We start from the raw sequence: 64452 nt of genomic DNA, 5'->3' as shown, positions 1-64452 counted from the left end.
GTTTGGCTCGGGGGTGGTAAGGCAGCCTCTGAGGAGGCTCAGTGATGTCTTTCACCCCAGGGTCATCTTTGTATCCTGCATTAGATTTGCCTTGAAATTTTTTTTTTTTTTTTTACTTGAAACAAAGAAACACTGTAGTTACAAATACTTCTCTCCTCAATCCAGGCACTTTCATCCCCAAACGCTTCGGCAACCAGTGGCCGGATTTCGATCCCGCGAACAGAGGCGGCGGTGGACCCGAGTCCACCCGTGTGGGGCCCAGCACGATGCCCTGGCTGCTCCCGGGAGGGCTGGATGGAAGGCAGGCGATCCCCGCACACCAAGGCGTGTGGCGGGGTGCCCCATGCCGGCAGGGATGGCACTGGCACCTCTTGCCCTGCCTGGGGCTCCTCTCACCCCCAGCCACCCCACGCAGATGCCAGCTCCACACCCCTACCTTTTTCCCTTCATTCTCTCATTAAGCAGGAGGGGGCTTGTTAAGGCTCCGTTGCATGTGCTGCTGCAGTCCCAAGGGATGTACGTTTCTGAGGCAGTGAGACCTTTATCAGGCTCTAAGCTGCAGAGATAAGGTTTGCTGAATATATGTTGCCTGACTGACACAGATGTATAGCTTAAATAACATAAGGGAAATTAAGTCCTTTTTTTCTTCTTTCAGGGCTGTTTTTTTGTTTGTTTGTTCGGTTGAAGTCCTTGCCCAGCTCATTGGTGAAACTGTACGAAGTGAATATATTTAGGACTGTGTGGGGTACCACTAGCCATGGTGTCCAAGCCTGGCAAGCTGCTCTCTCTCCAGGTGCGATGGACTTGGTGACCACGTCTCTCTTGTGACTGTCTCGGGAGCGCAACCTGGCAGGACCGGGGAGCCCACCAGATTGCTCACTGCTTTCTCGCACTGAACCACCCCCAGACTCACGGTGCTGAGCCAGGGGACATGGTCCTGGCTCTGACACTGGGGGCAGCTGCCCACACCAGGACAGCTCTAATCCTACTCATCTATAACCTGAGAGTATATGGAAAATAATGTACCACCAAGGTAGTTTTGCATTTCAGTGCTGCGCTGCTTGTCTTAGAAGCCAAATAAATAATTAAGTTTGGCCAGGTTCTGCATAGGTTGAAACCTGACTTTTGGCTAAGTTTCTGTCTGACAAACAGTGAGATTTTGGCGTCCTTGTCAGCAGCTTTGCTTCTGGGGCTGTTGCTCCCCTTCCAGCAAACAAGCAAGCCATGGGTGACTTGCCTCCAGACCGAGGATACCTGAGGGTCTTGTGAGTTATGGCAGGAGGGTTACTTGGGGTTGGGTTTAAATAAATGAAAAGTCTGAATCTGTGAGATTTTTGCAGCCTATGCAATTAATTTGGAATGACAGAGTGAGCGTGAATTCCACCACTACAGGACACGGCTGTGCCTGGGGACATGCAGAAGCTCAAGCTAATGTGCAGCTCTGCCTGTTGCATGGTGACTGATGGATCACACTGAATCATACCAAGAGTCATGCTGGATTATGCTTGGAGCTTCTCATTTCAATAATCTACCTCACTGAAATCAACAGGATGCTGAAAGTGATGTTTTTAATGTGAGTTGGGCTGGCTGTTGAAACCCAACATTATTTGAGATCATCTCTCTTATATTCTTCCTCCAAGACCCAAGAAATTTACTATGGACAAGTGCTATCATACATAGATATGATTAATATATGATATGATGAATACTTCACAGTTCAAATCAGAGTTCAGATCTCTCTTAAGCAAAAGATCTTTTTCTAGCCAATATCCAGAAGTGTTAGAAGACAATTTCCTAAGAGGAGTCCTTGATTCTTAAAATCACTTTCCTCTTGGCTCACCTTTCCTTAAAGGCATTTGAGAAAGTGATGAGTCCTTCATGGACTGGAAATTGCAGAATATTTTCTGAAAGGCAACAGAAATGCACGGAGAGACAGTAAAACCGAGCTGGCCCAGCAAGTAGGGACTTGGACTCAGGACACCAGAGTGTAATTCCCTTTAATGCCACTGGCTTCCTGTGGCACTTTAGGTGAGTCACCAAGGGCCAAATACTTCAAAATATGAGACTTAGTCCCATTGTACCCCAGACTCCCCTTTGTAACTACGAACACCATTTTCTTTATCACAGTGGTGTGGCAAAGCAGAGATCCTAGAGGATCACGATACTACAGTAATGGGGACTACATGAATAAAGCTCATGTTGTAGGAAAGACTACTAATGAAGAATTTATAACTAGCAAATCGAGGAAAAGAAATACAGCAGTGAAATGTTCAGAATCGCTAACTGTGTGTTTAAAGGTTTGGGAAAATGCCTAGAGCTGCAAGTAGGTGCCAGAGAAATTAATTATGATAATAAAACTTCTGGGAAGAGGTGGAAATGCTGGAATGATCAAATCATGTGTAATTATGAGGAGCATTTTCTGTCTTCTTGGTAACACAGAGCTGTAAGGAATGTGTGTGTTGCCTCCAGAAATGTTAGGGGCCGGGATGTCATTCTTGCAGAAATAAAACAGACAAGAACTGAAAGGGAAAAAAAAAAAAAGAAAAAAAGAAAAAAAAAAAGGAAGAAAAAGAAAATAAAAGCCAAACCAAACAAATGCCTCACAGGTCACGATGCAGAAGCCAGAGCTTTGAAAGGCAGCCAGGGGAAATTCCCTGAGAAGCTTCCCTTTCCTCAGGTAAGAACTCCTCACTCTTATTCTTTGTTTGGGATCAGCTGATTCATGTTATATGGTCTTATTTTTCACTCCAGCCATACACCTCCTTTCTTCCGACCCTCATGTTCACAGTTGGAGCGCCTTTTCCAACATAGTGGCCTCTGCCAGAGCCACATTGGTCTCAAAGGGCGGTGGGCAGAGACCACGAGACCAGAAGTGCTTGCTGCAGTGGAAAGCCATGTGATTGCTCCTTCACTGACAGGTTTAAAGGCAACATTTGATAAAATGCTGCTCATTGCAAAAAAAAAAAAAAAAAAACCAACCAAAAAACCAATTCATAAAACCTCAGCCCTGCAGCAAATTGGAAGCACAATTACCTAAACTCTCTGTATCGAAACTCCAGGTCACTGTTGATGGTTTAAGGCAGTGCTATTTTCAGGATGAATTAATTGCCTCTTGGGTTTCCCCTGGCTCTGCAGGGCTTTTCCTGGATTCACACATACTGCCAGCTGCTGCACAGAAAACCAGTGGGGAAAGATAGGGCTGGGAGAGGAGGTACAGATGGGCCTTACCTAGCAAGGTTTTGGGTTCGTTGGCTTCTGAATATCATGATCTCCTTGTGCTGCAGCTCTTATGCTGCAGGCCATTGAGAAGAAATAATACAAAAGCACATTGCAAGCCACGAAAATGAAAGGCTTTGATCTCACCCTGCTGTTTGGGAGAAAGGCTGCAAACTCTGTCTACACTGCTGAAATGCAGCATTAGCCAAGCTTCTCAGAAATTCACAGGCTTCACCCAAACTACAAGCTGGGTCCACAACTGCAGCTTGTGTTGTCCCTTTAAAGGAAGCTTTGATACACAGTACTGGGATTCTCACACACACCAGTACAGAAGGTTTTCTTGATTCTTATCCCTTATAGAAATGGCATGTAATTCTGCATGGAATAATTTCTTTAGTGCATCACATGGCTTGTCCTCAACATGGCACTTGAAAGCCCTGACGCAGTGAGTGTTCAGTATCACCCCAGAGGACTGTCCTGGTGGACGCTCCCATTCCTTGGCAATATTTAAACACCTTTAAACCAGGCTGTCTGCCTCCTTACACTACTTAGGATTCAGAGCACTTTCCCTGGGCACTCTGCAGAAGAACCTCTGGAGATCCCATGAAAGGAAATCTTTACATTGTATTTTGTGTCTGTTGGTTCTGCAGTGATGCTATCCTGTAACTCCTGGATTGCTGACACGTTGGCATTAATCTTCATTGGATTTCTTTGCTGGCTATATCCTGATGTCTCAGATATGGTTTATGCCTTTACTGACAAGTCCATCAATAGACAGTCTACCCCATTAAAACAAGACTACTACTCAGAGAACCCCCCTGGTTCTCAATATCTATAAGCAGGTTTGAGCTGGAGATTCCTAAATCCAGTACTTTCAAAGAACACACCATGTGGGCAACTTCCACCTGTAAACTCCAAAAGCCACTGGGGTGGTACGACAGTCTGTGTCATCCTACCGCACCCCTTCCCAACGGTTTACTGGGATTAAGAGACCCTGTCCCTTAACCACTGCGTAATTTCACCAGTGGTGTTAGAAGTTTATTCCAGTCTTTTCCAGAGGTAACAGCATTTCAGTGAGGGGATGCTGTGGAGCATCATATTCTAGTGGGGTTCTCACCCTGCATTGCGAGAGTATCCAAGTGCCCTTGAGAAACACTTCCAACAGTGTGTTTATTGCCGCCTTCTTTTTTTTTTTTATTTTTTCACTCCCCAAGTTAAAAGCTATTGTTTGTCAGGCTCTTTTCTTCTTCATGTACTTTATATGATCAGCTCTCAATAAATGCATCATTTAAGCTTTAGGATGAAACCTGGAAATAGCACTCAGACCCCTGGAGAGTTCATTCCTACAAACTAAAAATGCTTTCAAACCTTTCTGCCTGATTGCATCCCAATACTAAAAGATTCAAAAGAGCAGTCCTTATTCAACTTCTGCCACTCTTTCGGTGACAGACATGACAGTACAGCACATGGGGGGAACAAGCTGTCTGGCTTTTTTTTTGTTCTGTTTTGTTTTGGTGGTTTTATCCCATTTTCCACCTCAGTCTGCACCTAATTCTCACATATGTTAACTCATGCTAGGAAGTAACTGCTCTGATTTCAAGTGAGATGGGGTTTACTCAGCTGGCTGCCTGCTTCACTCAATTATTAATGTTGGAGTACTATTGATTTTGCCTCCCTGAGCTCAGTGGTGAACAAGTGCTGAAAAATGGAAGTGGCAAGCAAGGGAACAAGGAGAAAACAACATCTACTTCCAACACAGTTCAGTCATCTGAAATCCAGGTGGCCCACGAATTACGTTAACTTGTGAAAAGTCATTCCTACACAAGTTTTTTTTTCCCCCTCTCAAATTCCTCTACTTAGTTTCACTCAACATATTCTTCATTTTCCAGGTTCAAGGATGAGGTGTTCTGGGGTAATGGCTTTGGGCAAATGATACCTTTAGAAGAGCTGGCTGTAATCGAGGAAGCTCTTTGAGATTCAGTAGGTAGATATCACACTGAAGCGCCTATAGGCAAACAAGTTAAGAAACCAAAGTAATATATTGGCCCAGCTCTCACTCCCAAACACAATCTTCCCCCCTCAATCCCAAAATGTACTTCACTGGCTACAGTCTCAGGCAGTTTGAAATCTTAGATGACACCTTGCTTTCAAAGAACAAAGCAGAGAAAATGCCTCTTCAGAAGTTTACCTTCATGAGCTCTGCCCCCACCAGCCCCAAGCTACCTCCTAGCTTACACATCCTACACAAAAATCCTCCAGGGCCCCAAAGCACTCTCCAACATGGTCTCTCCACTCTGGGACACACTACTTCTGCTAAAAGCCACCGTGTCCAGCTGGGACTCCAGCAGCGGCTATGTGAGAACCGAGCTTTGGCCTCGAGGAGGAACTACTGGAGCTTTTAAGGAGATTTGTACTAAATCCCCATGCAGAGCACAGCCTATGAACAGAGGGGGTGGTTTCAGAAAGTTATCAAGTCAAGGAAAAATCTTTGCAAAAGTCAGAACTGGTTGTATATAGATCAATAGGGTTTTACCATGACATCAGGGGGAGCCCAGATCCTATAGTGATGCACTACAGAGAAAACTGCAAGTAGAAGCAGTCCTTTAAATGAAAACCCTACTGGGAATGGTGCCAGGTCTTAGTTATATTTGACCCTGGGCTCGATTCAGATTTTGTCACAGGTCCCTTTCCTGGGGAAGAACAGGCTAAACCAAAGCAATGAGGCCTGGATAGGAACTGTCATTTAAGCTCTACTCTGACATTGCAATGCTAATAAATGCATAAAGTAAGAATGATGTATCAAACTAGTAGTAGCTTAAATGAGTATCCAAACTCTTCAGCAAGAGCAGGTAGGTCCCAAAAAAACATTAAATTTCCTTCCCTTTTCAGTGTCTTTTGCATAAATAGCCCCTTTTAATAGACAGAAGGTATGATGTAATGCAACCAAACATAAGCCTGACTCTTCTTTCTCTGCAGCACAGGTTGTTGAGGCCAGGTACCCCTTCTCCTTTGTACCCTGCAATCCAACGGCCAGCCAGAAGAATCAGACAGCCAGGGAGAAAGGAAAGAGATTGAAAGAGATGGCTGCAAGTAAAAAGTGAGCAGCATAGGAATGACTGCAAAGAAGCTTCCTGGGGTCCTGTTTGGGTCTGCATCATGCCCTGTGCAACTCTGTTCACTCTGGGGGCACTTAGCAAACCAAAGTAACCACCCGTGTTTACCTCCTATTCTCCAATAATCTACCCAAAGAAAACAGTATTTCTTTAGACAAGAAAGGAAGGGAACAAGTAAGTGAAGAAGGGAGAAAAAATAACATGTGTAAAGCAAGCATTAGCTTTGACGCCACAACCTATGGGTTAACAAGATCTTTTAATAGGTTGTTTCTCTGTCCTCACAGAACTCAGCAGGTCTAGAAACACATTCTTTATAGCTGCCTTTCTACAACAGCAGCTTGTTCTCCTCTCTGTAACTAGCTTACTGCAGCTATGATAATAATTGATCAACTTGTAAATCTGATTATAAAGCCTGCTCCCTCATCTGCTTTGTTCCTTGGCTGGCTCTCACATTTGAAAATCGCAAGGATTTAGAGTGGTGGCTGTCTGCGGCACCCACCCCCTCCCTGGCTTGCCATTAACACTGCCTGGTTCAGGAAGCAAAGTCTGGCTCTGATGGAGCATCTGAGGATGTCTGGTTACAGAGCCTCCAACCATTAACCCCCACCTGGATCTGGTTCTAGCTGGAAAGTGAGGACCAAAGTTGCAGAGGAAGACAGGAAGGCTGGCAGAAGGGACAAAATGCCTCTGTCTTGTATTCTAGCATCCCGTGGTCCTCATGGGTCACACTTGTGAGATACTCGAAGTGGATGCCCTTCAAACAGCCCTCTGGATTTGATAGTTATGATGCTGCCTAGGGCACCTGAAGGCCAAAGATAGACAATATATTGAGATTTCTGAGAGGGATCTCTTGCTACTGGGGACATCCACAGGCTATACCTTGAGAAATCCAGCCTGAATCACCCCCAGCAGACCTGACAGGCAGAAACGGGATTCAATAAAGTGTATGACATCTGGTTGTCAGTCTGCATCTCATCAGGAAGCTGGACCTGATTTCTGCATGCACCAGTGTCTCTCCCTTTAATACACAGGTACATCCTTCTGTGGAGAAAACAGATGATTACTGTGCTACCTGGCTATGCTGTGAGGAACTTACGTGTTGCCAAAGCCATTTTTTATCTCTCTGGAAATGCTCAAATGGATTGGGAATTCCGGGTTTTAAGTACTGAGAAGCAGTGTTTTCCCAGTGAAGAGAGCACCAGGACAAGAAAGAAATGCTTTGCCATTTTTCTGCAGCACTGTGCTTCAGCCCTCAGTGGGGAAATCCTGGAGTCTAGCAGCTCAGGAGCAAAGCCCTGTGCTGGGGGTGAAAGGGAAATCCCACCTGAAGGCCCCATGCCAGCTGCAGCCTGGCTGTGTGCTTGGACCCGTCACACAAGACAGAGGGAGGGAGATGTTTGTTCCATGACTCTATGTAGAGTCTTAGGTGCCAAGGCAACTAAACAAAGCAAATAAACTAGTCTATGCCATGCCATGGGGCTCTGCACAGCTTGAGTTAGGAAGCACTGTTACAGTCACATTGTTATACACAAACTCTAAATTAAGACAATTTATTTCCACATGGGGGGAATTTACCATGAACATGTGTACCTAAGAAAGATGAGCTAGATGCCCAATCTCAAATGGCCTTGCAAGTAACAGGTACTTTAATTTAATTACCAGTGCTTTAAAACCCAAATCACAGCCTCTGCAGATGAAAAACATGGCAATTGACTGACATAAAAATCCTTAACTTTCTAAGCCAAGATATCCCTTTAGAGCTGAAACAAGTATAGAAATCACTGCCATGATAACTAGATTAATCTTTCTTCTCAAGAACATGAGGTATCCAACTAAGTGAGACTTTAGTAGCAGTAATTATTTGGCTTAAATAAAATAAGTGTGTGTATTTCAGCAAAATATGTGAATTTTTATTCATACCACATATGCAACAGTTAACAAATCAGAAGCATTGTTTCATGTCCTAAGGAGTTTTAGAAGCATGAGGGAATTAAGGATTTGCTAATAGAGAGTGGTGAATAAACAAAAATAACATAAGGATTTTAAGAAGTTTGAATAATCTACAGAAATCACTGGAAGATAAATGAAAACCGAAAGAAATCTGGTCTATATTAAAAATCCCTAAAAACAATAAAGAATATGGTCTGGGTGAAATGAGGTCAGTGTGTCTCTTTCCAGAACAGAACAGACTTGCCCACAATGCAGAACCCACCACAGCAGAGGTCCTTTTCTAGGAAAATCAGGGCAGATATAGAGGGAGATTCCGGCAAAGGTGTGTCATGCCAAGAAGCAGATCCCAAAGACAAGAATAAAACCAGGAAGAGAGAAAACTGCAAGAAGATGGTCATAGCGTAAGTATCCAGGTATATTAGCCTAACATCTTTCTCCAGATCAGTTCTACTTTAATGGAGATAGCTGAGATCATAAAAAATAAAGAAAACCCTTCTGCTTTCAGAAGGGGAAATCTGTGATCAGAGTTCTTTCAAGGTGCTATTAAAATATAGGCATTAAATTTATGCTTGTAATGAAGCACATCAGCAGCTATTTAACCAGCTCTGGGCCTTTTCTTTTTCAGCTGTTGGCAGTGTGAGTGTCTAAGCCCCTGCCCAGGCTTTGCTCACTAGCAGCACTATCTCTGATTAATCTCTGATCATCAGTGCACTTCAGTGTTGTATCTTAAGGCTCAAATCCGCAGAACACGAACTTCACAGAAGTGATCAGCGCCCTCAGCTGTCTGACAAGCAGTTTGTTTGCTGCCTTGAAGAGCCTTGCAAAAATTCTCGTTTTCTTTTTCTTGCAAACCAAGTTCTTCCCAGTATTCACCACTGCCCCAGAGACAGTGCAATGCCAGGCTCTAGATTTCTGGCCTGTTTTGCAGAGGACAAGGGCTGTGTGTTTGCCACAAGCAGGGCAGGTTACCCCTGTTGTGCCCAGGAGGCAGAGAAGCGCTGAGCGGCCAGGGCTGGCATCCCTCAGGGATCTAGGCATCACTGAAAACTGAGATAATCCTCCGGTCTGCAGGACAGATGTCCATTGAAGGCCTCTCCCTCTAGGTCCCCATGATGATGACGTCCTTACTTGATGATGTTCTCTCTGCCTTGGGATTCAAGGTTCTCAAACACACTGTAGTTTCATGCAGAGCTTATGCCAGCGTAAACCAGCACAGCTGCTGAAAGAATCAGCCCTTCTTGCCCTCTATCATAGAATCACAGAATGGTTTGGGTTGGAAGGGACCTTAAAAACTATCTACTTCCAACCCCCCTGCCAGGGGCAGGGACACCTCCCACCAGCCCAGGTTGCTCCCAGCCCCGTCCAGCCTGGCCTTGAGCACCCCCAGGGATGGGGCACCCACAGCTGCTCTGGGCAGTCTCTGCCAGTGCCTTGCCACCCTCATCGTAAATGATTTCTTCCCTATGTCCAACCTAAACCTACCCTCTTTCAGCTTAAAACTGTTGCCCCTTGTCCTGTCACTACAGGCCCTGGTAAAAAGTCTCTCTCCACCTTTCTCTCCTAAGTCCCCTTTAAGTATTGAATGGCCTCAGGTGTCCCCGGAGCCGGCTCTTCTCCAGGCTGAGTAATGCCAACTCTCCCAGCCCGTCCTCACAGGAGAAGCATTCCAGCCCTCTGAGAATTGTCATGGCCCTCCTCTGGGCTCTCTCCAGCAGGTCCAAAAGCCAGTTCCTCACAGTCTTCCACCAAAGCTGTGTGAGCACGTGTTGAGCCAGCATGAGTGAAACCGATTCAGGCAAACACTGATCCACGTTCAAAGCTCTGCTTTGGTTCCCTCTGCTCTGGCTGCCTGTACGTCCCCACCTGCTCTTCTTTCAGTGGCCCTGCTGTCTTATACAGGCTTCAACCCTGTGTAAACTGCACTCCAAGGCTCCTCGCAGGAGGTGCGTTCCCGTGGATGCGGAGTATTCCTACAGCCCTGGCAGAGATAAGGCAAGGCTGCAACATCAGAAGGTCCCCCAAGCGATCAGAGGAATACTGCGATTTGTGAGATGTGCTTGCAGCTTCGTTTCCACTCAGCAGCAGCCACAACATCTCAGGAGCCAGATGACGATATGGCCCCATGCCTCTGGAGTACTGCTGAGGGTTCACGGCTTCTAGAACCAGAAGGTGCCCTAGAAAAAACCCAGCCGGCCTCTACCATGGGTGTGATCTGGGGCCTCTCACTAGGGAACTGCACTGGCACAACCTCCGTAATGCTGCTAGAATTGTCCTCTTAGTGGTTTGTAACGCCTGACATGGTCTTTGCTGCATCCTATCAAAAATGCCAGTGCAGATCCTATGACAGCAGTATTTCCCTCCTCCGGATTGTGCAAAAAGGGAAATAGGCGATAAGTGCATTTACACAACCCACCAGAAGTGACATTTCCCACACTTAGTAGGAAACCAGCTTGTGGAGTCAAAGAGCCCTTCAACCAAATATCATTTGAGTTAAAAACAAAGTAAGGGGCATGTATGACTAAAAATATTAGAAGGGGATTTTCAGAAGGATTTAAGTGGTGAAATTCACGAAAAATCCATTTGCCTCCAAGGCTTTAGTTGAGAGTTATGCCTTTTAAAATAATGCTATGCTTCCACCCAATTATTTTTGGTCTGACCATCAATTTGTAGCCAGGAAGCAATGTTTCCTTTATGTTATAATGCATGATGGGGCCTGGCTCATCTCTCCCCATGGCCCATATGGTGGTATGGAGCTGCAGACACTGTTCTCTTTTAACGATGAAAACTGGTGCATTTCAGGATAAAGAAAACAGTATTATCCGTGAGGGATTTTTGCCACAGTACTTTCAGAACAGAGGCTTCCTCAGACCTGTTCTGGCTTCATTTCTTCTTGCGTCTTTATAGAAGTAATGCAGATCCCCCCTACATGGAAACACTGAGGAGTCACTTCTTCCAAGAGGAGCATGCTGTGCTGGACAGACCACTGCTCTCCCTCAACAACAGGCACTGTCATTGCTCCTTGGCTAACCAAGACTTCTCCATCTGACCTGGAATCCTCATGTTTCATTTTCTTCTCTCCATGGTTCTCCAATTCCTTCTCAATAATATCCTAAAATAGTCTCACTTTTATTTTTTACCATCCTTAGGAAAAGTAAACCTCCCTCCCCCATCTCCTAGCCGTGGGTCACGTTTGCTCGTTGATCTGCCTGTGTTTTCCTGGCATGGCTGTGCTTGGCAGCAGTGCCACATTCCAAGAGCTTCAGACATTTTCTCAGTCTGCTGCCTTCTAGGTCCGAATTTCACACTCAGAAGAGAAAAAGAAAAGGGCAAAGATGCCTGTCTTTTTAAACAGTTGTGGTATTTCAGAGCTCCTGACCTGTTCAACCAACATTGATCTGGAAAGAGAACTGATGCCATCTATCGGAAAGAGAAAACAAGAACAGTCATCGGTTCGGCTTTTAGCTTTTGGGCACATTTATCCATTTTATTTTTTCCTTCCCTTTTATCATCAAGGGTGTAAGGACATAAAGAGCAGCACCTGCCGGCATGGAAGCTGTTGAGAGAAATGTACTGCTTCCTGAGTGGACACCAGTATCTGTTGAGTGGTCAAGAAAGGAGAAGACAGCCTGGGCATGGATCCTATTGTACTGTCAACGGCAGTTATTCCTCAGTCACAAGTCAGTTCACCTCTTCTGAACTGCCAGAGACAGAATCACAAAACCACCAGACTTGTGGTTAACATTTTGCTCTTCTTCTCAGCGAAAAGGCTAAAGCATCTTACTGACAGGCAGAAAATTACTTTGTCATCAGGGCTACCAACACAGTGGAAATAGCGTGGAATACTTCTCATGGCTGATGCCCTTTCCAGACTGAGAATAAGTGAGGACGTTTTTGCCAGTTTGACTCCAATCGCTAAATTTATTAGAAAAGAACACTTCAGATAATATTTTTGACTGGTGATGAAATGAGTTAGTTTCAAGAAAGAAATCAGAGCTGCTTGGTGAGGAATTCCAGCATCTCAGCACAGACTGCAACTTATTTGAGGAAGAAAAAATCTGAAAAGGAAAACTGTTACATTACCATTTCTCTACATACCAGCAAGCTCCAAATCAGACCATCTAAAAGCTGTGCTAGAGATTTGCTCTTCAATGTCATTGCACAGGGATGTTATATAATCGCAGCTGTAAAAGAAGTTATCCATTCGGCTGTATGTGGGCGGGAAAGTGGCACATGACACATTGTATTAAACTGCACAGAATGGGCCAAAAGCAGTTAGCTAGATACATCCTTTGGCACTACCTTTGCTTCACGTATCCTGCCCACAACAGGGTTATCAGACTGAAAACATGATCTTGGGTCACTTTTTTTCTACTATTTTATTTCTGTCATTGCTTGGCTTCCTGGACTTCATATCAGATGATTCTTCCTTTGAAGGTAATAACAGTAACAATAGCAACAGGTTCAATACTGGACTGATAATGAAAACTTATGATCCCAAATTTAACATACCATCTGGTAATGGCAGATAAACATTCAGATCATACATCTGGCTTACATGCTCTTTGTAGTTGTTTTACTGTAGATGATAATCTAAGGTCTGACACTGTTTAACATAAATTTTACCAGCTGACTCTGAGCCCATGGTAGCATTTAGTTGTTGGGGAAAATGAATGCATTTCATTATCTTACTTCTCTCTAGGTTATGGTGACATTCATCATACAGTACTGCTGACTACAGAAGTTGGATGTACTTCATAGCATCCCTTCTCCCCCACTTAATCTGCTCTAAGCCTGCAAAGAACATATCTTTATGGTGTTTTCAAATTACCTGTCAATTGGAAATTAAGTTTAATCAGCAAATCTGAAGTCACAGCAAACACTCCAGCATTTTCTTTGGCAAGAAGCCGAAGTATTAACAAAGGGTAGTAGTCCTTCCATGGACCTGTAGATAGATACCTTGGTGGACAGAATAAAGCAAAGTCTCTTTAGGAACCTGAGCTGCTCAGAGGAAGCAATCCAGACTAGTGTAGCATACATTCATAGCGTCCTGAGAGAGAAGTCAGTCTTCAGGCTATATCTGTACAGTATCTATAGGATCCTGGTCAAAATCAGGAGTTTCCAGCAGCTACCACAGCAACAGTCAGAAGCAAGAAGGCAATGCTGAGACTAGAAAAACAGGAAGAGCAGAGCCAACATAAGAGAGTCAAAGGCAGCATGAGTTCCACATAAGGCAGACAGATAGATGGATAAAACGTAAGCTTTATGTGTATATACGTGGAGATATATATAAAGAGATGTTCTTTGCATCAGAGCTTTCTGAAGTTCAAGCCTTCGTCCAGCTTTGTTTGATTCTCAGGGTTCAGCTCCTGGACAACTGCAGTTAACAGTATCCAAGCTGTTAGCTCAGGGCGATGTGAAGATAACTCAGCGCAACCTCCATCATTCCGGACTAAGCTGCATTATCTCACATTTGCTAGGGAGTAAGGGTGTGCACAAAGGCTCTTTCTACAGCTCAGCTGCCACAAGGAAATTTCCTAAGCAACTTGACTGAATCTGAGGCCTCAGACCCAAAGCTGACAGATGTCTGTTTTCACAAACGAATGTTATAGAGTGGTTTGGGGAAAGCTAGACAATTTTATACCTCTTGCCTCCAAATATTTACCATCTGTGCAGTACAGCATAAATAGATGAGCTACTTATAACTGAGCCCAGCAGCTCAGACTGCTCATCAGGAGAATTAGGACAAGTAAGTCTCCTTCTTTCACAGAGCCAACAAACACTCCACTCCTGTGTGTTACCCATAACCTGCAGAATGGACAGAACAAATTCGTCATGAGACACTGGTGAAAAAAGGATCTGAATAAAATAGGTGGGCCCAATTGTTTTCTCTGTTGTATTCCCACAAAGCTGATGTGTAACAAGAGCTTTGTGCAAACACTTTGATGCTCCTTAGGTAGAAGTAATTTTTCCTTTTATGTAAAAAACTTGAATTGCCTTTTTTAAAATTATTTTTCACAAGGCCTCTTTGGTTATTTCTCCCCCTTCCCTGTCCACAAGGACTTTAACGTTTCTTTGGCTTTTAAAAAAGCAAAATGTTTCATTGCAATTAGAATCAGACATACCACTTCTGATTCTAAGTAACCCCCTCCATTTTACAACTGCAAGCAAGGACTGTTCATGCATTTGGATCTCTTCAAACAACTGCAAGATACATAGATCTTACTGGCATCGAAGCACGCATCAAAACGCTAAACTGCTCACCCAAAACTTGGTATTTGCTGTGTAAATAAGATCTGTTCCCAAAAATTAATTCCGCGTACTAAAACCAGACCTGCGATTACTGGGGGGGGGGAACAGCTATCTAAAGTGTGATAAAATAACAAATGCTTCATTAAATTCCTCTGACAAGTAAAACCCAGTTGGTCTTTGCTGCTCTTCTTGACCTGCAGTAAGGTCTTGCAGTTTGAAAGAACTTAGCTCAGAGCTCAAATTAAAAGCCACAATGAGCTGCTCATATTTCTGTTCCTCATTCTCACAGAAGCTACCTTTATTGCCCTCTAAGTTCTATATGCTCCTGTCTAACGTACCAGCCATGGATGCAATGATGGGAGACAACAGTAGTTCAGAGATCACACTCCCTCAAGCTGAGAAGATCTCGGTGTACCTACGAAGAGTTGGGTTCCGCCTGCTAGCAGTCTAAGCAGAAAGCACATGGATTATGGGCTCAGTATACATAAATCTGCTACCGGACCTGTTCACCACACACAGGGGGTCCCATATATTTGCTGGTTTTATTTCTAGGGAGATTTGCAACCTGCACCCTCAGTTTGAATGCTGAAGTTCCTCAGCTGTAAAAGGATTGCCCCCTGGCAGTGTCCGCCACCCACCGCGGTGCCATGCACCTCTCTCGCTTGTGCTGGGCAGTCCCTGGCTGTGGCACCTGGAGGGCAGCTGGGGAGACCAGTCTGCAGAAAGGCACGGTGTCACTGAACGGCAGGCAGCTCGCAACTAGGAGATAGGAAAGCAGCCGTTTCCAGATCAAAAAGAGTTTATTGCCAAGCCATGTGGTTATTTAATGAAAGATTGGTAACATCCATGTGGAAAGTTGACATTTTCGCTACAACGGTGCTTTCCTCATGTAAAACAAAGGGACCAAAATGGCATCGTCAGCCCTGTTACCTGGGAACAGGCGCTGCGGGGTACTGTCAGCCCCGCACGCTGCTGAGGACAGCCGCCAAGCGCCGGGACTGCGCGGGATGCGCGGGGCACCGTGCCACATCCAGCCCTGTGGCCGGGCAGCCACTCGGGGGCTGCGGCCCCACAGCGCGGCGAACCCCGTCCCGACGGATGCGATCCCGTGGCGATAACCAGGCAAGCGCCACGAGCCCTTGTCCCTCGCCTCGCACCTGCCACCCCGGCCCCCCGACAGGCCTGGCGCAGCCCCGCTCGGCCCCGCCGCATCATCTGCGCTGCCCTCGCTGCCTTCTCCCGCGGGGACCCACGGTTTCACCCCCGAGGGGCAGCATGCTCCCCGCGGGGCTGGCGGCCCTGCTTCTCCTGGGGGGCTGCTGCGGCTCCCGCGAGGCTGGCAGGCCCGGGCCCCCGGCGGGCACCGGCGGGTGTGTGAGGGGAGGGAGGCGCCGTGTGCGCGGGAGGGCGCTGGGACCCGAGGCCCGGCTCGGCACCGGCGAGAGCCCCGCCGCCTGCCCCGGCGGCGCGGAGCTGGGAATTCCCCGCGGCGGGGGAGGAGGCGGAGGCGGGGACGGCGGGGGGGGCAGTCAGCTGAGCCGGGCCGCCGCCGCCATGGGCGCGCCGTGACGGGGTGAGCGGGAGCGGCGGGGCTGCCCCTGCGGAGGGCCCGGCCCGGCCCGGCCCGGCCCGGCGCGGGGGGACGGCGGCCCTTTCCCTCGCCGTGGGCGGGCTCGCCCGGTGACTCGGCGGATCCCGGGATGGGCCTGCGGGGAGGGCGGGCCGCGCCGGGGAAGGACAAGCGGGGGAAGCTCCGGTTGGCGGCTCACGGAGGCAGCCCCCGGGCCCGGGAAGGCGGGGGGCGCGGGTGTGCGTGCTGCGGCGGCTCGGAGCGGCCGTGTCCGGGCAAAGGCGGGTGCCGGCGCCTCGGCCTGCCCCGGTGGCGCGGCGGGGTGCCGCTGTGCGGGAGGGGGGGTAAAGGGGGACAAGAAAGTGAAAATGAAAGTTAAAAATCTGCGGGAACGGCACCTTGGCCTGCCGGGCGGCTCCCGGGCCTGTCAGGGCCGCCGGGCGGGCCGCGCTCCTCGGGGCAGGCCGGGGCTGCTGCGGGAGGGGGCGGCCGGTGGGAGCTGGGCCCGTCTTGGCCCCTTCCCGGGGGAAGTGGCTCGGGGGCGGGTGGGCCAGCCCGAGAGGCGGCTCGGGGCTCAGCTGCTTTAGCCCCGCAGGCCTGGGAGGGGTCGGTGGGACGTGGAGGTGCACGGACGCTCTGGTGTAGCGGGGTGGGAGAGACTGGAAGGTGCCTCTGTGTCATGGCTAAGATGCGTGGCTCGCTTGTCTCAATCAAATGAAGGTATAGTTATGTTTTCTTTATAAGCATTCATTGGGCAAGAAATCAACAGTTTTCTCTTTGCAAACCTTGTAGCAGAGGCTTCAGAGATGTCCAGCAAGTTGAAGAGCCATCCTGCTGAAAATGGAGGGCATCCCAAGAGTAAAATGGAAAACGGAATGGGCAGCGTGGCTGCCCCTGCCCTTAGTACCTACACGCCAGAAGAGATGGTACAACAGATGAAAGAGCTAATCACTGAGAACAACGAGCTAAAAGGTGAATGTGCACGTGGACTGGTCTTGAAATGCAAAAGCTCCAACTCTCCTGTGTGGGGTGTTTTGTCCTATGAGTACGAATTCTGTGTTCATTTGCCCTTGCTGGATAACATTTTGTGTCTGGGTAGCATTCGCTGTATAAACAACTCTGCAAGCCCAGTCAGATAGCACACATCAAATTGAACCAGTAGGGAAGATGAGAGGGAGAACAGCCCAATGGGTGGGTTTTTTTGCTTTAGAATTATACATATAAGCAGTATAGCACTGTGTATTGTAGAAGGCAAGGTGAAAAATCTCTTGCTAAGATATGCTTTTTGCTCATCCCCCTCTAAAAGCTTTTTTTGGTGTGTATTTTAGGACTCTTAGTCAGTCTGTAATGGAGCTGCCCAACATTTTGCCATAGTTGCATCAGGAGGGATGGGTACTGCACAGTGCCCAGAACAGTCTGGGTTAGGATGCTGTCTGAAAGGAGCTGCATCCTCTCAGGCAGAGAGGGGAACTGGAGCAGGCTGTCGTGCACCGTCTGTAGTACAGACTATGAACATTTAGATGTGGCAGTACCTTGTATACTTCGGAAGGAAGTGGTGGCCACAGCAAGGTCTATCTGGGAGAAACGAGGAGGTTTCCCTGAAAATGCCTAATGATTTGAATCTTTCAGGTGAGATAGATTTGTTTCTGGATCCCAGGAGTTTAGGTGTCAGATATGATTTTTTTTTTTTTTTTCAAATAGATAAAGCGAAACACAAGGGATCTGGAAAGTTTCTCTGTAAAAGACAGAGGTACCTCACTGTTTATATGTCAACAGAGCATGAAGTCACGTATCTTGTGTGCTGTGATTTTACACTGGTTTTTAAATTCTACCTGAATAATTTTTGGACCTGGTCCAAGTTCTCTGCATTGGAGTCTCATGGATATTTGGCAGGAAAGTTGTTTCTAGAAGTACCTCCAATATTTTGCTAAAAGGTCCTATATCATATAAGATAATGTTTCAGGGACCATATTTACAGCTGCTGTAACTCATACCTTGCAGAGTCATTCTCATTCTACATTTATTTATATAACCTGAAGAATTTGTGGGCAATTCATAATACCACATCCGGACATAATGGAAGTTATGGAAGATACAATGTATAAAATATTTTCAAGCAACTGGCTTTGAGTTTGTTGCTTTAAATAAAACAAGTCTGAAACGCTTAATCATTGACTCTTCCTAAAAAAATCTTGTGAGCATTTTGCAATAGTAAGACTGATGTTGTTGCATACTGACTTTGTTACATATGCATGGCTTTCTAGCCAGGGGGAACTGACTTTGACGTAACTTGTTGGTTATATTTTTTTTAATACTTTCAATCAAATCTTAACCAAATATTCAAGTAAGGCATATTTGAGACATTTGATTTGATAACGTGTGTTTCCATGCAGTAATTTGCCAGTCTAGGATGTCTGTTTTCCCTACCAAGTCTCAGTAGTTTCAGAATCTCAGTTCAGTAGTTTTGTGTGGGTTGATCATGTAAATAACACACGCAGCAAGATAACAAGTACCTCTTGAGAACAATACTTCTTGCTTGTACTTCTTGGTTTAGGAATAAGTCAAGAAGTGGGAGAGTGTGGGCATGTGATTTCAGCAGTGGATTTAATGGTATTTATTATTGTGCTAACGGACTCTAATGTGTTTAGTTTTGGTTCAGTATTTAAGGTACATGAGAAGGAGGTCCACATTTCATACCCAGTTATGGCTAATCCATTTGATATTGAAGAATGCTGAGCTCAGTGTAGTGGAAATCTGCTGTTTCATTGATGGTGTATTAATGTGAATCAATATCTTGTCTCTGGCTGTCATTTAGAAGCCATGAAGTTGCATAACCAAGTTATGAAGGACCGATATGAGGAGCTTTCCATCTGGCGAGAGAAGCAGAAAGAAGAACGAGAATTTTACGAGTTAAAGTTTAAGGAGGCTAAGCAGTGCTTGCTAGCCAAGTGCATTGAAAATGAACAACTACAGCAACAACTTCAGAGCTTAAAGGAAAGAGAAGAAGGATCTGAAATAGTAAGTAAGGAATTGCTTGGATTAACGTGCTTTTGAATCAAAAGTCTGGAGTATTCAGTCCCTTCATCATAGTGGGAGGTTTGGAGACTTGTTAACGGCTCCATTTTTACCATTATGCTCTAACAAGAGTTCTTGGCCTGACTTTTTTTATGAAGCGAGGTTTCTCAGAGTGTAGTAGCAGAAATCTCTGCCACACCTGTGGTAATTTACATTTGTAAATACTTTAATTAACAATAATAATAAACATTCTTGACATTATTTAACATCTTGACAATAATTAACATTTCTTGCTAACTTTTCTTTTCTGTTGGGTATTTCTTGACTTTGTCCCTCCATTGCTCATTAGATTATCTATGTCTCATGATTGTTTACTTTTTTAATTTGTGTTTCTGGGGAGAAGTTGACATGTAAGCAAAAACATGACCTGCCATCTATTTTTATTACTCATTCTCTCATGAAAGCTCTTTTACTGTGGTCAGATTAGATCTGTGCTTCTGCTGCCCCATTTGAGCCTGACTGAGCTTTCTCCGTCTGTCTTACCTTTGGCTCTGTAAGACATCATTTCTATTATTGCAGATGATTGCTTAGTAGCCAGGCAACATATTGCATGTAGGACCAAAGACATGTATGGACGAAGACTCTTTTAACATAAAACATGCTTTGTGTCCCATGTGGTCTTGTGAAGAGGTATTTAATGAGAAGTTTCAGGCAGAGCCAAACTGATGTATCCTGGTATCTGGTACACCCTGGACCCAGGTGGATTCTCTGTTGCCTGATGAAGGATGAGTGTATTAGCCTTTTTCTCAATGGAGACACTAGTAGACTCTCCTTTCCTCTCCTGACTGCCTATTTGATGGAACTCTGTAAGAATTTTTTTCAGCATGTAAACCAAAATTGGCTAGTGAGTTTAGAAGTTACAAGGGGGGGAAGAAAGTCGTGTATAAACAATGTGATTGTATTGCTTACACAGTCTTTACAGACTAAAAGTTGTGTTTCGGGATTGTCAAGGAAACTCAGAATTTCATAAATCTGGAATAGTATTTAAGGGGAAGTAGAGAATTTATTCTGCCTCTACCTGTTTTAGAACTTCTTGCACTTTGAATGCTTAAAGTATGTTATTGACAACCTGCTTGAGTAATCTAGCATTCAGAAAAGTAAAGATAAATCACTTTTAATTATCTCATTCCAAGAGCTTCATAGAGTAAGCCCTGGTTCTTCCCTGATTTTTGCAGTTTTATCAGTCAGTGGTAACTGTAATTTAAACAGCAGCGTTTTAATTTCTGATTATGATTTTCAGGCTGACAGTTCATTTAAGCCAAAATTGCATTCTCTCTTGAATGCCTTAGTTCTACTTTAATTCTTTTTCTTTTTTGAACTGTTTAGAAAAAGCATGAAAAAAATTCCTCTAACAAAAAGACTGATTTAAAATTAGTCAAATTTCTCTCACCACTGTGTTTTACTATTAACTGAGGTAGTCTGTAGTCCATTGCTGCCATTAAGTGACATCTCTGTTTCACTCGGAGTAAATCACAGACATATTGTGTTGCCTACCTTAGTGATGAACTAGCATTTATAGGAGGCTTTCTCTCAAAACCGTATCTCTGTTAGCACAGACTGCTGTAAAGCTCTTCTTCACTAGAGCCAACTATAATTGCATCCTCTTAACAGCATAAGCACAAAATCAGAGACAGCAGCAAGTCGGGTGGGTGGAGCGGTACTGTGGGATGAGAGACACTGTCAGCATAGCAAAAGTTTTTAGAATGCAGTTCAGACTCCAGGAATTGTCCAGAATTTACATTTATGGTATGTGGTGTAATAAAGCCATTACTAGGAGATGGAAAGCTCAGACTGGAAAATGATGAAGCAACAAACTCATAGGGAAGGTTTCATAATGGGGAGAGGCATTTAATGGAGAGAGAAAAAAATGAGGCTTCCTGGTTATGCAGAGGGTTAAGACTGACGATCCTGGGAAAGGAAAGAGGCAAAAGGTAAAGGAGACAGTCATGACTGGAAGGAGAGATTAAGTTTGTGGAGGATCTCTGAGGGACAGAGGCTTTGTGGAAGGGATATAGGACTGTGTGAAGGTCAGGGATACAGGGAGAGATACATACATGGAGATGGGGTACAGAGAAGCTACGTGGCGGGGAAAGGCTGAAAGGGGTATGTGGATAAGCTCTCTGCCCACTGGTGTTTTCTCCCTAGAATCTTGGGTAGATTTGGAGAAAGAGGAATAAGGATATGGGTGAAAAAATACAGTCGTTCTGGACAATAATTCTGTAGGCTGGCTGAGACCCTGCATGGTAGTGAGAGGCATAGATTCAGGCAAAGATTTACATCCTAATATCTGTGCAATTAGAGATCAGACCTATGTTTTCCAGAAGCATGATGCTTATTGTTTGATTAATTTGGTTTCTCAGTCTAGTAGACCAGAATGTAGTTTAGGGATCTGTACAGTGGGCTTTTCCAGGCAAACCTAAATGGAGAAGAAGGGATGTGGGACACCGTTGTTATGTTCAGGCTCTGTGGTCCTTGCCTGGTGTTTCCTTTTGGTTGGCTAATGCAGGGTTGGTTTATCCCAGAAGGGCTGCAGGACTCCCGAGAAGGAAGCAAGGCAGCTGAAATCCCAGGTGCAGCGGCTCCAGGCTGAGAAGGCAGATCTGCTAGCCATCATTTCAGAACTGCAGGTCAAGCTGAACATCTCCTCAGCAGAGGATTCCTTTGTGGAGATTGGGATGAACGTAAGTGAAGGGAATAAAAAGAACACACTGACCTGCGGCCAGAAACTTTAGTTCCACCTTGATCCTCCCTTTTTGGCAAACAGAATTTTCTTCTCTCACCAGGCTAAATGATGAGGAAGTCAGGTCTGAGTGTAATTACAGTGACAATGTTTACTTGATGACATTCTACAGTGAGGTATTTAGCACCCTGTCTTCCTGTAGTAGAAAGGGTGAATCTATACCTGCGTTAATGAAAAGTCTTTATGCCTCTTAGAGAGGGAACAGCACACTGCCAGCAACAGCAGTAACACAAGATAGAGCGACAGTGGATTTGGGAGAAGATTTGCATGGTTGGACTCTATGATCTTAAAGATCTTTTCCAAGTTAGAAGATTCTGTAGTCTCTTAGATTACCTGACATGGGTCACTTGTGTTTTACAAGATGTAGTAGTAAAGGAGTTTATTTTTGTCCTTCCACTTCCATGCTCAAAGTGAATTAATTGCATAGATAGCCTCCAACACACTAAAAATATTCTTTGGAAAAAACAATATGGTCCAGCAGGTGACTTTGGACTAATTCAAAATGTTAAGAGTCTTATCTTAGTCGGAATTCCTGGGAACCTGAGTGCTGTTTTGTTAAGGGGCAACACCTATGTACAGACAAGGGCATTTTCTTTTGAAAATGGGGCTCATTTTCTACTGACAGATACATAGAGATGCAGGCAAACCAAACTAAGTGCAAAGATTTAGAGTGTTCCCTAGAGGCACAAAAGTCTACTTTTTCTTCTGTTCCTGTATCTAAAAAACTTTCACAGGCAAAATGTGAAAATGTGTTTCTCTGCTATCTCCATAATAGCAGATCCCTCTCTGGAAAGTACAAGTGCAAAAAAAATTCAGGAGAATTTAATTAAAACTTGTTTGGAGTTGTTGAAGAAAACTTCAGACTGCAGGAAACCTTCAAGGATGCATTCTCCTTTTTTTGCTACAAATATTCTCCTTTGGGCTACAGATACCAAGGAGTGAGTTCTGTAGTGGGAAAGAAGAGTGGTTCTTTGGGGAGGCAGGAGACTTAAAGTCACCTGCAGTGATGGCTGTTGCTGTGTGGTGCCAGTTGTCTTTATAGAGGAGAGCGGCCATGGAAGTCACTGATCAAAGAAGGCCAAATCTCATTGTTCCTCTCCTCTGATCAGTCTGGAAGAGATGCAGGGAAGTATTTATGAATTTCCAAACATGAAACGGATCATTTGTAGTTTTATTTAATTTTGTTGCCATGATAGTAGTCTTCCCTGTTTTTCTTCCTTAAGTAAATAAAAATGTCCCCTGCTTAGTCCAAATACCAAGCTAATAGTGTTTTTTCTTTCCTAGGAAGGAGAAATAAATAGAACTGCAAAGGAACATCAAGGGAATAGTGGTGAAATGACCAGTAACCTTGCAATCTACATGTACGTAGGTTCTTGTGTGATTATGATTTAGACACAGACAATGTGTTTTGTTTCCAATATGAGGGAACTTTTTTCTATGAGGAATGAACTAGAAAATCCTGTTTTTCTGTGGCCTTGCATCCTTCCTACCATGTCAGAAAGACCTTCAGCTGTCTGACATTTTTGCTTCCAATCTTCACTAGTTGACAAGAGGGAATGCATGTTCTGGCCAGTTGGCCAGGCATTTATGTACATGCTGACTTGCCAACCTTTCAGGCTTCAGCCAAACAGAAAAGATAGAGGCTGCAGGGACTCCCTCCCTTCTAGTCACTGGAGATCATTTAATAGAGTATCTGTCCTCTACCCAATTAAAATGATGTTGGTAAGAATCAGAGGTCTTGTAGTTTCCACATCTGAACCTGTCTGTTCTGGTTGCGTGTGATTGGTGTAAAGCGTATCACGGTGGAGTAGACAGACACTGCAATAACATAGTTCTTATTTTTCAGGTTACTAGGCTTAAGATATCAGCATTCTGTTTAGGTTACCTCTCAAAATTTGATCTTTACATCAGCTCCAGGCCACAAGGGACTTTCTTGCCCCTAGCTGAACCTTTACTCCTTATGGACATAGACAGCTGATACTATTAAACTTTCCATTTTGGATACGGCTCAATTTAGCAGCTAGATGGTTGTGGCTGAACTCTTGTAATTACTTTGTGGCCTTTGCTTTTCGAAGGAAAGGATATAGAAAATGCTAAGGGCACAACAGCCCAGAAAGCTATGCTATATGTATAGCTTGTCACTCTGTCGCTGCAAGGGAGAGCAGCATTTTAATGTAGTGACATAGAAAAGTTGTCACTCAGTGTGCAGTTAAGAAGTGCAAGTGTTGGAGGGGGAGGAGTTACAGTCATGGATGAAACCGAGAGAGTCGCTGACTGCAGACCAGGCTGCAGGTATTAAGCTTGTCATTAGTGGTAGCTTGAGAACGCTGACTATGAGAAGACATTCTCTGTGGGGTTTGCTTCCCTTTGATGAGTATCTGGGCCATATCTTCAAGAACAGGGGCATATGTACCTCTGAAAATATTTCCTGTGTCACTACGTGTCTTTGTCCAGCATTGAAACTTTAGACAGGTGCTGTTAACAGGTTCAAAGAAATGTGATATACTCAGGACGGGTTTATTTCTGTAAGAGTAGAACTGTGCACTAAAAATCCCCTGATAAAAGTTATTTACTTAAAATATCCTGGCTGCACACTGTCTTTGGGGTATTGAATTTTGCTCACCAAAGATTTCTAGCTCTCATGAGCACATAGAAGACTGCGCTTTACTTTCTTTTCTGAACTACAAAAGCAAAGTTTTAAACACATGCTGGTTTACAGCTGAGCTTCTGAAATGTACAGTGTATATAACCTGCGTATCTTGCCGTATATGTATGGGAATTTGATTTTCTGTCTAGACAGACATACAAATGGAGGGAATGAAATACTGTATTTCATTTACCTTATTTTTCAGATAGTTTTGGTTCACTTTTACATTAGCATAATGCAATTTTGAAAAGAGCAATAGAATTATGAGGGAGGTGAAACACGAGATTTTTTCTGAAAAAAAGCATTGGTCTGATGACCATTTTTAGTGAAATGTGCCTTTTTTTCTGGAAAGCAATGTAATGGGGTAAGAAATGTTGCATGTTTCATTGGAAGAAAATGTTATTTTGGGAACAGACAGCAGCACTTTGCAGAAGGGGCTGCAAAGTAGGTCAGAATAAATGCACTGGTTTTTGTATTGTCTTCACTGCTTTTGTTTTGCTTGCTTAAGTACTAGATTCTTCCCCCAGATTGAAGGGCACTGTCTGAGCACTGCGCAAAGCAAGGACTGCATTTGCTTGCATGGGGACTGTGGTTAGCAGTGTTGGTTCTTGGGAATGAGCCCCTTGCTCACAGTGTTGGTTTTCAGCACTGTGTGAAATGGTGGCCTCTCAGACTAGATCCCAGAATTAGGGATAAGGGAGTGCTCTAGTAAAATCATAGCTTTTGTTATTTACATCTGGTTTGGTTTGAATCAGGAGCAAACCTGCAGATGAATCTAAGAATTTGGAGTCTGAGGAGCTAACTGTGAGCCAGCTGCTCTGCTGCCTTAGAAATGAAACTCAGAAGAGGGAAAAACTTGAGAAGGCTCTGCAGGATCACAAAGAGAGGTATGGAGTAGGTGCATTCTAACATTTAGAGCTGTTTTCTTTCAGGGCTGCTGCAACTACCAAGGCTGTGGCTAATCAGAGGCACACTGAAATATCAGTGTGACCTGGATGGGGAATTTCCCAAGCACTCAGTAGTAATAACTTATTTTTGTGGTAGTCATGTGGTTTATCCCTGTTAGGTTCTCTTCTGTGGCCAGAAGAGTTTCCATGTTTTATTATTATTTCCTATAGCACCACAGATCAAGACAAATTACCCACTTATCCTTGGGTCTGAACTTTCCCCAGGTTATGTCAGAACGATATAATGACTAGTTGAGCATGTTCTTTCCACTCCCTCTTCCATAGTTATTTGTTTTTGTATGAATCATCTGCATGTGAGGCCTTAAGCAAATCACTATGTATAAAACGGGGATTACAGTCTTCATGATATCGACAGGCTACATTTAGCAATGTGTGAGCTTGCAAAAGCTCCTTAGAAATGTCTAAAACAAATTTAATTCCAGACTTGCCTAAGAGAGAGTTTTTCCCAGTGAGATGTACATGAGGGTCTGTTTCAGTTCAGTTATATTGCTGTAAATTGCCATGACTGTTCAGGTGTGGAAAATTGCCTAAGCAGTAGCTGTTCCAAATCCCCACTTCGCAGAGACAGAGAAAGACTTCCTGGACATTATCTGCTATGAAAGGTTGGTGTCGTGGTAATTGCTTCTACATGGTCTTCCTAGAAAAGGTAATGGGCCATAACCAAAGGATTCTTAGAAATCTCAGCCTCTGAAAATATCAAAGGAAAATAGAGGCAGTATTAATTACTGGATTCAGTGAAGAGACTGACCCATTTCCAAAGAGTTGGAAGTTTTGGACTGTACCCAAAGATTGGTCACTGTCCTTCACCACACCTGCAGACTTATTTATCCATTTTCATTAAATATACATGCTGGGTGTCCTCTGTTCTTCAGGAACCCTGTGATTTTGCAGGCTTTCCTGCAAGTCTGTGCTTTTGTTTGTGGCTGTGATGTTAGAAAAAGGCTACACCACTTGCATGAAATCCTTGAATAGGCACAATCTCACTCCAAATATAGGCCAAATCCATCATTATTGGCTCCTTCTGTTCCAGACTCTCAAAGCTGGAGAAGGAAACCAGCAACTGCCTGGAGAGTGGGACACAAACTGCACAGGAAGAAGAGGAGAGTTCAGAGGCTGTAAGTACATGTCCTCCTGAGCTGAAATTTAACAACATACAGCTTACTAGTTGAAGCCAGCAACCTCAGGGACTACATTTCCACTTGCACTCAGGGAGCAAGGGGCAAATATCCTGCACAGGATATGGCAGTGAATTTTGAACCCTTCAGTCCATATCTCAGAGGTGGTTCCAAAGTACACCAGCCACCAAAAAGAGATGAGATTGGTGGCCAAGAATTAGGGAGGCATGGCATAACTGCAGGTATACCTCATTATCCTGGCCACACTCGCTAAACAGAGTGAGATGCAGTCATTTCTAGCTCCAGAAAGTCTTCTAGACTGAGTTAATTTCCTCACAGCTGTCTAGGTTAGCTTTTGGATCAGAATCCAGTGACGGCATACTGTCAAACAGACTTTAAATGTGGAGCTCATATGGCACCTGGTTTGGGGTTTTTTCATGGTTTTGGTGGGATGTATTACAATGGTGGTGCATAACTGTCTTGGATCAAGAGACAGTTCCAGGCAAAATCAGTCTGGATGTTTGCAATTAAGGGTGTGATCCAACAACTGGATGTTGGGGTTGGGATTCAGCTCCACATCCAGACACCTAAATTTATGTGCCTACGGCTGTAAGCCTCTCTATGTGAGTATGCATGGAAACTCCCATAGCAGAGGAGATCCCTTCAGATTCAGCGCAACTGCCTAATACAGGCAACTAGGAGTGAGTGCCTTTATATGAGGTTGAGGTAGTGTGGATTATCTGACAAGCTGCTGCATGGGGCTAGCAAATACGCTATGGGATCTGCTGGAGACCTGTGCCCTTCTGAAGGCCAGGACAAGTATTTTAGGGCAGGGCTGGCTTGGTTAAACAAGAAGACCAGTTTGCAGTCAGGCCAAGAGATGTCCTTTCTAGGGAAAGCAGATGATGTCTCAGTTAATTCTTTCCAGTATTTTTATCTCAACTTTGCCTGAGTTACAGCTTGAGCCAGATGCTCCTCATCTAAGTGCTGATACTGAGGTCAGCATAGTTACACGCTTGTGATGGCAGTTGTTCCCATTTATATGCTGGTAGGTTTCTTCAGGGGGCTCTTGTCAGCAGAGCTTAAGTTATCTGCTCCCATTGTAAAATGTAGATCTTTAATGAAACAACGTGAGGGTGCAGCATGGACCATTTTTGAGGGCTCTGCATTTGGAGACATCCTGGGAGAGAGGGAAGTTTTCCAAACCTGCTTTGGCCCTGGAGAGTGAGAAGTGGCTGGGGAAGAAGAGGCTAGAGCACATCCTCTGCCAAACAGCAGCTAGACACTAACCTCAGCCAGGTCTCCTGAGATGAATTAACTGCAGTTATTGCTCTGCCTTTCCTGGGAGGCTGCTTGAAAGCTTCCCAGAAGCAGAGATCTAGGAGGCTATGATTTAGGTGTTGCTCCTTTCCTGGGCCGGGTAAGAGATGTGTGTTGGGGAGACACAGTCTGTACTGTGGGATGGGATTTTTTTGAGTCGGGTTAGCCTTTTCTTTCAGCGAGGCTGACAGACTTGCTTTCCAGAAGCATGGATTGATTGTGTTCCAATTAAGTAAAATCTCTTGAATTACAATGGCTTTCACCAGGAACCAAGAATTCACAGCCCAGCTTCATTAGAAGTCAGACTCTTGCAAGTGATACATGGTTTCATTTGTTGACGTGTTTTCTGTTAAGGCAGTTTCTACTGATATATAATTTTCTGCAAATTGAAATGCCATCACCTTACAGAAATCAGTACTTTCGTCTGTGAGTGTGATTGGATTAGCTGGATTGCTGCTTAATTTAATGGCTTGTTTTGCAGCTATGATGGTAGATAGAGAAAGTGTAGTGCAATGTGCTTTGTGAGTATTTACACCATTATGTTCAGTCCCTTTTTCTTGGTACGACTGGTGAATGATTTTAGCTCAGGCAGCTTGTGGAGAGTGTCCTCAGCCACATCTGTGAGTAGACAATTGTGTTCTGCCTGCCTCAGTCACACTGGCTGTGCTCCACATTTCTGCTCTGAGATGAAAACTGGAAATGTTCATGTGTCATCATGGATGGACAACTTCTCTTGCTTCAGTTTCCTGGGGTAGTGATGGACTTTCACTGTCAGAAAACTGGAGCTTTTCTTCAAGGAAATAGAACAGCAGCATGCTCTTGACACACTTGGTATCTTTCTAGCCACAGCCACCCAGCTCATTCCCAAGCTGGACTGAAGACTTTCCATACCTTTAATAAGATATTATCAGTGAAAATTACAGTACTAGGGACAATTAAACTGATGCTAGCATGATGAAAAGATTCAGGTGCTTCTTTAGGAAAACTCCAGGATGTACCTCCAGAGACTACAAACCAGCAGGAATCACAGGTTTAATGCCTTCTAGAGTGGGGATATATTTTAAGAATTGAAACTCTGAGGTGTCCTGTGTGTCTTTGGTTGGAGGAGAACCCAGCTGCTGTTTCTTTCCTCCTTTTGTTTTTTGCCTACCTTTAGGATCCTTCAGTGATCTTCCTGTGGTCTGAAGGTCAAATGAAAGGGCCAGAAACTCATAAGAAAACTGATTACAGTTGCACTAGAAATAATCTTGATTTGCAAAGTTGATTTATGAATGCATGGTAACAGAGTTACCATCTGGGGTTGCACTTTCTCTTTCAAAAAGTCAAGAACTGCAGTCTTCCAGACTCATGGTTCTCATGTATGTGGCATAGGAGAGGCTGGTTGGTATATGTAGGGGGAGTGCCAGTTGGCTGGAGGGGTTTCATGTGAATTGAAATAAATTACAGTGCATAAAACCTTCCGTGTTCTTTGTTTTCTGCCCAAAACCAGAATGGAGAAAACTAGAATGGAAGGAATAATGCCAGTGCAGGATATAACTGGGAGTAGAAAGTCTTAAGGATTTCATCTGCCTCATCTACTTCCAAACTGCTGCATCTGATCTGCAACTGCTGTCATGCCTCTTTCTAAAGAGCACACTGATGCTAGCAGACTGGAAGCCTACCTAGGGATAGATGATTTGTTTATGTTTCTCTGACAGACTGTAACTGTTGCTCAGAGGAGTGGCACAAATCACCAAGTCTGTCTGCTTTTCTCATGTGTTTTAAATGGTGAACTCTTGAGAAAGAAAATGTAGATGTGTTTCCCATCTGCATGAGGTGTACTCTCGCCAGTGCTGGAAAGTCTGTAGTAGTGTTGTCTTTGAGTCACCTGGATTTTATGAAAGTGTTAAGTCAGAATGGGGTTCTGCTATATTTAGGATTAATTGGTAATTGTGAAGCCTTGGGGACAGGGCTGTTTTACTGAGTATAGACTATAACAGCACACACTGACTTGGGCTGCTTTCTCTGGAGGAGGAATGATACTTCCTTCCTCCTGCTTAGATCTCTTAGGCTACAACTTTGCTAATCTTGAATTTTCCATTTGTAATTTTCTTTTTTTTTTTTCCCCCTAAAAGGTTGGCAGTGAAGTAGAAAACCTGAATTTGCAAGTGTGTGCTCTGTTTAAAGAGCTTCAGGAAGCCCATGAGAAGTTAAAAGAAGCAGAATTGATTCAGAAGAAGCTTCAAGAAAAGTAAGGTTCAGAAGAACAAAAGCTCTGCCGTGACACACAGTATATACTTGTATGACAACTCCCACCTTGGGAAACAGCAGCTCTGCAAATGCCAACTTAAATATCTGTTTCACAGAAATGCTGTAAAAGATTCGTCCTTCTTTTTAAGTGGAGATGAAAGTACAGAAATACAGTAATTGTCAGAAAATCTGAGCTGCCAGCCTAGTTCTACAAATAGAACCCCAGTGCCTTGAATTTCGAGATTTGGATTTTAACCCTTCCTGATATAAAGGCAAATCTTTCCTGTTTTCTGCTTCACATAATCAGTCCCTGCTCTAGTCTTAGAGGAAGAAACAAAGGGACTTGGTTATGACCCCTTTCACAGGAACCGTCGGTGCTTTTGAAGACCAGTTGAGTAGGTTGCAAAAAGTGATTACAAGACCCTCAGTTTAGCTGCTTAGTTTTCTGTCAAATTCCAGTTCTTTGAGATTTGTAGTAGTAAGAAAGTAAGTGTGGGTTTCAGTATCTTTTTTTTCTCATGGTTGTGTATAGATTCATTATTGACTTTCTTTGGTCTTCATCAAAATAAACCTTTAAAGTGAACCACACAAAGATTCTTTCTGTAATATGCCTAGTGTGCCAAATCTATCAGGAAAAGGTGAACAGGAGAGATCAACCTTTTTTCCTTCTTCTTTCAGGTGCCAAGCACTGGAAAGAAAAAGCTCAGCTGCTGCATCGGAATTGGAGGAGAAGCAGCAGCTAATATACACCAACAAGAAGCTGGAACTTCAAGTGGAGAGCATGCAAGCACAGGTCAAGTTGGAACAAGCCAAGACGCATGAAGAAAAGTGAGTATGACTTGTGTTTATATTCCAGGGAGGTATTGTCGGTGAGGAAGAGTAGTCCAAGGGAACCTTGCCAAAAGGGAATCGGATTGAAAATACTAGTTTTGTATTCTTTTGAAACCATGTTATGTTTGTAGAGTCTGAACTAGAAACCTGCATTTGCCTCATAATCTACGTCACTTTGAATTTGGAGTCTCCACATTAGGCCCAAACTGTATTCTTTCTTCTACTGAACACCTCGCATAGGAAAATTTGAGCTATAAGCTCTGACTTGTATCTTCCTTTTGTCAAAAAGCCAAAGGTGGAATACACTCAGGTATAACCTACAAGCAGAGGAAGCAGAAAAGTGACAGCAGCTGTCCCACTGACTAGCAGGGGTAAATGTGTCCACATCTTGGAGGGCGGGGACAAGTCAGGTGGTGACAGTGGTGGGAAAGTGACATTAATGAAGAGGTCTGCAGTCCCTGCAGTATATTTGCAGTAAGCGTGCAGTGAAGCTGAGGTAAAGAGCCTTACTGTTTGCTCTGGCTCCCTGCTCCCTTTCATGTGCAGTCCATGTAAGGAGCATGAAAATGTCAGTCCAAGCTGAACTTCCTGAAGGACCTGTCTTCAGCTGCTGGAGAAGCTGCTCGTTATCTTTGGAGTCTGTGTCTGGTTCTTCTGATCATTTCTCCTTCTCTTGAAGTCTCTTGAGTCAAGACTTGAATGTCTTCCTAAGAGAGGTGTTACATTTTGAACAGAATTTGTGAGTTTGATATAAAAATATTGGGTGATGGATTCTTCAACATTAAACACAGATGATCAGTAAGGACATTTGTTTGGACTCAGTCCCTGGATAGAGCAGCACACAACTCATTGGAAGAGAGGTGTTGAGACATGGAGAATGATTTTTTTCTCATCAGAAATGCAGACTGATTGGCAAGGAACCGGTGGTAGCTTTTTTCTAAATTCTAACAGATATTTTGGATTTCAAGTAATTTTTAAGTGTTTCAAACTTTCACCTCTTTTCTTGTCATAAACAGGGCAAGATATAGTAGCTTGCAGGATGCATATAACAAACTCCTTTCTGAACTCACTGAGGCAATGAAAACAATCGATGAAATGAAAATCAAAGAGGTAAACTCACCAGAAGAAGAAATCATAATTAATTAGGGGGGAGCGGGAAGGGGATGGAAGACTGCATCTAGGAACAAATTTGGGCAGGAAACAAGAGTCATGCCTTCCATATAATATAGCAGGCAACATAGCAGCATTGCTCTGATAAACCTAGAACCTGTGCTGTCAGTTAAAGAAAACTTTATCCACACATCAGTACTTCCATGGTGTTTTCTAGTTAAGGTTTAACCTGAGTGCAGTGTGGAGTCCAGTCCTTGGAGATCATTGATATGCAAAGGCATACAGGTGTTCCTGCAGCATTCTTTGTAGCTGTGGGAAGGCAGACCTCTAAATATTTTTGTAAACTTAAATAGAATGGCTGTCACAGTGAGGTCTTGTTCATAACTGAGGCTCCGTGGAAGTGCCAGATTCTTCTGTATAATTTTGGAAAGTGGGAAACATCCTCTGCAGTGTCCATTAGAGAGTTCTTTTTTAACTTCATACAATGTAGTTTGAAAGCTCAGAACTATTCTTTAAAATAAAATACCAGTCACCACTGCTGTCTTCCTTTGATGACCAAATTGGAAGGTTTCCAAGGGCAGGAGGAGTAAGAAGCAAACTTTCATTTCAAGCAGGGTTGTATTCTGAGTTCATCTCATAATCATAGTTCTTCCTTGCAGCTGGACAGAGTGGATAGAGTTGTGGTGGAACAAATGAATGCAAAGGTGGAGCTGGCAGAACAAGCCCTTGCAGCAAAGCAGCTCCAGATAGATGAAATGAAGCAGATAATTACTAAGCAAGAGGAGGACCTTGAAACCATGGCAGTGCTCCGTGCTCAGGTATTGGCTCTTCTTCAGAAATTGGCTAGTTCCCCCCCACCAATATTCAGACACTGGGAGGAGGTATTTAATTGCTCACTCTGGAATACTGAATACATTTCCTCAATTCCAAAGCATAACGCCCTTACTCAGCCTGCCTTGCAGATCCCTAGAGAGCCTTTACCACCATATCTTAACATTCTGTAGGAGGAACTGCGTATGCTGGAGTCTGGCACAACAAACAAAAGTTGAGAATAGATTTGTATTTAAAACCACTGTCTTAAGAATCTCTGCATATGTTTTAGAGATGATTTTACTCAAACCAGTGTGTGTAAACAGTGATTATAAAGGGTCTGCCTCACATTAAAGGCACATAACTGGCATCTTGGCCTGGTTCCACTGTCTGTGCCACAGATTTGTCTGTGTCATCAGTCAAGTCACCCCCTCACTGCTTGTCTGTGCCTCCTTTCTGCCTCTGTAACAGCAGAGGGCAATAGCACCGGCCCAGATAAGACACCTGAAGTATTTTAAACAGAATCCAGAAACTACTAAGTCTTCTTCACCTTGTAAGTAGTACAGGTCTTCGCTTTGCAGTGTGTAGGTGCTGCAGGAGTGTTTTGAGTAGATTCAGGCTATGATACAAATCTGCCGTTTTGGCATAGGACTATGGTTCGGTCTAAGTTACAAATTCTCAGCATGATTTCATTTCTCTGCTCAGATGGAGGTTTATTGTTCTGATTTCCATGCTGAGAGGGCAGCAAGAGAAAAGATCCATGAGGAGAAGGAGCAGTTGGCTGTCCAGCTGGCATACCTGCTAAAAGAGCAGCAAAACCTTGAAGATCTTGGCCGGTGAGAACAGACTTTGGCTGAGCTGCCTTTAGACTGTCTTGTTACCCTATGTGCTGGAGTGACTAACATTGTCTTGTAGCATCTCAGTAGAAAGGCAAACAGCTTTGCAAACATTCATTTCTTGGTTAATTTGAATTTTAAAAGACAAAAAAAAAAAGAAGAATTGGCTGACTTTTAATTTTGTGATAGGATCTCTGTAAAGTGTATTAGTTCTTATTTGGGTGCCTTAGCAAGTTTTCACTTTGGATGATTCATGCTTGGTAAATTCTCCCTGCTGATTCATGTGAGTTTCTTTGGGTTCTGCCCTCAATTTTACTGGTGAACCTGCAGCTAAGCTTGCTGCATTTGTGCCCCGGATATCTGCTGCTTCTGCAGGTGGCAGTGGTGAGTACCCATAGTTTCAGGTACTGTGATCCCCTGGAATTGCACCATTTTAGCACTCTTAGCTGTAGAAGAGAAAAAAGAAATATTAACCATGTGTCCTCAACTCATGTTGTGGAAGCCATGGGTACAGGAAGAGTGCCTAGAATTTGAAGAATCGAGTTACATTTTGCATTAGCTGTACACTGAACCCCTTTTCTGATGTTACTTGCTTTTCTACTTAGTAAAATTTGCAGTTTGCCCTGAATAACTAGAGTCCTTGGAGTTTTCCAGAGGAGCACGCCCCAGATCCCTAGGTGTGTAGCTGCCCAAATCCTGCTGGTGTCAATTGTGTGACCCTGATTTCAGCAGAACCCTGGCATGATCTCACAAAGCAGCAGCGTTTCAGCGTCCTGTTTCTGAGCAGCAGTTGTGAACTGAATGCATGACCAGTTGACATGATTTACTTGCAAATCCTTTATTTTTAATCATCTTACCTTTTCTGGAGACAAAAGGAAGACACCTTTTGCTGAGTCTTTTTTCAGAGCCCTTGACTTACTTATTCTTTGCAGAAACTCTTTGGCGGAGATGCAGAATCGTCACGGAGCCAGGGCACCAGATCGGGAGCACTCACCTCGTCTTGTCCAAAGAGGTACAGTAAGCAACCCCTCCAGCTCACGGGGCCAGGGCCTGCTGTGTTCAGTTTAAAAGAGCTTTGCTTGGCTGCAGGCAGCTCCCCACCTCCCCTGTGGCTATTTTGGCAACTGGGTAGCTGCAGAGAGCGCGATTGTCTGACTGTTAGGAGCAAGCCAGTCCTCTTTCAACCACTCCACAGAAAGGGTGGAAAAATCAAGTAGTATAACAGGTAGTTATTTGTCTTCTTTGCTTGCAGGAACTGGTAGTCAAGACTGGCCAGAGCAGCGGAATATCTCAATGTATTCATGTCCCAAATGTGAAGAAATTCTACCTGATTTGGACACACTGCAGATTCACGTTATGGACTGTATTAATTGATGCCCTCCAATTCTTCATCTTCTGGAATTTCACCTGCCACTTTTTTTTTTTTTTCTTCCTGCTCAAATAACACTCAGCTGTACATCCCATGAAGGAGGTTTTCAGGGGGTTTCTCATTAATTCAATGGGAAAAAGGGTAAAATACCTACCCTGCCTTGTACTCACTCATCTCTTTTTAATCTGCTTTAGGAAAATAATTTTTATAGGTTAACAGCATGGATGGGTTAAAGAACTCCCGGTGTGTCTGCTGCTATGAAATCTTGAAGGAACATTCCCCTGATGAGCTATACTCTTACAGCTAGCCCACAGAATGGGGCTGAATCGCTGAAGTCAGAAGGGATATGGGATATATGCTGATCAAGTGAAAGTACTGTGAGCCTGTAAATACTTCTGTCTTGTATACTATATATATCAGGAAACTAATACGTTAAAAAAGCTGTTTGAGAAGCTTTCAGCAAAATGGAGTAGTGTTGTATTCATTGAGCATTTGAAATGAACCCTACTCTTTCTCCAGATGGCATTTTTATTGCTGCCCTTGTGACCATACTAATCTGATGTTAAATTTTTGATGGCTTATGTAACTTGTTGCTTTAGCCAGATGTGGGTAAGGTTTAAAACAGATCATTTAGGTCTGATACATGTAGCTGCTGGTGTGCCCAAGTCACCTGGTTTTATAGAACTGTTTATTTTCAAGGTGTTGTCTTGATTCTTCTTAATTATAATATTCATTTGAATCTGTACAGTATTGTGCTAGAAAGCGCTGAGATGGATGTAACCTAATTTAAAAAGAGGAGTATAATGGATTTTCACATGTCAAAATAAATCTGTTGCAAGTATAAAATTATCTATGCTTGTGAATACTTCGAAGGTGAAACACGATTGCAAATACCTATGGCTGATGAGCTCGCATAGAAAGAACCATAGTGTATTAGTTCTGTTCTTGCTCTCCCTGGTGTTTTTATCTCAACAAAGAAACAGTTCTGAACTTGCCATTGCATAAGGGAGGAAAATACTCAACCCTTAACAAAATATGAACTAGCATGAATGCCAGGAAACCACCCAAGCAAATTGCTGGGATCCATGCAAATGAGGAGTTTCATGTCTTTTGCAAATAGCTAACATTTGCACTGGTAGAAACTGGCAGGCAAGGGAAGGAAGAGATGCATGAAAATCTTCGGCCAAAATTGTGTCTCTCTATGGCATCGTCTTCCTGCTGAAGAAAAGAAAGCATTGATCACTTTGGCACTGCCCAGTTGGAAGGAAGCCTCCATGTGGGTTTGGACTGATCGGCCAACCTTGGTGTAGGAAAAGATCTTTATTTTTTTCCTCCCATGGGCAGCACTGAATTTCTGGAAGCAAATATGCCACCGCTCATTACAATCCAGTAGCTAAATGGTCCATGGTAGGTCTGTTAGGCTTACTGTGGAGCACCAGCAAGGTTCTTTTGTGCCCAGTCCGCTTCATTCTGATTGCCAGAATTGTGAGCTGGGTGTTCAGAAGGAGCAGGGTGGGATGATTGCATAACCTGAATATAAAAGATCAATGTTTTATTGCTAATGCCAGTCCATTACCCTTCCACTTTGAAGTTCACATTACAATAATACTGAATGTTTCCTGATTTGGCATGGTGGTGCACTGGTCTCAGAGGTGTTGGGTTGCCAGAATGGGAAGCTTGAATCCTCCTTCATATATAGGCAGTGTGATCTGTGGAAATACTTTGATCTCTCAAAAATAAAATGCAAGAGAAACTGCATTTATAACTAAAGCACCTCTACTGGAGTAGGTTTATGTAAAGGGAAAAACTATAACAAAATGCAATTGTAATTAGTGTTTACTTGTGCGGTTGTAATGGCTTTAACAAAAGATGGGGTGCTCTGATCCCAAAACCTTGCTCTAACCATTGGGTGTGCTTACCTGAGGGACTCATTAGTTAAAAAGTCGTTCAGAATAAAGGCAAGCAAGCAGGAATTTGTGTCTATGAATTTTAGGCAGTTGCATATTCCTAATGCAGAAAGAAAGAAGCAGAAGGGAAAAGGTGAGGAAAATGTCTTTTGTGGAGGCAGTCATCTAAAATCCCCCTGAAGGACTGTGTGGACCATAAGCTTCCCACAGCATTGGTGTGAGTGGAAGTGATTTGACTTCTTTCATGTGTTCAGCTTCATTAGGACAGTGCTACAGTCATTATAAACTGCTACTACTGCGCAGCTGGATCAAAATAATAGCTTTTCAGCATTAGTTTAATAAAATGGTTAAAAAGTTATTTAATAAAAATTCTCACAACATACAAAATCAGGGTAAAAGAGCATTGTAATGTTAACTATTCATCAGGTAAGCCTTAAGTAGTCCAAAGTGGGAATTTCTGAACAGAACGCTGACAGCTGACAGTATTTACTGTGGCCCATTGCAAGAGTTACAGGAAATAGCATTAGATTTAGTAAATCGGGCAAGGGATAAAGGAGGTGGGACAGAATAAGATGAGTTCAGGACTCAACAGTTCTCCATCAATGCAATCTTTTCTTCATTTGAAAAGTACAGCTAGTTCCATACCTGTTACACAGAGAATCACACAGTACAGTTCAGTTAGAAGATGTATTGAAAGGTGTTAAATAGCAGGACAAATTATGACTAAAATTAGCAATGTGTTTAGTCCTAAAATCTGGAGTTTCTCATTTTCTGTGTACACCGGAAAGGGATAGCAGTTGCCACTGCTGAGCTACAAAAAGACAGTCCCTTTCCCACAAGCACTACACCAGGGAGGTAAGTGTTCAAACACGTCCCCTCACACATCTGACATCCTCACTGGGGTGCTGCATATGTGAAAGTCACGTGTGCACCCTCCCTGACATGGCTTAAGAGCTGTGTCATCTGTCCATAAGAAATACGAGATTATGTTCTGTGACCAACAGCAACTGGTGCACGCCCTTTATTGCTGAATTCCTTCATGGAGGGCTTTCACTTCCAGAAACACTGGATTCCAGTTTTGAGAGAGATTAGCTAAAAGCAGCATCCATTTTTGTCGTTGCTTGTCCTCTCTCTGCTGTGCTCACCAGGGCCTTTTGAGTAGATCCTAGGTCAGTGCTTTGGTGAGCAGAAAGGGCATGTTCACGTGCCTGGAAGAGGGGTTCTGGTTCCAGCGTAATAGGATACATGGAAAACTCCCCTGGGCCCCCAGCTTCAGCCAAGGTCATGCAGACCATTCTCAAGGAAAAGAAGTGAATCCATGGTACAAAGTCCAAGCATTACTGCTGTCCATCAGGGATGGCAGACAGAGAACAGCACAGCTTCTTAGGTATGGGGGCAGGAATGCCTGCCTTCCAAATGAAGGCAAAGACCAGGTCCTGAGTGGCTGATCAACATGCCTTTGTACTCTGAAGTTCTGAACACAAAGAGGATGGTACAAACTGTGAGAGAGATGCCTGTGCAGTGAAATTTATATGTATAGCCTACATCGTCTTGTGATGTTGGGCTAAGGAGAATGGAACTCTGCAGAAGAAAGCCTTAGGGACGTTGGATTCCACAACTAAATGGGCAGAGTTGCAGCATATTACATTGTACTTGTACGTGACAAATTCTCCTGTCAATCTACTTCTGTAAGTAAGTGCTTCTCCAAATTGCCCTACAGATGAAGAGCCAAAGCACAGGGGAGAATATACACTGAACAGATCAATAGTAGAATCAGAAATAAAAAGTTTTGTGACTCAATATTTTACTCAGTATTTTGCTTCAAACCTGAAATAGAAACTATTCTGGAGCTGATTAATTCAAAACAAAGGCCTCAATTGTGTAAGATTTATGTTTCACTCTCAGCAGATGAATAATCGTAAAACATACACAAGAAAAATACCTGTAGATGTTTCTTGGACTGAAGAAAATATTCCTGTAGTGTATTCTTCATGTCATGCTGTCAGTGAATTCTCAGCTACAAATACCAGGAGAAACAATCCCTTCTTTGCCCTTATAATTAAAGTGAGAAGTTGCTTTTATTTTGCTGTTGTTACTGTTGTTCTAATTAATGTCTTCTAGAGTTGGGAATCTTGTTTTCTGTTAGCTATAGCTCATGTCCTCACACAGCTTTGTCCATAATTTCAGGTGGCGCAAGAGCTGACTGAAATCTGTTGGAAAACCTATTCATCAGCTTGGTTGCAACCTTCTTCATCAATTACAAGTACTCCCAGCAGACACAATCTCTTATTGGCTTTTAATTGGTTCCTTGCAACAGCAGGATTTATGGGCTTTTTCCCTGAATTCAATTTTATTATGGGAGCTTTGTGATAGTTATGGATTCCGCAATGATCAAAATCTGATGGAAACACTACTAGGCCAAAATCAAACTAACAGAATGATAATAGAGCTGATTTAATCTGAGGAGCATTAACCTTAATGAAAACACAGAAAATCAATGTGAAAGGCCAAAGGAGCAATTACTTATGCATCCGTCAAGTCAAAATTAATCATTTTAAGAGGTTTCAGGAAGAGAGAGGATCTTAGCACAGGAATACTAACAGGAAGACATGGGCATTAGCTGAAGTAGTTCTTCATAGAAAGATAGCAGGTCTAATAGTACAAATCAGGAGGGACAAGGAACTGCCAAGAATAAAACCACAATACGCTGAAACCTGTTCATGCAACAGGGAGGATTATTTTTCTGTTGTCATCATTAACTTCAGTTCAGACAGCAGATGAGCCATCACGACAGGTGACCATAGGCAGCAGATGTCCATTAGCACAGGTTTAAGAGTACATCCCCTTTGTTTTCCCTTAGATGAAAGATAAGATAAAATGTATTTGTTTTTTAAAGTGACTAAGTGCTACGTGTCCACAAAATACTACTTGTCCACTATCTCTGTTTTTACCAAAGGACTTTCTTGGTGTAGCAGCAGGTCCCACAATCAATACCCTGACTTGATGCGGAATAGGAGTCAGAAGCATTTCATTTTAGTTCAGGTGTAAAATCCAGACTGGGAAGGAACCAGAACAGTCCTGTGGGGTGAGCTTGAGATTTGTGAGGAGCAAGGTATCTCAGGATTTGCAAACCAAGTCACTGGAGCAGGCAAGCCATCATTACTCTGGTCAGATGGCGAGTAGGGAGATTTGGTGATGCTTCGTGATTAGCCTGGATAGCACATTGGCAATTAGCAGCCAGAGGGAAGAGAAATATGAAAAACACAGCGTCCTGATGCCTGCCCACAAATTCGCTTCCATGCCAGGATGGGACACAAGGTGTTTCCCTGTTTCCATTGTGGATGAGCAGCAATACAGAGGAGCCCCCTTGGGCCCTCAGTGCCCACACACTCCTTCCCAGCTCCTGTCACTATTCATTGCTCCCCCCTAACAAATTTCCATGGGTGTCATGCAGGCAGATGCATCCAGAATGAGTTAGTCCAGCATGCCTGGGTTAGGCAAGTGGTTTTTGGGAGAAAACCTGAAGAGTCGAGTCGGCTGACAACTATTCAGCAGAGCACTTCAGCTGCTCAGTGGCGCGTTCATCTCTGAGTTTTTTTCTGCTGCCTGCTAGAACTTCTCGATTCCTTCAACTACCACAGACTCTCTGTCCTTAATTCATGTTTGCTAAGCTGGTACTGGTACCACTGGAGTTTTACTACCAGAGACATCCTCTCTTCCTTTGTATACCGTCTTGCAGCATGGATGTAGTGGAAGTGCCTTGCGTTCTGAGCTCAAATCCTTCTGTTTTGGGGGCAATTTGGGGGCTCATTTCTGTGTATAATTGATGCAAGGGTAGAAGGACTAGAGCAATGACCTTGTATGTGTCCAGAAATACTATTTTTCAAAGAATCATTTGTACCAAAGAAATGCTGAACAGGACTACAAAATCCTGTCAACCACACGTGAAAATACCTGGGTGAATTTGCCCGCTTGGCACAAGCAGTGAGATTGTCTGGGTTACCCTGAGAGCTGCGGCGCCTGCCGTGGGCCCTCGCCGAGGCCACCGTGACCGGGCACGGGGGGTTCCTCAGGGCTGAGGGAAGCGGGCTGTGAAGCCAAGAGCACGGCGCTGCGCGGGCACAGGCCTCACCGCAGGGCTGCCCCGCAGGGCAGGTGGCGACTCACGCTGGGTAACAATGGCGTCACGTCACCACCCTCACATCGGTGACCGCACTCAACACACCCCCCCCACCCTTGCCCTGCCCCCTCCCTGGGCCCAAAGCCCAGCACGCACCCGCGCCCTCCCCACCCCCCCGCCCGCAGCCAACGCCGCGCGCGGGGGCGCCCCTGCTGCCAGGAGTAAAGATGGCGCGGGGCGCGCGCACCCCGGAGCGCATGCGCGGGAGGGGGCGTGGCCGGGTTGGAGTTTTGGCGGGTGTCAGTGAGCGCGCGGCTGGCGGTGAGTGAGGTCCTGTGAGGGGAGAGCCGGGCGGCTTGGGGCTGCGGGGGGACCGGGCCTCAGAAAGCCATCCTCGGCAGGGAGAGGCTGATGGGAGAGGACATCGGGGTCCGCGGGGAAGCCCTGGAGGGGGTCGAGGTTCCCCTGGGTGGGGGAGTCGGCCGAGCGGGGAGTAGAGCTGCGAGGGGAAGGAGGGTCCCCTGGAGGCGGGGCGGGGTGGGGGGCTCCCGGGCAGCGCTGTGGGAGAATCGGGGATCCCCTGAGGGCAGGCTTGGCGATCGCGCGGGTGCTGGGGTCCGTGGGAAGGGAGGAGGCGGCGAGCTGGGGCTGGCTCCCGAGGGCGGCAGGCGGGGTGACCACCCGCTCGGCAGCAGGGTGGGCCCCGGGGCCGGTGTCCCAGCGGGAGGCGGGAGCCTGGGGCACGGTGGTGGTCACTAGCCACCCCTGCTCGTGTGTGCTCCTGAGTTTTGTTTTGTTCTTTGCTGAAAATAAATATACTGCAGCAAGAGAAAAGAGCTGTATTAAAAGTGGAGTTTATGGGCGAAACGAAAAGGCTCTGCAGCAGAAAGGCCTGTAAGCACAGAGTTTGAGTTTGCGTGCAATCCATCTTCAGTGGATTTCCCTTCTCACCCAAGTCTTCCCTTGGCCTGTGCTGATTATTTTTCATGGACATGTGTCCATGAAATGGAGGAGCTGTGAGAAATGTAAAACATAACGCTTTAAGGAATAACAATATTTTAAAAATGTCAATAACTAATTAAATGCACGTTGGTTTTATGGTCCAGGACAGGTTATTACTGTGAGACCATGGTAGGTATTTCTTAAAATCTTTGTCTATTATGGGCTTTTGGTTTTTTAAAGTCATGCTTCTACACTGCAGTGAGTTCAGTATAGGGCAGACTTTAGATGTAGAAAATGTGTGAGGGTTTTAAATTCAGTGGAGTCCTCACTTGCAGCCGTAAATAAAAGCAAGCTTGTGGTTTGCAAATTATCAAATAAGGAGCCTGAACACAGTATTTTTTTGTAGATGAGCTATATCCGCTTTAACAGTATCACTGTTGTTCTCCCCATAACAGAGAATATTTCTTTTTGAGGGGCTCTTGAAGAAATCCCAGTGAAATCATGGACGGTAAGGAGGAAAGTACTCTTTTACTTTAAACAGTAAAGTGTCTTCTGATCGGTTATGTTAGTTAAGAAGTTCAAGTGTTCAGAAAACTTGGTAAGCCTTTTAGGAAAGGAAATTATATCGCACTGACTGCACTTGCAGAGGCCTTTGAGGTTGCCTCTTGCTTTCGTTCTTGTCACCTTTCTGTGAGACTGCTCTGTCCCTTCCCTGGTTTTGTTTTCTTCAGCAGCAAAGGCTAAAAAAATTTCTTGATTTGTTCTGAATGTCAGTTCTGCTCTTCTCTGTCCCGTTCCTCTCGCTGTACTTGATTTTCTTTTTTCCATATTTGTTCCTTTGTTTTTGTATTTCTTTGTTCACTATGCTCTTCCTTGAGCAAATCATACCTGAGAATACACTTTCTCGACTGCCTTGCATCTTCCTCTTCACCTTCCATTGGGAAAAGCCACGTGGGTGCCTGTAGAGCTGCCTACACCTTTACAGGTCCCCAGGCTTCACTTTGTAACAGCAGCTGTTGTACAAGCAGCTGCATAGGAGGAGGAGCAAGTGTTAAGTAGCCTGGATCACAAGCTGAAAGTGTCTGCAATGATGTTTCCGTCTGACCAGACAGCAGTAAGCTGCTCTATCTTTCTTGAGCCAAAGCTGAAGCAGTTTTTTAAAAATGCCACTTGCTGCTCCAATTTAGTTTCAGTAATTACAGCTAATTACCTTAGCTTGTAATTAGAGTATCTTAGATGTTTTATTCCTTGGCACCTTTCCTCTAACTGAACAGGAATAACGGTGAGTTTGATTTTTGCTTTAGCTGATGATGAGTTGGATCTGTTGGCCTCCCTCCTGGAAGAAAGTGAGACAAATGAGGAGGGGAATCCTCCTGAGGAGGAAGATGCTCCAGAGGGTGATGGGGGAGAACCAGATGAATACAATGAGCTCTTTGATGCAGAAGATGATGCGTCCTACACGGAGGAGGTTGATGCTGAGGATAGCATGATTGATGAGCAGAAGGAGAATCTGGCTACACTGTTTGGTGATGTAGATGACCTGCTGGAAGAGGAGGCAGCAGAGGAAACTGTCCCTACCTCAGCTCCCAGTCAGGGAAAAGAGAAAAGCAACCAAGAACTGCAAGGTTTCTGTAACAGCATCTTTTATGTGTTTTATTGTATATATCTTGTCTCTAGAGAGTTAACAGGCAGCAGGTAAGGCCTGTTGCTTCTCAGTTGAGGATGGTGCCCAGAGGGGGAATACAGAAAGTCCTTGTGAAAGTTTCCAAGTCCAGTCTTCAGTGCTCTGTAACTTGCCAAACCTATTTTCCCAAAAGGACAGAGGACTTAAGCAAATCAGGAAGACTAAACTAGCTCTGGTGACCAGGATAGGGAAGGCTGCCTATGCACCTGTGCCTTGTCTGATGAAGAGAAATGTTGCTTCATTCTTCAGGGCTGTCATCCTGGCATCTTTCACCACCACAGTAATCCCTTCCCCCTCAGGACTTCCTGGCAGGAGGTTCTGCTTTACCAGTTGGTGTGGAAGCAGAGCTGGCCACTGAGCTTTCCTGTGTCCAGGCTGCATATTTGGTTATACGGGAAGCACTTCTTTATGCTGGGCTATGCAGTCATCAGCCATTTAAATTGTCCTATGTTCAATAGGAGAGTTCTATGCAATATGGCAAGGAACGTGCTGTGATCAAGTAGAATACTTACACAAGAGAGGTCAGCTCCAGGCTGTATGGAAAAGTGTCCCTTTACTGTGAACCATGTAGAATCAAGTATATCTGTATTGTGGCTTGAGTCTTTTGTTTTCAAAGTTCCTGTGATGTAGTAAAACTGCCACGCTTCCAGGGACCTCATAAATCCCTGTTTGCAGTGGCTTCCCGCTGCCTTCATTATTATCCTTCTCCTTTCTTTCCTAGCTGAGATGAGAAAATTGCAAGAACAGATGAAGAAGTTACAGGAGCAGTTGCAGAAGACTGCTATTGAGCGGCAATCCAGTTCAGGCCATGAGAAGAAAAGCCTTGGTAATGAGACTAATTAAATGGGTTTGATTTGTTGGCCTACCAACATGCAATTTATAGGCAAGACTCCAGATAATCCTGAAGTGGGCACTGAGTAGCAAGGAGGAATTGTGATCTGGTGTATTCCCACACAGGATGTTTCCTGCAGCTACAGACTAAGTTAGTGAGCTGCAGTTTTGGTATCTGCATCATGGATTGATTCTACATGGGGCAGCTTCCATGACTGAAGTCCTCCAGGGTCTTCTGGAAGTGTCCCTTCTTACTGGCAGTGGTTGGTACACCCAGAAAATACAGCTGTTTTTTGCGGTAGCACATTGGGTGTAGCAATGAAACTACAGGTGAAAACTGAAAAGCAGGGGGATGTTCCTATTTTCCACAGCTTTGTGGTTTCAGTGACATTAGAATTTTTAGGTTGTTATGGGGTAGAGTCATTGGGGCTTTTGCAGCTGCTGCATTTCAGATGCTGGCCACTTAGCTGAAGGGTTTCCATGTGGGACCCAGACTTGGACTTGTTATTCAAAGAATTACTTAGTTCAGAGCTATTCTTAGTGTTTGAGTCCAGATCCTGAGATCTCATATTTTTTTGTTTCCTTGGCCAGGTAAATCTCTCTGTCCACCTTTAAAGGAAAGGCATGTTCAGAAGCTGCAAGAGTCACCATGTTTTTCAGCCCAGCTGGGCAGTCCTTTACCTCCAGCCAAGCGAGGAACCCAGAAATCAAAAGCATCCTCAGCAGGTACCGTTCTCAGTCTACCTTTCACTGAAACACACTGGGCTTTTGTTGAAAGCCTGTCTAGTGCACTACAGTGGTATAGACACATCCAGGATAGCTTTACACTTGTCAGCACACCGGTAGCAGCCTGGTCACAGTGGAACAGAGCTTATTACAGAGTTAATTATTGTATTCTTTGCAACGGGTACCGTGCTGTGTACTGCTATGGTTAACTTGGACACATGCAGCAGTGTAGCTTGTATCCATGTATTCCTACAGTTTAGCTTGCCTAGAAAATGAGAGCTGCTCTGAGAAGCTCCCCATGAGGTGGAACTCATTGCTAGAGCTACCTATAACTAATATGAAGCCATCAGTTCCCAGCTGACTGGGAGAGAGTTTTACATCTGTTTTTCTGTGTTTTGTTTTTTTTTTTTTAAATAGTATGTTATATTAGACTCCTGTCTCTGGTCAGGTATAAATCAGTGTCATTTTTATTAAGAAGTTTTATTTCATTATTAAGATTTTTTTTTGGGGGGGGGGGGGGGGTAGTTCCTGCTAAAGAGAACAAAACTCCTCCTCCACGGCAAGTCCTCAGTTTGGCGTTCCAGCCTCTGAAGTCTGCTGCAGGGAACACACCCAGTAAGGTGACCAGAGAGAAGACTCCTCATGTGCCTACATGCTCCAATGCAGCAGCTCAGCCAGTGTCTGTGGAAACCTTCTCGGGACTGAGATTAAGGTAAGCAGCCCAGCACTGAGCTCGGTCTGGGGACATCACCCTCTAGTAAAGGGAAAGAAAATGCAGTTGGTCCAACATCCTGTGCACCCAAGTGGTGCACAGAGGACAGGATTTCTGATTTGCTGTATATACATCCTTTAACCATGGCAAATTAGTCATTAGGGGATGTAACACAAAGCCACAGAATTGGCTGGTTCATCAGTAGATAGGTAACACTGACTTCTGGCTTAGTATCGTATTTCTTTTACTATTTTCACCTTTGCTCTTTTCTAACAAAAAAAAGCTATCATTTTATTAGCGCTGCCTTCCCTGGGATGTTCTCCATGGTGGAGGAGGGAAGCAGCAAGCATGCACAAAGCCCAGCCGTGCTCAAGTTGAGCAGATTTTGCTCCACACTGGGAAGGCTTGGGAGCCACTTGTGATCCCCATACTCGATGTGGCCACGAGAGGTCTCTGAATGCTCAGTGTCTTTCCTCACCAGAAACCATGCTGGATTTTCAAATGCAGCTCAATCAGTCCTACTCAGTCATTCCTGAAATGAGCGGAGTTTAATGCAGGCTCAGGGCTGAGTTGCAGTGCAACTATTTGGACAAAAAGCACTGTGATCAGTAGCTTTCTGATATTTGTACAGTGTCCTGAACCGAAGAGTTTTGTTTCACGTGACCTCAGGGTGAAATGAGGTACAGAGGCATTTTCAGCAAGATGTAGTCTCCCCAGGAGAACGCTGGATGGCTTTGATTGCCTTGTCCATTTATGCCAATGGATGTGTTCTTTTACGTGCTTTTGCTTGATCTAGAAATCCCCGGGTGTCTTCGGCTGAAATGGACAGGAAAATGGTTAACCGGAAGCTCATCCGTCTGTCTCAGCTGAAGAGCAAACTTGCTGCAGAAAATCTGGAGGAAATAGACTGGGTAACATTTGGAGTCATAGTGAAGAAGGTCACTCCTCAGAGTGCAAATAACGTAAGTAACTTCATTGTATCCCTTCCTCAGTTCAAGTGGTCTTCTTCCCTGAGAAACTAATGAGGTCTTCAACTTAATCGGCCAGCTCCATGTAGTTAATGAAAAGTTGCTGTATTAAAGATCTAGGCTCACCTGTTTTCATGGAGTAATGCTGCTTTTACTCCTCAGGGTAAGTCCTTAGCTTATCTGGTACAACTGTCCCAGACAGTAGCATTGGCTAATGTAACCGTTATATGTTGCTGTTGTATGCTAAATGACAGTGTGGAAAAAAAGGACTCGGGCTCTCAGTCTTTCTAGACAGCCCTCATGTTTTAAATGTGCCACACATTCTGCTGCCATAATTTCCCAAGAGGTTATTCTGTCCTAGATGCTGTACATGTTCTATAGGAAGTCATTGATGAAACAGAGATCTGGATATGCCTCGGGTTTGTTTGTTCAGTGGGGTAGAAACCTCTTCATTCAGCAAGCAAGTGTGCTGTCCAGCTTTAATATCAGGAAGATTGGTGGTAGCAGTATTATTGTGCTATTTTGGCCTTTAAGAATCCCAGAACTGGCTATGTGGTATGGCTGGAGATGCTGTAGCTAACCTGTTCTGAGGTCACAAATTGTGCTTTTCTGCGTCAGGAAGACCCAGGGCTGGGAAATCAGAATAATTCTTTAAAAGCAGCAGCAAGAGGGAATGCAATATCCCTGTACTGACAGCTGAAAGGAAAGCAAATATCTGTTCCAGGGCAGAACCTTCAGTATCTGGCATCTGAATGACCTACGGGATCTCAGTCAATGTGTCTCGCTCTTCTTGTTTGGTGACGTCCACAAAGAGCACTGGAAGACAGACAAAGGCACAGTCATCGGGCTGCTCAATGCTAATCCTATGAAACCTAAAGAAGGCTCCAGTGAGGTGAGAGGATTTTTCACTTGCCCATCAGCTGTAGATAAAAACTTGTATCTGAACTTTTTCATATCCGAGATTTAGCTTTATAGCATGTTAAGTCTGAATTTACAGCAGTGTGCCTAAACAGTTTGAATTGCATTCAGATTATTTGTGTGATGTGTATGTGCTCCTGGCCTTCTGGAAGAATGAACTTCAAGAAGTCCTGTTAAGTATCTAAACCCAGAATTTATTCAAGTGGGTTTTTTAATCTGATTTCAGTAGCAGTTGGCTCTTCCACGGATGTAGGGAATGTGTTCTCATTTCAGTTTATTCAGCTATTTGCAATGCCTATTTCACCCTAGAGGTCTCTCAAAGCTGAAGAAGGTGGGGAAGCTCATTTCTCTTTGCTAATTTAAGCATGAGATGTGATTGCAAAATGTTTTGTGGTTCCAAAATCATGACTGATAAGAAGCAATATTTGATTTGTTAAACAGATGATGTATTATGTATAGATACATAGTACTTCGCTTGTTTAATCAATTATTTATAAAATCAAAACATGATGAATTACTTCTCTGTATGCATCAAAACATTTAAGGTGTCTTCATTTTGCTAATAAATTAATTTTTTGTAATATCTTTTTAATTGCACTGGAATGGAAACTGTTTTTACTGTCTTCTGTCAAGGGGAATTTCAGTCTAGTAGCTGGTGATTTAGTGTTTTGCATTTTAAATTCTCCAAATGAAAAAATTAAGAATCTCATTAATTGTCTATTAAGGTATATAATTGCTTAAATTAACATGAATAAAGATTAGAAGGTCCTGTTGGTGAGTAGAAAGGCATACCAGATTTAATGTAAGGGCTGTATTTAACTGTTAAAAATGGCTGCTCTTAGCTGAAATGTACACATTTGGAACTACATTAAAACTGACTTGTCAAAGTGTTTCTTAGCTACAGACACAATTCCTGGTATCTCTGGATGCATGAAGTAGATGCTGTTCTTGCACAGAGCTCTCGTGCATCTCCTTCCCATTCACTCCCCAGTGTGGTTGTCATGATGGTGTCAGAGCCAAGTAGTTGTACAGGACCATCATCTACAGCACAACTAGGTCTGCTTTTGCTGGTCCTTTGTTTCCTGAGGCTCTAAGCACAGAAATCCAATGTCTTTCATCTCTTTGTGAGAAAGAAATTAACTTTTTTCTTTTTAACTGAACTTTTTCTCAATCTGAACAGGACATGTGGCTCTCTTAAACTGCATTTTAATATTGCTTTGTTAATACCAGAGGTACCAAAGTGGACCAGAGCCAAACCAGTGACATCTAGAGAGAAGCCTGTCCAGTCCACCTCAAGGCATGTTCTGATTTCTTTCTAGCTGTGTTTGTCTGTTGACCATCCCCAGAAGATCCTTCTCATGGGTGAAGCTCTGGACATGGGCACCTGCAAAGCCAGGAAGAAGAATGGTGATCCTTGTGCGCAGATTGTGAACCTGGTCTGTATCTCAGTAGTTAGGCCATCCTTAAGCTGTTGGTAAAACTCTGGTTGCTGATTTTATACTGATGCTCTGACTCTGACGTGTTTCTGGTTCTTGACTTGTAACTAAAGTGGGTGGAGACACTGAGAAATGAAACCCAGAGGAGCTGTTTCTGTGATGGCCCTGTAGGAGCAGCACAGTAGTTCCTGAAATGCTGAGTTGGTGCTGCAGTGAAATGAGGTGGCTTTGACCCATGGTTGCCACTGTCTCCACACACTTTCATTCTCCTTTGCACCAGTGCAAGCTTCTCTGCACTGCACTAGAGGTGGTTTTAACCCAATGAGTTCCCTGGTCCAGCATGCCTGTAAGCTGCCAGAATATTTATACCTGAATGTGGGGCCCTGGACATGAGAGGAAAAAGGTGTTGGGATTCTTCTTTTAGGGACCGTACTGGCTTTTACTAGTTTAAAGAACTTGTGGATTATGCCACTTCATGGCTATAGTGATGTTGTGATACCAAAAAGGAACCCTAAGTCAGAAGGGTTGTAGTTAGCAGTAGGGTAGCACTTAGAAGGAGCAGAGAAAATGAAGGAAAGAACAACTGGGGAGGAACTCAAAGTGTGTGGAGTGGGAGGATGACAAATACAGAAGGTACTTGTAGCAAAAGAAGGCTGTGATAGCAGACCCACTGCAGGAGGTGGCTGTGCACAAGATTCTCAATTTCAATGAGATGTTCCAGTGCCACCTGGAACAAACTGTAGATGGAGCTTGTCTGGCAGAAGAACCTTATGAAGGCTGTCCAATTAGTGACAAAAAATGTTTGATTGTGTGGTAATTGTAGTTATACAAATCTGGGGTAGATGAACATCAATGAGAATGGACAGGGGTTTTTTTTTAAAAGTTAAACACCCCAAGTGAGCACGTTTATGGCACTGCTGTCTCTGACTGGCAGGCTCACTATCTTCAGTTCTAAACTCCCTTGGATTGACAGTGGAAACTGATGAATGAATTAAAAAACGAGTATATGAAATATCTTGCTTTGGTGTTAGGGGTTTTTTGTGTTCATACCAGTAAGAAAATAGTGTACAGTTCAGAGTGAAGAGTAAGAATCTGGGCAAGAGGACCTGGGACATCAGTTGACTTGAGCCAAGGAACAACCTTAAAATTCGTCGATGTACAGGTTTTCCAGTGATTAGCACGGGCAATTTTACTTTTGTTTTTCATTGCTGGAGTGTGGGCAAACGCTTGCTGAGTAGGTCGAATGCTGGAGTACTACAACAGAGATGTTAATTCGGTTTAGCCATAGAAGGATGCATGTGGGTGAGAGGAATGAAGTAAATTGTAATTGCTGGTGTTCTGCAACAGACTTCTCCCATTTCTTTTTAGAATGACTGTGAATATTGTCAGTATCACATACAATCCCAGTACAAGAAACTCAGCTCGAAGCGGGCAGACCTGCAGTCCACCTTCTCTGGTGGCCGCATTCCCAAAAAAGTTGGTCGGAAAAATCCCAGTTTGAAGGAGAAGCTGTGTCAGGATGGGTTTTACTATGGAGGTGTCTCTTCAGCAGCATATGCAGCCTCAATGTAAGATAAACCACTTATTTCCATTGGTTTCAAACAGAACTTCTGATATGCCAGTAAGCCTGAAGCTATCTCTAAGGGTGTCTGTGTAGTCAGAGATCCCTTTGACTTAACTACATTAACTGAATAGGAATAAATGCCCCATGATTGGTAATCCTCCTGGTCCCATGGGGTAACAGAGCTGCTATTTGATAGGAAAATTTTAACAATCAGTGCTAAGATGTGGTAAGGGGTGTTTTTACCTCTGAATTAATACTGTGTTGTGAAGCCAGGCAGCATTGCATTTCAGTAAGTGGAATTAATCATGAGATCCCAACCATCTGGGTGTCCGAGATAAGTATTTTTCAGTGCCATTCCCTTACCATATTTTGTTATGGTTTGTTGTGTTTAATCCAAGACTCCGTGTATTCTGTATTTCCTCCTCCTCTTTCTTGACTGAAATAAAATAGTATCGCTGTGTGTTAATGAAGAGATGGTAGTAGTGCACTGTTCATTATTAAGTGACCAGGATCAGTAGATGAGTATGCATCTTATAACTAGCATGGAGGGGCCAGGTCCTCCATCCAAATTCTGAGTAACAGCTGAATCAAGCCCTTTGCTTGCACATGGCTTTCATTCCCTTACAACTGCCCTCTGATAACTGGTGTGACTCCACAGTGACAAAGCATTTCTAGCTTCTTTTTTATCCCTAGAACTAACTGAGAAAAGCTTAGCTATTACTTATGTTTAGTTTTCCATCACTGCATAGGAAATGCATGTCTCAACCTAGAGAGAAATGGGAGAACCTAAACATTGTGCTAGAATTTGGATTTAGATCCACACTGTTCCCAAAGACAGATGAGAGAGGCACCTTTTAGGGTAGCTGGAGTTTTGTTGAATCTAGCATTCTCCTGCCCTTGTTCTAAGCATGGGGAAAACTGATATTCTGGTTTTGTTTCTTCTTTCTAGTGCAGCAGCTGTGGTGCCGAAAAGGAAGATTCAAACCACTCTCGCCAACCTGGTCGTGAGAGGTGTTGATGCAATTGTCCAGGAAACCAGGCAGAAAATTGGTACCTAGTTACCCATACCTTTACCCTTCAGATATTTCCAGCTTGATGTGTAGATGTATCCCAGGACCCTGTTACTCGCTGATTGAATCTGGCAATTGGTTTGCTAAAGAGATAGCCATTTGCAGGTTGCTTTCTCAATTGATCTAAACTCCTCTTCCCTCTTGAGATCGCAGCTGCAAGGCAAATGTGACTAAGCAACTGTGTGTCTCCATGTGTCTGTTTTTTGATCAATGCTCCTGAATTAAGTCTCCTGTTCTGTCTTTGAACAGTAACAGATCTTTGCCAGATTAATGGGAACTGGAAGTTTTAAGAACTTACTTTATTTTATTGGAATGCATGACTTCTGTCAATCTTGAAAGCGTCTAATAATATTAAGTATAAATCAGTTAGGTCTGTGCTGCAGGGGACCTCCTGAGTACCCAGCTTGTTTCTAGTGCTTTTCTTTTGGGATCTTCAAAGCATGTGCCTTCCATGACTTTTGGGATGTCACCAATAGATCTTTTCTGCCTCCATTTTGTTTCTGTAATGCACTTAATATTATGCCCTCTTTATGCTCGGTGGAGAGCAGATGACAGCTTATTCAAACTATGTGCTCTAGATCTAGATGCCACTTAGATGTCTTATTCACATCCTTCAGTTCCCTCAGTTGCCTCCATTTTGGACAACATAGTGTGTGTCCTTTGTCTAGCTTTTAGCTGCTCTTAATTCTCCAGGGATAAGATTTGGTGGATTCACAGCTTTCAAGCATTCTGAAAATGGGAATGGTGGGAGTACCACAGACAACCAAGACTGATGCGGAGCTGACTGTTGAAATTGCTGAAGGGGTAGGAAAGTCATCGTGATGTGCTCTGTGAGGACAAGGCCTTGGGCACCCAAATATAATATGGAAACTGGCCTTGCTTTGGTGGGGTGCTCACCCAGATGACCTGCAGGGGTTTCTTCCAACCTAGACTACATCTCTAAAACCAGGTCTGCTTTCCTTTCTGGCTCTAAATTTGTTGTATTTCTGCCTCTTGTGCTCCAGGTGCAGCAAACAGACCCATGCAATGTTCTGAGGAGTTCAAGGAACTGCTGGCACAGCCAACTTTTGGAGCACGAAACCTCTGCAAACACTGGACCAGAGCAGGTATTGTCCTTTTGCCTGAAGGAAGACCCATTCCTGAAATCACCCAGCCTTCTTTTCAGCAAACATTAGTGGCTTTTTAATGTGGTGTGGTTTGTTTTTTCTCCTAGGTGCTGAAAAGAAGCAAGGGGCCAGTTTTCAGTCCATCTCTGCTTCAGCACTGCTCAAGCAACAGAAACAGAAATTGCTGGAGGCCAGAAAAAAACGATCTGAAGAGATTCAGAGGCGGTAATACATACATATTTTCACAGGAAGCATTCCGTTATTGTGGCCCTAAGTATAACTGTGGGAGGTGTTTTGCTGTTTTAATAAAAACTTCATTAGATTAGAAATATCCCAATATTTAGTGGAGAACCAAATGGAAATGTTCCAGCACAGTGCTTGGCAACTGGAAGGCATGATGGGAAGAGGCTGATTAGAGTAGGAAACTGGGGTCAGGAGTCCTGGTTGTGTTCATTTTGGCTTGCAGGGGTCTTCTGAACCTCAAGATTTGCACAGTGTTTTGTGCATATATTGTTAACAAGCCTAAGAAGAACCTCAGAAGAGCCACTGTGGTGAGACCAAGATCGATGTAGCCAAGTAGCCTCAAAAGGCTCAACGGGAGCCAAAACAGAACATGAAGGAGAATAAAATGACTAGGCACAATCATGACATATTTCCTCTAAATACTCTTACAGCCTCCAACAGTGTGTATTTCAGGGACTTGCCAAGCTAAAGGTGGTATCTGATAAAATTTCTCTGAAGAGACTTTCCATGCCCCCCCCCCCCCCGCCCCATTAACCTGTCCAACCTCCATTGTGACCTGTGTAAACCTAAACATTTATGTGACTATGGTGGCAAAGAGTCCCCCTGCTTAACTGCTTGTCCTGCAAAGAAGCCCATTTTTCCAAGTGCTTTCTGTTCCCACTTCCCAGCTTCATTTGACACTTCTCTTTGACATTAGTTTTCAAGGCAATTGGATGTTCACTCCTTCTGGTGACTTCTTCAAGTCACTCTTGATTTCAGCAACCCAGTGAGTTCCTTATCAGTCTTATTTTACTCTTGTGGTTCCCTATATTGCTGCATGCTTTTTTCTAGCAATAAAAGGCCAAATAAGAGTCTGCATCCCTTCCATTCCTATCGGTTTCTTAAACCTTTTTGTCTCTTTGACTTGTGTCCCTATTGCAATTCTTGTCTTACAAGGTTTCTCCAGAACACAAATAAAGCCAGCAGCCCTGCTGTCCTGTCCTCCTCTGGAGAGTCCTCACTCTGTTCCCCAATACCTGGAGCAGAGTTTCCCAAAGCTGGAAAAATGTCAACTCCTCAAAGGCCCAGGCTAGGCACAGGATTCTCAGAAGGAGAAGATATCCTCTTCTTTGACAGGTCTCCACCTCCAACACCAAAGCTAGACAGCTTGGCAGAAGCCAAAAAGGTAACAGCTCTTTGAATCTCTTTAAATATTGGGAAGGGGAGGCTAAGGGAAGTTTGGTTTGCAGTAGTAGAGGAGTCTTTGGTCAGATACAGGCCAGCTCATCTCTGATGTTAGTGAAGTTTCTGATTTGTGGGATCAGACTGGTCTGCATTACAGTACACAAGAAACCTGTGGTTCCTGACAGCTGTTAGTACCAAGGTCTGTGCTACCATCTTACCTGTAGTCAACCTTCAGAGCAGTGGAACAGCTGCTTAAGAGGAGCCTGTGTGGGTGATATTTGGCCACCAGAGCTAGTGTCTCTCATTTGTTCAAAATCCACCTGAATTGGTCAGCAGTGAGTTGTTACAATCTGTCTCGTGTGTGATGCTCATGAACTCGCTCTTGATCCTGTCTGAAGGCAAGCATCACTGAAACCACTGACACAACTGGCAATTTCAGCAAATGCCAATTGGGCATGGACAGGGGACCGAGCATGCTCTTGGGATGGGACTTGGGAAAAGTAGATGGAGAGATAGAGCGTCTCATTTAAGTCATGAACCTAATGCTAAGCTATCTGCTGAAAAAACACTTCCTTGTGCATGTTGGCAGCTTCTCTGAGCAGAGTTGACTGTTCTTTATGACCTGACATAGTCTGTCACCCCTTGGGCAAATTACCTTTGAAGAGCAGTTTGGAGCAGCTGTGTGGCTGGTCTTGTATTCTGTTCTTCATGCAGGTGGGACAGAGCTGCTCTGTGTTTTTGCTCTTGTGTTTTGGGGGTTTGGAACCTCTTAAAGCTTGAGGCTGTGGATAGGTCCTGGACCAGGATGGGAGGTGCTGAAGTGATTTTTACAGAAGGAGGGCAAGGCCTGTTGCTATTGGTTGTTTTACAAGCATGAAAACCCTGAAGTGCTGGGAAAGGGCAGGGTTTCTGTGCTGTAAATCCCTGAAATGCTAGACTCTGCATGTTTGTTCTTTGGCATTGCTAGTGTAGTGTGGTGTGTTTTCCTTTTGCCATGTAAGGGTAAGCAACAGTGAAGTAGTTTAGCTGGGTTGTGCCATGAGTTTGGATAATTTTGATTTCTAGCCAGAACAGACTGTGTCTTTCCTTGGCACAAACCTGTTCATATGTTTGTCAAAGAAACTTCTCTTTCAGCAAGGAAGATGGTATCTTAGCGTTCTGGGAGTATGGAAAGGAATAGTTGTACACAATTTTGTTAGTTCCTAATTGTTACCAATTTATGTGGAAATAAAGTGATTTGATTCCTCTGAAAAGCTTAATGATTTGTGAAGCAGTTAAAGCACAGCTGCAGAGATATCAGGCCTGGTAACACCCCTGGAGGAGTGATTTTATGGTTTGGGAAGTCACAAGAGGTTGGGTGATGTGGTGAATTAGATGTACAGCAGAGCTGGGAATTTTGTTGGGCCCGTCTTCAGCCAGCTCTGTGCTAAAGCCAATGGATCTTGTCTGCTTCATTTGACAGACTTCCAGTGGTGCTTCTGGAAGCAGAACATGGGGGCCAGACTGGTCACCAACACATTCACTGCTTTTTCCTGTTTTCTAGCTGGCTGCGGTACAACGACTACGAGCAAAAGGCCAGATTCTTGCTAAAACTGATCCAAACAGTGTCAAGAGGAAACGAGCTGATGTTGATGATGTCCTAGAAATTGTTGAAAGAGTTGAGAAAAATGTTGCTCAGCCACAAGGTACCAAAGCAGAGAATGGTGTGTGGTGGTAGTTTCTAGAATAGAAAATGTATGCTTATGTTCTGCTGAACAGAGTGCTAGGTGCTGCGTTAAGGGCTTAATTGCTATGCCAAAGGGACGCCAAATTAGGTCTGTTTAGAACTTAGAGATTGTTGCAACAAACCCTTTAACTCTGTGGAGAGAGTGTGAGATGTTACCTTTGATAGCTCCCTGTCCTCATATTTGTTCCCTTTCTTTTGGCACTTGAGCATCTGTGATGCACAACTGACTTAATCAAGGGAAACCAAGAAATAGTCCCACCTGGGAAGGCATCTGAATTTTCTGTGGGAACTTGAGTTTGCCTGCAGGTGATTTACTGTGTGATGGTGGATGAATTGTTTAATTCCCATTAAAGCTTCTCAATAAGTCAAGGGGGCAACACTGATTGCTGCCCTGGAAGTAGCGTGCAGTCCTAGTACAGTGCTTTGAGAGAAGATGCAATGTTATTTTTAAAACGCTTTTGTTTTTCCTGAAGCCATATTTGAACTTGGCTTCATGTTCCTGAACTGTGAAAGGCTGCTATTTGACCTGAACAGCTGCCTGAGAGACCTGACACTTCCAAAATCTACTGCAGTGACCATACTTGGAGATCAAAAACCTTGTTTTGAACTTGGTCTCTGGGACTGAGCCTTTTTGTCTCCCTAGATATGGATGAACTGGAGCCTGCCCAAAAGAAACTGCGTGAGCAGCTGGCCTATCTGGAGTCAGAAGAGTTCAAAAAAATCCTGAATGCCAAGTCCAAGCACACAGATGTCCTGAAAGAGGTATGGCCTCAGTCCAGCCATGACTGAGGGCTCAGAACTAGGGAGCTGTCTGGACTCCTCATAATGATTTCAGCAAGAAGCAGGCACTCAAAACATGTCATAGGCACCAAATTGTCCTGATGAGTAGAGTTCAGGGGTCTCTTAAGCACACAGGGCACAGTGCCTGCAAGTCAGTGTTATTGCTGTAGCCATGGTTGCCTTTTTGGTTTTTTTTTTTTCCTGTGTTTGGAAGAATTTGTGAAGCTCCTGGTTAGTGGTTGATCAAAGAAATGCATCTGCCTTAAAACCCAATTAGCCATGTGCCTATTTTGTCCCTAATTTCTTGACATTTTGGCTGCATAAAGATAGCTGCCACCTTCATCTGGGACTCATGTAAGTCATGGAGCCTGTAAAATGCCAGCAGTTGCCCTGAAGAGTAAAGAGGTTTCATTTCTGCCATCGGGGTCTTTGCTGAGCATGTTCCCAGGGGTAAAGCACCTCCAGTGGCACAGGGCTTTTGTCTTGGACATGTGTTGGTATGAAGTCCTGGTTGTTTTAAGGTCTTTTGAGGAGTAATATTTTGGCTAAGAACCAATTCCATTCATTACATCTGTCTACCTGACCTCTCCCTGCACTGTCCTCGTAGCTATGTGCTGACTTCAGTGGTACATGCTGTTCCATGGGTACATGTCTTCCCACTCACACATCTCAGGGGTGGCTCACTGCAGTGTTGAAGCACAGCATGTGCACTCTGTGGATTTCTGGAAGCAAGAGATGACTGGTGTTTCTCTGGCTCCCAGACCGCAGTCTTCTTCAAGCAGGCCTAGTAGTTATTTGCCCTACAGCCATTCATGGAGTGGCTTCCCCCATACTGGTCTCCCCACAAGTCTTTTTGTGTGCCTGCACAGGCTGAGGCTGAACTGCAGGAACAATACTTCCAGCCACTGGTGAAAAAGGAAGAACTGGAAGAGAAGATGAGGAACATTAAAGCAGTGAAATGTCGAGTTGTGACATGTAAAGTGGTGAGTGAAGGGGAGCCAGGGTAACCGCAGTGAAGGGGAACATGGGCTGTACAAAATGATGTGGACCGTCCTACAGAGTCCTGACTGTCACTGTCTTGGCCATAGTCCAGTGCAGGGATCAAATGGAGACAGTTGTGTTCTTATGCCTGTTGCTGAGAGCAGCCCATGGACTGAGTGACTGAGACATGAAGACACTGGCAAGGCAAGCTTTAGTGCGGTGCTGAACATCTCAACTTGATATTTATGCCAGTGGGTTCTTTGGGTGTTGGTGTCCTGGAAATACTTAACCAATTTCTTATCTGAAGTTCTTTGTACCAGGACCCTTGGTTCCCCATATTACATGACAAAATAAGTGAAGTGCCTTGAAGTAACACTGGGTGGGATTCCTCTATCTGCTTTTCCATAAATTTTGCCATCAGGAAGAGGAGTGGAGCTTTATTACTATCTCAAATGTGCTGAGAGGAAGGGAGGAGTTAGAATCATTTTGGTTGGAGAAGACCCTTAAGTTCAGCAAGTCCAACCATTAACCCAGGACTGCCAAGTTACCTCCTGTTCCCAGGGTTTCGGGCCCCGCTGTGCTTTGCACTTTCCCTTGCTACCTTTCCTGTCTGTTTTGGGGCTGCTCAGAGGGCCCCTGCATGCCCTGTGAGGTGCTGGGAACAGAGCCACAGGGTGGTGGCAAAGTGGGGAGGATGGCATTAGAAGGAGCAGTGATAAAGCCTGGGCCAAGGATCTCATACTGGTGGGCCCTTCAGGATGGGAGCAGACAGATACTTTCCTCTGAATGTTCAGCTGTTTCCAGTCTACAGAACAGGTCTCACACTCTGTTGAAGTGCTCACAGTTCTCTTTCTCCTTCCTGAACAGTGTAATTACACCTATTTCAAGCCTCTGGAGACATGTGTGCAGGATAACCATGACTACCACTGGCATGATGCCATCAAGCGATTTTTCAAGTGTCCTTGTGGAAACAGAGCTATTTCCCTTGACAAGCTCCCGAAAAAGCCCTGCTTTAGGTAAGGAATGAGCCTTGTGAAATAGCGACTGGAGTGTTTGTACTGTCCATTCACAAGTAGCATGTTGGGAGTCACGTAACCATGTCCTGGAACGGGAATGGGAATGTCAGCCTTTGCATTAAGCAGTGTGGGAATGGTGCGGGGCTAGTTTTGTACCCCCTCATTCTGTGCAGCAAGCACACACCACAGTGATCCTCACTTGCCATCTCCATCTTTCAGCTGTGGCCTCTTCAAATGGGAGAGAGACGGGATGCTAAAGGTAAGTGTGAGCCAGCATTTTCTGCATGCCTCAGCACTCTGGCTGCTTCTCTTGGTACTTCTGTCCCATGCTTTCCCTCAGTGCCCTTATGAGCTCCCAGCAAAACCAAGCAGCTTTGCATTTTGTCAGGTACATACAGGTGCCTGCAGGCTGTGTTTTAATGGACCTTCTCTTCTCGCTTTCTGTTCTTGAAGTTTTGTTTTATTTAACTGTGGGAAATTTGCTTTTGACCAAAGTTGCAAGAATTCAGAATGTCAAGGTTCCTTGACTATCTGTCAGTATTTGACTGGATAATTTAGCCCTACCACAGCTTCTGACAAAGAAGTGTTTGGGAGACATCTCGCCACACATGTAACTTCTTTTCTCCATGTTTGTGTTTCTAGGAGAAAAAAGGTCCGAAGATTGGTGGAGAAACACTTTTGCCAAGAGGGGAAGAACAACCAAAATTTCTCAATAGTCTTAAGTGACCTGGAGTTGATTCCACATACACATCCCAATGTAAAGATGGATTTCTGTGTTTAAGCCACACATTTCTTCACTGGAATGTCCAGTTTCTGGTTTTAAGGATGAATGAGCAGGGGGAATCAATTCCTGATGAGGACATACAAACTCTCCACCAGGCCACTGACCACTGCACAGACATTCAGCTTTGATTTTTTTAAAAGTGACTGAATAAGGCTGCATGTGAAATACACATTCATGCCTGTTCTTTCTTACTGACAACTTTGTCTCTTTTCCAAGTTAAATCTTTGTACCAAGAAATACCGAGGGATCCCACAATTTATGTTGAATGGCTGGTGTAGAGTGACTTCACCAGAGTTTTAAGTGACAAATCATTGTGAACTAGGAGGACTGTAGATTCTATAAGCACTTGTGAAATTAATACCATGGTACATAAATGCCAGCCTGTCAACAGTTTTTCTGCTGTGGGCCAAAAAGGTGTGCAAGAAGGTTGTAGGCATAGAGCAGTCTTCGTTGACTCCAAAATTACTCACTCTGAACCCTTAAGAACAGATGTCAAACAGTTCCTGTGTGGTCTCCCTGGCTTATGTGTTAAAAAGCCCTTTGGTACTGCAAGCCAGAATTGTTTACACTGTAGATTACCAGGTGTTGTTTTGAAAGCCCTTTCCCTAGCACACAGCCCATACCGGGTTCCCAGCACCATCCACACTACAGCAACTTTACAGCTGCAAACCTGCAGCTCCCACTTTGAAAAGCATTTTAATGAATTTAGCACCATTTTTAATTTTACCCAGTTTAAATTTTTCCAAAATCTTTGTCAGTCATCCCCATGTCAATCTTGGTTGCTGGCACAGCTCCCTGGAGGACAGTAGCTATCTCAGACCAAACAGGATGAGATCTCCATGGGGTGGCTCCTGAGAAGGGTTGTCTTCATACAGGTGTTTTTCTTAAAGCACATCTCTAGGGATGTCTGTGGCATTTGGCCAGCATTTCCTGGACCTGATCCTTCTGCTGCCCCTAGCTTATGTGGATCACAGGGTATTCTTAGCACCTAAAACCACTAGTACCTCAGTGATTTGGTGAAACAGCCACCAACAATCATGTGTCCCAGTGGCTTTGTCAATACTGCTTGTGTTTGCTTGCACAGGGGCTGGAAGAGAAGCAGCTGGACAGATTGACCTCAGTATTCTGCAGCCTTAATCTACTGGTGCTTTTGCTGGGCAGCTTTGCTTGGCATGTTGCATTCGTTTCAGTCTCCTGTTGATACTATTTGATGAGTGTGGTGTCACTGGTAGGTGACTAAACACTTAACCCTTCACATTGCTTGGCAATGTCTCCTGATGATTCCTCATTCAGAATAAATACAGTGCCAAATAAAGCACTCCCTGGGTTTGTATGGTATCATATCATTTCTCTGAGGAAAAGGATGAGCTGCTGCCTCAACATTTAACATTTTCATTTGCCTGAGAGCTCTGTGCTAAATCACCAAAAGGAATCGGTTTGTGGTCTGCAACTCTGGCTGCCATGTAGTTTTTTCATTTAGACCAACCAGAGTTTCTCACCTGGGGTTCACAAAACCAGCATGAAATTCCACATTGATATCAGCCTTCAGCCAGCATGTTGAAAGCTTCAGGCTTTTTCCAGTTCCTCTCTCTCTCTCTGGCCAGCAGAGACAAGATTTCTGCAAAAATTTCTGTCAGAGGTGGGGTAACACTTATCTTCATAAATGCCCCCTGGACTGTGATACGTTAAAAAAGGTATGTGCCTCCTTGGGCAGTATTCTCGGTTCACCCTTGTGTGCAAGAACAGGGTCAAGAAGCCAAGGCCTATTGCTTGAACCCCAGCAGTAAACAGAGTGAGGGAGATTGATATGTTAGATTTTACGTGCCTCAGTCTATTTTTGGAGATACTTTCGCTGTGCCAGAGATTGCTGCAGCCCAGGAGAAGCAGGCAGGAGGGGAGCTAACTGCTGGGGCATGCTGCCACGTGAACGCACAGCCCCAGCACTGCCAGAGCTGCCTGTGGGGCCTGCAGTCTGTACCAATACGTTTCTACTGACAAGCAAGAGCTGTGTCAAGAGATCCACAGGAGGCAGCTTAGGCGTGACCTGACAAGCCCAGCGGTCTACCTTGTCACTGAATCTGTCCCAATTTTGGGAACATGCTATAAAGGCTGCCGACCTTGCAGTGAAGCCCAGCTGCGTGCCAGGCTGTGTTAGCAAGAGAGCAGCCAGCAGGTCGAGCAACGTGAGTCGTTAAACTGGATTAACATTACAGAAACCTCAGCCACTGCAGTTAGCATCACTGGTGAATCAAGACAGCAGTGGTGCTGGAACTGCTGTGTCCCCTAAATCATTAAGCAAAATCACACTGAAAATATAATGCTGAATGTGCAGTCTCAGAGCCATTATTAAGATCTGCAGAGTAGTAAGCTGATAAATCAGCCCTTTCCCCAGCCAGGAAACATTCTCCTGTCTTCAAGGTTGTTATTCCAGCTACAAAGTTCCATGTGTATATATGAAACGGGCAGGAAGATGCCCAACTTCTCTCGTAATAACCTAGCAAGCTGGACTCACCCAGCCATTTCACATAGTTTTATTTTTCCCAGCCTACTTGCTGCCTGGCCTTTCCCTTCCAAAATTGAGTAAAAGTGGGACAAGAGTGCAGGCAAAGCTTTTTTTCTTTAATTCTCATTTCCCGTGCAAAGCTGTGGTGCAGATCCTGTTTCATTTTGCCCTGAAAACAGTCCAGTGATGCCCACATGGGAGAGCCTCAAGGTGCAGCTGGAGTCCTTCCCTGCTGGCTGAAGAAACAGCCTGGGTAGTTAGTGCTTTTTTCTATTTACATGACTAACAGTGACTCAAAAATGGCAAAATAACCTTTGTTCATGGTTTCTTAGACAAAACCTCAAAACTTGACTTCTAGAATGATGGGCAAATGCAGAGGGAAGGGAAATCCCTAGTGTCTCCGGGGACGTGGCTTTTCCAGGACAATTATCACTATTAACTTCGCACCTTGCTGTTAGATTTCTTCCAGACTTTCCTCCCTGCCCTGGTGTTTGCTAATGCCTTTTGTCGCCTGCCTGACAGCTCTTGGCAAAGGCTGCCAGACTTGCTGCTGTATCAACATGTTGCACGGCTTCCTCTCCAGCACAGCTGCTTATATTTTTCTGTTCTGTCTTCATAGACTTAGAGCCAAGAAAGGAGCAGCTCTGGTTTTGGGGTACCCACGCTGCTTCCACGGACAAGGAGCAGGGGAGTACTCAGAGCAAGGAGAGCGGGATATTTTGCATAGGAAAAAATATCTTCAAATAACTTCACTTACGATTTGCAGGATGCTGGGGAACATTGTCAAATTGCAAAAAAAACCCCAACATCTTTGTTGTAACAAGCCATTTCATCTCTCTCCTCCTAGTACCCTGCACTCTTCAGGAGAAACTCCTTCACAAACCTGCAAAGGAGCCAGGAAATCCAGACTGCCCCGTACAACCTCCTCACCCTAGCCACCCAAGAAAAAGATGTCAACCTGGGAAAGTCAAACTCTCAAATAACGCAGCAAGTAAGCTTCCTTGTGTGCTTGCAGTTTGAGGCAAAACGCCAAGTTCAAATGCTGCTTTTCCTTCTGGCTTATTTCAGAGCTGCAAATTCACAGGTGTAAGAGCAAAGGTCTTGTACAGGCAATTATGAATGTGGATTTTTCTCTGTTACCACCTTTCAGATGGTGAGAGAGGAGGCTGGGGATACCAAATACAGCACTGTTTGCTTTCTTACATCAAGCATCCAAGAAAGATCTCCAGGATCCTCTGTGCCCCGTTTCAGGCTCTGGAAGAAGATCATGACTTGTGCTGTCCAGGTCACAACATGGCTGGAGACCACTGTTTCTTTCCACTCACCCCTCTCCTCCCTCTCCACTCCAGCCCCAGCCCCGAAAGGATACAGGAGCAGGGGCTGCACCCAGACATGGGTATAAGTGCTATAGAATGGTGTCCAGCCAAGTGGTTGGCTTTGGCTTTTCCATGATGACTTCGACAATGAGGAGACATTGCTAGGACCCCAGGTCACTGCCCAGCACTTACAAGATGTGCACAACACCAGGGGCAGAGCTCAACCACAGCATGGGCAGCATCAAGATGCCAGTCTCTGGGTGCTGTTTCCTCATCTTCACCTCCCCTGCACAGAAGGGGAGGTGAAGATGACCTCCCTTCTCAAGAAGCTGTGGATCTCACCACCCTGGCGGGGAAAAGGGCAGGAGTGAAGGAACAGGAAGGTTTGGGAAGAAGAGGGCTTGTTGTTCAAGGTTGGGAAGTAGGTGGGAAACGTTCAAGCACGCTTCTACACACTCCCTTTCTTGTACCCTGCTCATTCACAGCTTCCAGCAGCTGCCTTGATGGCTGTGAGGACATAGCCAACAAGCATGCAGAACCTGCCATGCTCAGTCATGTACCACATCTGTGCTGGCATGGGTGGTTTGCTAAGTTAAATAGCATCATGGCTCCCATCCTCTGACAGTGTCCTGCTGGGAAAGAAAAAGCCTGGAGGGGAAATCCTGGAGCACGGAGAGAAGGAAAAGTGGAAAAGTGAAGCCAGCTTAGAAATAAGGAGCTGCAGAGGTTGCAAAGGCCTTGTATTCCTCTCAAGTTGGGACATATTTAAAAATTATACCTTCAGCGTACACTGTCCTTAGCAGTGCA

General features: G+C 44.4%; 2 protein-coding genes across 8 annotated transcripts; both read left to right on the top strand.

Annotated features, from left to right (window-relative positions):
- Positions 1-15970: 15970 nt before the first annotated feature.
- OPTN (optineurin) lies at positions 15971-35997 on the top strand. Of its 4 annotated transcripts, none has more exons than XM_055808455.1 (14): positions 15971-16101; positions 16891-17070; positions 18914-19116; positions 21696-21854; positions 23198-23274; positions 25316-25447; positions 26559-26643; positions 30078-30193; positions 30871-31020; positions 32040-32133; positions 32793-32951; positions 33649-33779; positions 34712-34791; positions 35032-35997. In XM_055808455.1, the coding sequence occupies exons 2-14, from the start codon at positions 16905-16907 to the stop codon at positions 35151-35153; spliced, it is 1674 nt and encodes a 557-aa protein (XP_055664430.1). In that variant the 5' UTR covers positions 15971-16101; positions 16891-16904; the 3' UTR covers positions 35154-35997. The 4 variants fall into 4 exon arrangements, with proteins under 4 accessions (XP_055664430.1, XP_055664429.1, XP_055664428.1 ...); XM_055808454.1 differs by lacking the exon at positions 15971-16101 and adding an exon at positions 16260-16337 and having other exon boundaries at positions 21699-21854; XM_055808453.1 differs by lacking the exon at positions 15971-16101 and adding an exon at positions 16262-16337.
- Positions 35998-41452: 5455 nt separating this feature from the next.
- On the top strand, positions 41453-63927 carry MCM10 (minichromosome maintenance 10 replication initiation factor). Of its 4 annotated transcripts, XR_003555596.2 has the most exons (22): positions 41453-41496; positions 42573-42625; positions 43422-43742; positions 44523-44627; positions 45224-45358; positions 45884-46070; positions 46867-47032; positions 47763-47930; positions 49276-49392; positions 50761-50960; positions 51906-52006; positions 53031-53132; positions 53240-53357; positions 54312-54540; positions 56083-56224; positions 56909-57027; positions 57915-58028; positions 58894-59042; positions 59262-59301; positions 59685-59799; positions 63177-63320; positions 63480-63926. XR_003555596.2 is itself a non-coding variant. In XM_027790519.2 (21 exons), the coding sequence occupies exons 2-20, from the start codon at positions 42619-42621 to the stop codon at positions 59766-59768; spliced, it is 2604 nt and encodes an 867-aa protein (XP_027646320.1). In that variant the 5' UTR covers positions 41453-41496; positions 42573-42618; the 3' UTR covers positions 59769-59799; positions 63177-63927. The 4 variants fall into 4 exon arrangements, 3 of the variants coding, with proteins under 3 accessions (XP_027646320.1, XP_055664792.1, XP_055664793.1); XM_027790519.2 differs by having other exon boundaries at positions 63177-63927; XM_055808817.1 differs by lacking the exons at positions 63177-63320; positions 63480-63926 and having other exon boundaries at positions 59685-61144.
- Positions 63928-64452: the final 525 nt, after the last annotated feature.

The sequence above is a fragment of the Falco peregrinus genome, chromosome 6 (genome assembly GCF_023634155.1).
Source record: "Falco peregrinus isolate bFalPer1 chromosome 6, bFalPer1.pri, whole genome shotgun sequence".
NCBI classification, from domain to species: Eukaryota; Metazoa; Chordata; class Aves; order Falconiformes; family Falconidae; genus Falco; species Falco peregrinus.
Note: the sequence above shows the minus strand (reverse complement) of the source record. Positions and strands in the feature narration are given on the sequence as shown.

What these genes read in the sequence shown, in the direction of transcription:
- OPTN (XM_055808455.1), top strand. Translation starts at nt 16,905, where the DNA reads ATGTCCAGCAAGTTGAAGAGCCATCCTGCTGAAAATGGAGGGCATCCC. An exon ending in AGTAACCTTGCAATCTACAT is followed by an intron (nt 23,275 to 25,315) that starts GTACGTAGGTTC and finishes GGTTTGAATCAG; the next exon opens with GAGCAAACCTGCAGATGAAT. An exon ending in ATGAAATGAAAATCAAAGAG is followed by an intron (nt 32,134 to 32,792) that starts GTAAACTCACCA and finishes TCTTCCTTGCAG; the next exon opens with CTGGACAGAGTGGATAGAGT.
- MCM10 (XM_027790519.2), top strand. An exon ending in GCTTGGCAGAAGCCAAAAAG is followed by an intron (nt 54,541 to 56,082) that starts GTAACAGCTCTT and finishes CCTGTTTTCTAG; the next exon opens with CTGGCTGCGGTACAACGACT. An exon ending in CCGAAAAAGCCCTGCTTTAG is followed by an intron (nt 59,043 to 59,261) that starts GTAAGGAATGAG and finishes TCCATCTTTCAG; the next exon opens with CTGTGGCCTCTTCAAATGGG.